The sequence below is a fragment of the Malania oleifera genome, chromosome 4 (genome assembly GCF_029873635.1).
Source record: "Malania oleifera isolate guangnan ecotype guangnan chromosome 4, ASM2987363v1, whole genome shotgun sequence".
Classification (NCBI taxonomy): domain Eukaryota; kingdom Viridiplantae; phylum Streptophyta; class Magnoliopsida; order Santalales; family Ximeniaceae; genus Malania; species Malania oleifera.
Window position 1 is genome coordinate 74,647,636 of NC_080420.1, and position 72,089 is coordinate 74,719,724.

Below are 72,089 nucleotides of genomic sequence, written 5' to 3' on the forward strand. Positions count from 1 at the left end.
ACAATCTGATCACAAAATCCATGGAAATATGCTTCCATTTCCACACCGGAATAGGCAAAGGCTGCAGCAGCCTTGCAGGCCTCTGATGTTTAGCTTTCACCTACTGACACGTCAGACATTGCTCCACGAACTGAGCAATCTGCCTCCTCATACTAGACCACCAGAAGGTCTCACGCAAGTCCCGATACATCTTCGTACTACCAGGATGTACCGTAAACATAGAATGATGCGCCTCCTCTAGAATCATCCTTTTGATCTCATCATCGTTCGAAACACACCATCTGGTCCCAAATCTCAGCACACCTCCCTCAGAGATGTTAAACTCTATAGTCAGTCCCTGTTGTACCTTTTTCCTAATCTCGCCAACTCCAGATCATGCGTAGGGTAATTCTTTTCACACTCTTTCAGTTGCCGAGAAGCAAACGCCACAACCTTACCCTGCTGCATAAGCACACATCCCAAGCCCTTTAGAGACGCATCGCTATAAATCACAAATCCACCATCCCCCGAATAAATGGTCAATACTGGAGCAGTAACCAACCTGTGCTTCAACTCCTGAAAGCACTGCTCGCAATCACTGGTCCACTCAAATTGCTCTCCCTTCCTGGTCAATCGTGTCAGAGGTCTAGACAGTTTAGAGAAACCCTCTACGAATCGACGATAATAACCCGCCAGTCCCAGAAAACTCTAAATTTCCTGCACATTCTTCGGCCTTACCCAGTCGATCACAGCTTCAATCTTTCTAGGATCAAATGATATACCATCCCCAGTAACCACATGGCCTAAGAATGCAATCTGACTCAATCAGAATTCACATTTCTTTAACTTAGCATACAACTTCTTCTCCCGCAGAATCTGTAGCACTAACCTCAAATGTTCTGCGTGCTCTTCCATACTCCTCGGGTATACCAGAATGTCATTAATGAATACCACTACGAATCGATCTAGGTACTCATGGAAAACCCTGTTCATCAGATCCATGAACACCGTCGGAGCATTCGTCAACCCAAAAGGCATGACTAAAAACTCGTAGTGGCCATATCTGGTTCGGAAAGCCGTCTTCGCTACATCCTCCGCTCTAATCCTCACCTGATGATATCCTGACCGCAAATCGATCTTCGAAAAGACCCGTGTCCCCTGCAACTGGTCAAAGAGATCATCTATACAAGGTAAAGGATAACGATTCTTCATAGTTGCCTTATTAATCTCACGGTAATCAATGCACATCTGCATCGACCCGTCCTTCTTCTTCACAAATAGTACTGGAACTCCCCAAGGTGAAACACTAGGTCGAATGAATCCCCTGTCCAGTAATTCCTGCAACTGCTCCTTCAACACTTGAAGTTCTGCTGGAGCCATCCAGTGCGGAGCTTTAGAGATCGGTGCCTTACCAGGCAGCAACTCTATCGCAAACTCCACCTCACGATCTGGAGGTAAACCGGGTAAATCATTTGGAAACACATCCAGGAATTCGCTAACTACCCGAATATCCTCAAGTCTCAACTCATCCCGCGGAGGTTCCTCCACACAAGCTAAGTACCCCTGACATCCATCAAAGAGTAGCCTCCTCGCCTGTAATGCCGACAGAATCTGTGGCGTCGAATGCACACACGATCCTACAAACTCGTACTCCTGCTCCCCAGGAGGTCTAAAAACTATTACCTTCCTACGACAGTCGATCACAGCATAACTAGAGAAGAACCAATCCATCCCCATAATGATATCAAACCCGACATATTGTGTACTACAAGATTCGCCGGTAGCAGCTTTCCCTGAATTTCCACTGGGCAGTCTACCAACATCTTCCTACAAGAAGATACACTCCCAGATGGCGTAGTAACAGATAACACCTCATTCATATCTCGAGTCTCAACCCCACACCGTCCCACAAAATTCACAGATACAAAGGAATGGGTTGCACCCGAATCAAACAAAACAGAAGCTTTATTCAAAAGCAATAATAAGGTACCTGTCACCACGTTACCTGCATGCTCAACGTCCGCTGGAGTAAGAGAGTCTACTCTGGCCAAAGCTGTATTCGTATGAATGGTTCCCCGAGGTATCTGCTTGCTTCCTCGATCCCCACTAACTGTAGGCACGTTTTTCCTTGGTGCTCGATAATCACGAGACCTGTGGTCTGGCTGGCCACAGTTGTAGCAACTACCCCCAAATGGTCAGCACTCACCCTCGTGCCGCCTGTTGCATTTGGTGCAACGACCATCAGTCTGGCTCCCCTGAGAAACCTGGCGCTCGGTATTCTGATAATAACCCGAGCCCTTGCTCTTTTTCTTCCACGATCCCCGACGAGATCCTGTCTGAGAACCAGAAGGTACTGTCCTCTTCCTCGATTCCTGATCCGCCTCATCCTCTCAAATACCAGTCTCGATCACCATGGCCTTATCCACCAATACCCAGAAGGATCTGAAGCATACCCACCAATCTACGTATATCCTTCCTCAAAGCCTTCTCGAACCTCCAAGTCTTCTCATACTCGCTCAAGATCGTACATGGTGCAAAACAGGACAGCTCTATGTATCGAGCCACATACCCCTGCATCGTCAAACTCCCCTGCGTCAGAGTAGAAAATTCATCTGCCTTCGCATCACGTACTGAAGCCGAGAAGTATCTGTCAAAGAACACCTCCTTGAAACAGCTCCATGTCATCTCCTTAGGACCAGCTCTCTACCTCTCCAGCAGACTCACCGCAGTCCACCATCGACTCGCCTCCCTAGACAGCTAGAAAGTAGCATAGAGGACTCGCTACCTATCCGTGCAGTGCAGAACTCCCAGAATCCTCTCAGTCTTCTCCATCCAGTCCTCTACTGTCATCGGGTCAGGTCCACCAGAGAACGTCGGAGGATGCATGCGTGTGAACCTCTCAATGGTGCACCCCGCAGCAGTAAGAGAGCGCTCGCATCTCCTCACACTCCGCCCGATCTCCCGTAGTACCTGCCTCGTCAAACCTTGAGGCATAGAAGGGGACTCATCACTCACAGTCTCCTCGGAGCCACTTCCCAGATTATTATCCTTGGGCTCCATTCTGCAACACAATAGGAATCTATCAGTATCCCTATAACATATACAGTTAACACAATGATCTACACTAATCGTGTTAACTACTTCCTGCCAGGTCCAGGTATGTCCTATCACACCGACACGAAAGTCATCAATGATTTGCCCTACTTTTACTAGAATCATCATCCCAGGAAAAACACGGAATACCGTCGACAATTCCCAATCTAGCAACCGAACAACCCTCAACCAACTCTACCCATATCCACATCCTATACTCTGGTATGTACTCATAACTAAGCCTAACCAAGTCTACAGAATCTAGTAACCTGGTTAGCTCTAATACCAAGCTGTCATGCGCCGAACCCGGAAATGGGACCCAGGGGTGAAAATTGTAACCTAACCTGTCCCTATATCATATAAATCATCACAGATATAGTACACTGGATGAGGGTCCGACCTCGTGTGGTTCCCAAGCACCCTAAACACATCCAATCATAATCATATACGCAGCGAAAAAAGTCATTTTATATCAACATATGCAGTACCATACCAGAGTCTATACAAGAGCAGAACATGACTCTAACAAAACAGACAAACTGGGTACCCAAATACAACTCAAAATGGCAACCCAACAAAACTACAGTCCTAGCACTTACCCAAGTGCTAACGTAGTACACCGGCCACTACGCTCCCTACACCAGGACGCTAGTTCTGGTTACCCGAAGGACCTGTAAAAATGTACGTACAGTAGGGGTGAGACACGTCTCAGTAAGGAAGAACACAAGTTGTATCGGTGTGTGGCATTTGAGTGTTATCATGATACAACATACACGCAGTTAAATGTATTCCAGTACTAATTTACACAGTGCATACACGCACACATACGAAGGCCATTTATACGCAGCCCTGTCACAATACACACACATGATCAGTAACCCGGTGTCACCACACCCATCGACCCGAAGCCGGTCCGGCATTCCGGCGTTGGCTCATAGCCAACCCTCGAAGCGCGGTGCCACCGGCACATGGCTAGTCCTCGACTCCCATGGCATCGTACCGGCGCTAACTGGTGGATCCACACCCTTCGGCCTGATCTGCCGGAATAGGCTCATGCCCTCGGATATAGAGCCAGCCACTCTTGCCAACTTGGCTGGCGATACACACGCCCTCAGATATAGAGCCGACCACTTTCAGTACCTAGAGCAATTTCGGAATCGCGTTCCTACTAGCACTTCAACATATCACACACACATGCATGCTCATATAACCAAACAAATCACACTCATTTGGTAATCTAAATCATGGTATTCCAAACAAATACAGTTTAAACAAAGTCAAGGCACGGTCATCCCAATATCACAGTATAAATCATACATATACTCGGTTTTCAACAAAACCCGGGATTCAGCCCGTCGCCCCCTTTTTCCCAAAACTGTAATAATGAAAAACCCATAGTTTTCCCCGTTAGATCCCCTAAATGAGTAGCCAAAACACACATAGGACCGTGGAACACAGTTCCATCGAGTCCGATTTCAAAAATAACCAATATAAACATAGTTCCCCTTACCTTAACCCCGCAAGCAAATCCTGAACTCCAAGGTCCCTAAATAGCGAACCGAGTTTCAAAACCAACAAATCATAGTACAGAATATACTCACAAGACTGATACCTACAAAACTACTGGATCAGAATTAAAAACTGAGCCTTACCTCGATTTTACGCCGAAACCCGAAATCTTCAAAACGAGATTCCAATCCGTAGAAGTTGTAGAGAATCCTTCTACGATCCTCGTGGTAGCTTCCGTTTTTCGATTCCATCAATGATTGGCGAAGAATTCTAGAGAGAAAGAGAGAGTAGAGAGAGTTAAGAGAGAGAGAGAGAAAGAGAGAGAGAGAGAGAGAGAGAGAGAGAGAGAGAGAGAGAGAGAGAGAGAAATAGGATTGAGTTTACTTAATGAAGAAGTAATAGAAATTTCCTTTTATAGCCCTTGACCCAAAAATTTCCAATTTTGCCCCTCTTAATATTTAAACCCATTTTTTCACATTTTGGGTTTTTACATAGAAGTTGACAAGGCATTAGGAACACCAATGAGGACTTCTACTAGTCTTGATAAAGATGAGCAAGGGAAATCGGTAGATGTCAAATACTACCAAGGTATGGTTAGGAATCAGCTCTACTTAACAACTAGTAGACCAGCTATAATGTTCAACATTTGTATGTGTGCTAGATTTCAAGCATCACCTAAGGAATCACATCAAATAGTTGTCAAATGGATTTTACGGTATTTGATAGGAACTACAGACTTGGGTTATGCTATCCTAAAGACATGTTTTTTGAAATTATCAGCTACTCTGATGTGGATTATGTTGGATGCAAAATTAAATGCAAGAGTACAAGTGGTACATGTTACTTTTTAGGACGTTCTCCAGTATCTTGGTTTTCCAAGAAATAGAATTTCATGGCATTATCTATCATTGAAGTTGAATACGTCACTGCTGGCAGTTGTTGTGCTCAAACGTTGTATATGAAGTAACAACTTAAAGACTATAATTTGGAATATAAGTCTATGCCTATAAAATGTGATAATACTAGTGCCATTAACATATCTAAAAATACAATATCTCATTCAAGAACAAAGCACATTGATTCTTCCTTAAAAAACGTGTGCAAAAGGAGGACATTAGTCTTGAACTTGTGAGCATGGATGAACAATGGGCCGATATATTTACAAAACCCCTTCAAGAATACCATTTTATATCAATCAGATGTGAATTGGGTTTATTGCATGCTAGGGAAGTAGTTTGAGGAAAAGTTGTTCATTAGCTAGTGATCATGGTAAAATTTTAAGGTATTTAAAAATTTCAGGACTTTGTGTAGAGACCCAGAAAATTATAATTATTTAGAAATTAGGAAAAATAATAAATAGAATAGATAAAAAAATAATAAAGGGAAAAGGGAAAATTTTTAAAGAAAGAACCGCAGACCTCGTCGACAAAACTCTTGTCTTCGTCGATGAGTGTTTTTCTAGGGATAGTCAAAAAAGTTCAGTTCCTCGTCGACGAAGAGATCCCGAGTGAGTGAATTTCAGATTTTAAGTTTCGTTGATGAATGTATCCTCTCATCGACGAACTCCCTTATGTGGTTCGTTGATGAATCATTTCTTCTTGTCAATGAATCCACGTAGCAACATCGTGTATAAAAAGATTGGAGGAAGCTTCTTTGAGAAGAAATCATATTTCTCTTCGTTTTTCTCTCTCTAAAATGTTTCCTTTGCCTTCTCTCTAAGATTCTGGATTGGATCAGCCCAAATCAACAAACAGAAGTCGCTACGGTGTTCTAGGGAAGATTCTCTACACATCTAGTAGAGTAGATTTCTAAATTGAGATTTTCAGTAATCGCTCCAAAGATGAGGTAAGGGTTAGCATTCCTAGTTTTGGGGGTTTTAAATGTTTATTCGAGGTTTATAGGTTGAGAAAATGTTGAAATAGTTGTATATTTGGGGTTTATCTGATTAAACTAGGGTTTTTGATTTAGGGTTCGGGTGAGCGCCACAGAAATCATTTTGGGGTTCCTGCTGGCATAATTCAAGAAATCAGGTAAGGGAATATATTAAATCAGGATTTTTGAGGAAATAACTAGTGAAAAATGGAAATATTAAGTATATATGTATATCATTTTCATGTGGGTTCTGAAATGCAAACCGTTTAAATTGTAAATTTCTGAGCCTATGATTGTAGTATTAGATATTATTTGTGAAAATGAAAAGTTAAATGATAGATTTTCTGGTTAATTGTGTAAGAGATTAAATGTATATTTTCAGTATATGAACAATGAATATGGGTTGGCTTATTTTCAGTGAACTTATGAATATATGTTGTTAAATTGTGTGGCATGACTAAATGAAGTTTTTGTGTTAAACTATGATATATATGTATGAGATTTTGGAAATGTATTGAGAATGAAAAGGTGATATAAATTATTTTGCATGTGTTTGGTAATGTTAAGTTACAATGTATGGTTTGAGAACTCTAGTGGACCAAGAAAAGGGCACAGTACTGTTACGGATATGTATGGAGCGCTAGTGCACCCACACGTCTTATATAGAGTGTGGAGATGGGATGATCGATTGTGTTAGGGAAGGGTAGTGTCCCCCCTGGAGTCTAGGAACAACCAATCGTACCTACAGACTGTAGAATGTGGTTGATTTAACTATGAAAGGCTAACCTAGGTTGAGTCCAGTCTTCGGGCTGCACAACCCTTCATAGGGTGAAAGCATGATTAGGATTTATCACCGGCATAAAAGGGTTCTAAACGCATAATTGTAAGTTTAACCATGGATAATATGAGAACAATAGAAATGGAAATGGCAGTTATGGAAGCAATGGATATAAGAACAGCTAACGAAAATGACATGAAAACGAAATATGTGAAAACATACATGAATATAGAAAAAGATGATGAATATGTGACACATGGATATAGAATAAGAAAGTGAATGTAATGAATGGTACAGTGATAATAGCATAAATAGTAATGTAGTAAGGTATTATTAGTATTAAATATAGTAGTATTACTTATATTTAGGACAGGGTATACTCTTCGCCCGAGGGCTTGCTGAGAAAGGTGAGTGCCCTAATAGGTATGAGATGTAGCTGTGGGCTGCATAACGTATTAGGACAGAGGGAAGCTACTTGTATTAGCAGGTAATCGTCCCTATTCTCTGGAACTTCTACCAGTAAACCTTTGCGTGAATGTGTGAATACGAGATAAACTAACCACCTAAGGGCTTACTGAGTAAGGTAAGTGCTCGGATATGCTTCAGTTATAAACGTAGGTTGCTTAGGGTATCAGAGCAGAGAGGTGCTACTTGTGTGGGCGGGTAATCACCCTTATCCTTGGGAACTCTCATTGGTAAAATACCTTGTTTTGTGTATGAGTAGGAATAGAGAACGATTTCTTAACAGTGGTTTTATTTGAAAATAATAAATATACATATATGTTATACTTTAACCTCATGATTGTCACACGTTGATTTATGTATTCCATCCTTACAGAGATGTGTCTCACTCGATAGTTGAATTTCATCTTTTTAGGACCTTCGCGGGATCGAACTTAGAGAACTCAAGACGTTGTAGCATTTTTTAGAGAGAGAGAGGGTATGGACTAATGGATATGTATATTTTCTTTTGGGTATATTTATGCTTTCAGAGATGTTTATGGATGTTTGTTAATACTAGATGTTAGGTTATGTTTTTGAGACGTATATAGATGTAGAAACTCTGGCATATTATGGACGTAATGACCTGCCTATTTTACCATATTTTTTTGCCACATAATAACATTTATAATAATTCTAATAACTTGCTAAATTGCCAAAGTCATAAACAACTTAGACCCATGGGTACCAGGGATATAACTGTCACACAACTCTGATACCTAAGCAGCGGGAAAACATAAAATTACACACATGCCATACGACACTAGAAACCATACTAGAGTTCTACTGAATCTATCATACACATACAATTATCCACAAAAGACCAAAAAGAATCCTAGGATCTTAATCCAAAAACCCGTCTGACCCTAGCTCAACCACTTACCCTACTGAGAGGGCAGCTCGATCCACTTCTACTGCTGCTGGCTTTATCCGCTCTCCTACTAGGATTTCTTGAAATGTTTGTAATGTTGGGATGAGACATCTTTCAGTAAGGGAGATAAACTAATATCAGTGTGTGGCAACATGAGTATTTTTCTTGATATACTTGTAAATAGTACATAATCCATATTTGGAATAACAGTTCTATCATATCTGAATAAAACATGATTTTACATAACATAGTTTAACATACTAAATTTATATACTGAAAAATCATCTTATATAACCATATCATACTGAATTATGACTCAGGATAGATAGCTAGCTATTGTCATGTCTTACCCCCCACATAGCACAGCCCAAAGGTGGGACCTAGCAGTGGCTGGCCGACTATGCTAAGTCAAACATAGGTGTGTAAGTACAATGGGTCTATTCCACCTGTGCTGGATTGCCAAGGAACTACGACACTCCCATAAAGCCACATCGACTACCATCTCCCACACTTTACATAAGATGTGTGGTAGCACTAACATAAATATTAATGTGAACATATAACTATGGTATCGTGCTTCGTGAAACTAAATTAAGCTATCCGGGTTCTGATAACATATAATACATTTCTTGATATTGAACATAACAGTTTCATATTTCAGAGTAAAACATGACACGATAATATTTTCTTGAAACTTGACATAACATGCACAATTACGGCATTTATGTCATGATATCATAAAGTAAAAATCATGACACCAGCGCCGGCATAACATGACGTACTTGTACATGAAATTCTTGCGCTATTTAATATAATATTCTTAAAACCATAGTTCTTGTACTATTTGTATGGTTTTCCTAAAAACTGCTATAACAAGCTTATCTTAGAAAAATCATAATATTTCAATATAATATAATTTTCGAGGAAATGTTATACTCATGCCACACAAATATAAATAGCCTTTTAAACTCATAATTTGTTATGAAATCATATTTCTTTATAAAATGTGTTAAAACCATTTCTCTATTCAACAACAGTATTCCCAAACATAGTTCTTTAACATACATATTTTCTTGAAAATAAATGTTGTATAATAATAAATAATTTTATGAAAAAAGCTGACATAATTTATCCCCTTACATGACTTACTGAGAAGCCTACAAAACTAACCAAACCTACTCCTATGGTGTTCCCAACTAAACACCCTAAAATTACATTTTTCCGAACAAAACTTCAGTAGTATTCTATCTAAAGCATTTTTCTCAATTCAGAAATACCAAATACCTTACAAAACTTAAAATAACCAACTTACCCAGATTTTGGGATGGTGCCCAAGTTGGCCTAACCAACGAACTACTCCAGTAGACTTGAAGAGAATCTTCCCAAGAGTAGCGTGGTGGCTTCCGATCATTGAACCGGTGAAGAATAGAGCCGAAAACCTAAAAAGAAGTCAGAGGGGCGAATTTTTAGAGAGATAAAGTATTTGCATGCAGGTTTTCTCGCTGGAAATGTAATTTTAACCTATTTATAAAGTGTTCTCCACGTGGCCTCACTGACGAGCCACGACGCTTCGTTGATGAGTCCAAGAAGGAGGTTTGTGGACTAATGGAGATGTATATTTTCTTTTGGGTATATTTATGCTTTCAAATATGTTTATGGATGTTTGTGAATACCTGGTGTTAGGTTATGTTTTTGAGATGTATATAGATGTAGAAACTCTAGTATATTATGAAAGAATTGTTATTATTTCCGCTGCGTAATTGATTTAGAGTCAGGTTCAAGTAAATGGAACACGTGGCACCCTGGCCCCACTAGGTGGGTTTAGGGCATCACGAGAAGGTAGCAAAGATATATTTTAAATAACACTCCGAACCCTAATTTAGGGTTCGGGATATTACACTTCGGGCGACCGAAGGGTATGGGTCAGTCATTTGAACCCTCATTAGACTAGTCGTAGAGAGTATATAGAAGTTTAGGCGGCTGAAAGCTTAAAATGTTTCAACCAAAGACTTTGGGCAACTGAACTACCTGTTCGAGTAGTCGAACACTTATTGTGTTAGGAGTTTTTAATATCAAGGTAGTTCGTGCGACCGAACAAGCGATTGAACCTCCCAGATATAAATTCTGAAAGTCGTGAAAAACCCTAACTTTAAAACACTTCAGCCACCCAAAGTCTACTTTTCTCTCAATCGAAATTGCGTCTCACCTTTTTCGAGCCTTCTACACTTCATTTTTGCTTCAAAATCTCAAATCTAAGCCTCGATCTTTCTTATTTACGTCAGATTTCTTAGTTCCTCCTTCAACTTCAAAATCATGCCAAGGTCAAAGAATGTTGTTAAAAAAAAAAATACTTCTTCAGGTCAAGATGATACCAAACACATTCTTTGTTGGGTCTTGACTCCAGGAGCAAAGAAATGAACACCTTTGTTCATTAAAACCCATTCTTGGTGAGATTTTAGACATGCATTTTATGGAAGAAAATTTTCCCAATACTCTTTGGATGTTTGGTACTTTAGGTTGGGATAGATTCACAACTTATCAACCAAAAGGGGTTTTTCCAAACCTAGTACGTTTATTTTATGCAAACTTAGGAAGGGAATGAACTATATATACAACCCAAATCATGAAAAAATATTTTGCACTAACCCCACAAACAATAACTTAGAGATTTCAAATTCAATATGGGGATTTTGAATGTCCAAACTTAGGACAAACTTGGTTAATGGAACAATGGTTTACACCCCAAGCATTTTTAGTCTCTTATTTTATCTAAACCACCAGTTTCTTTTGGTCATCCTCCTTTATATAGGCAATTAACTCTTGAGGCTAAGATCATTCACTTGCTTATACCATATAACATTCTACCTAGGAGTGGGTCAAGAGACCATATTTCCTATTTAGATTGTTTTGTTATGTGGTACATCTATACAGGCAAGCGTCTTGATCTTCCTACCCTTATACTAAAATGGATGATGACAGAAGAAGAAACTAGATGCTTATTATTAGTGGCTGGTATTGCTATTTGTAGTGACTCCTCAACCTTATAACCTCCTTCCTATTCCTTACAATCGCATACACTCATAGCTAGGGTTTCCTTGGAACCCCTAGCAGCCCCTTTATCCATCCTTTTAATTTTTAGCCAAAATCAAGGTCTAGCCACTTGATTATAACAATTGCAAATTGCAACTATTGCTGCCATGCTTATTGCTAGAATTTTTAGCTTGTCCTAAACTCAAAGTCACTACTCCACCTTGTAGCCTCAATAACCCCTCTTTATTTTCTACCCATATTAGCCATGAACACAACCTACGCCGGCTTCAATGAAGCCTATAACAGCTTCACATAAGACCTATAACAGTTATGACTTGCAGCAACGAGAGTAAAGGGAGAGTCATGAACTCCTTGCCTCCACAATTCATTTTTGAGGCCATGTTTTGAGCCATTGAAGGAAGTGAAAAAGTTTATTTGACTCAGTCATATCTGTTATATCAAGCATTAAGGCCTGAAATTTTCATATGTATCCTCTAATCGAGCCAATTTGTTGCAGGTCATACCATTTTCAGCAAGCAATGTACTCTACATTTTCCAAGTAAAACTCTACCTTCAGAGCTTGTTTTAATTCTTCTCAAGTATTAATGTTGCATCAATTGTTTTGGATATCTTCTTATTTTGTCCTCCATCATAACTTTGTATCATTTAAGAGATACGTTGTAGCAATTGCTACTTCGTCCTCTTCCAATCCAATTTAGGAGCCTTTGAAATAATGCTCCAAGTCAAAGATGAAACTACCTAGTTCCTTGACATATTGAGCCTACTATAAGACTTTGGGTTCAATAATTTTACTTGAATCCCTTCAACAACATCTACCACAGGTCTCCTTGACCTTTGTGCCACCCTATTCAATTTAGCACTCAACTCCTGCAATTGATTTTGGAATTGATCCATCGTGTTTTAAAACTTACCAATTTTCTTCAAATCTCCCTCTGGGGCATTAGTGAACTCTTTAACATTATCTGCAATCAAATAAAAATTCTTAGCAAGATCCCGTAGGGAGGCCTTAAGCTCTATTGGTTCTCACCCTTGGGATGTTAATGATGTCAACATGCCTTCAATCCATTTTAGCGAAGGCTTCCAATTGTTCAATATTCTTCTAGAATGCCTCAAGCTCTATTGACCTATTGTTTAGGGATTTTAGATGTAGAATAAAATTCTTCAATTCCACAAACCTTTCCTCGAATTTTGATGCACAAAAAAAGGATCCCACTAGTGTCTTCAAGGGTGGCCTCAAGTTGGGTTAGCACACCCTTCTCTTTTGACAATTTAACAGAAAATTCCTGGAGTTCATAATTTTGTTTCCAATTCTCCCACACTTTCTTCAAGTACTTCAATGTGCTCCGTTTTAGCAGACTTAAAAGTTCTTGGGTTACCACTCATGGTTACACTAATAATGGCTGCATGACACTCTCGAAAGCTCTCCTCCAATTGAGTTAGCCAATGATTATGCATTCAAGTTTGTAGGCATACATGTCACATAAGTCTCTCAACCAAAGTTGTAATGGTGAGAAAAATATTAAAGGCAACCATAGTTTGTATAGGCAAGAATCATAAATAAAAAAGGCATCCATAAACCAACAACACACATCAAAAAGTCAAACATGACAATGCACAACGATGAAATGGTGTACTTATGTTATTTAATCAAGAAGGCAATAGTACAAGAATTAACTTAAAATTTCAATTGTTCAATACAAATCCCTAGAGAGTAACATATAGGGTTATTATCTCCCTTTTTTTCATTTATCCCATTACAATCTCTTCCCATGACACGAAGCTTTACCCTCAGTAGCATCAGATACCCATAGGCTAACCATTGTGAATCCATTGCCAAACTCATATCCATAATCTCCATTGTGAGTTGACCCTATCTTTAACCAATTTGAAGTTCTTATAGGGTTCAAAGGTTCAATCAAATTTGCGGGTCAATATAATAGATGTAGAATTATATTTTCTTTGACAACAATAAGGGGAGAAAATATTGTCATTGGTCATAGGGGTAGATGACGTGATGGAATAATAAAAGATTTGTAATCATTAAATGAATTTGGTTGTAAAGTTTTTGAGGCTTAAAGAAGACAATTATTTTAGAGGGCTCAAATACTATATAATATATGCCACTTTAATCTATTTGTTGGTTATAATATACGCAAACCAACTTTGTTCTTTCCCTACTTCCTTTGACCACATAGTCATGACCTATGATAATTGGAGTATCTCTCACTTGATGCAAGGTCTTTCTTAAATACAATATATACAATATGTTCATGTGAGTCATGCTTATGATTTATGAAAGATTAAAATAATGTTTAGATTAAATAATAAAGTTGTTGCTACTTACAATAAGTTAATTAGTGTGCGTGCAAATCATTGCATGCAATAAGTTAATTGTTTAGGTTATTTTAAGTTTCATTTATATTTTACTTATTAATTTTTGATTATCAACTATCTGAATTTTGTCATGATTAGAATTCAAGAATTTAAAAATAGTTCTTATGCATTTCTTTTATTGGACATTTTATTATGTAAATAATTTTTTGTTAACTTTTAACTCTATAACTACAAAACATTTTAAAATAATTATCTGACTTGAGGATGTTTCTCGATGTATGGATTTATTATTTATATTTCAAAATTTAATTCCATTGATCATTTAAATGACATTTGGCAATTTTACGCTTTTAGAAGGTGCCAAGAAGTATACATTTAATATGTGTTTTTGGATATATCAAGTTCAAGCAAATATTAAATCAAAATTTACCTATGAAAGATTAATTAATTATCTGTACCAAATATTAAGTCATTTTGTAAGTTGAGGTTGTGTAGATGTTATTTTGACTCATCTAAAATAAAAATTTTAAATACACATTTACCTAAAGCTTGATAAAAATTAGGTTTTTTTTTTAAAAATATTTAAAATAGATGAATAATTTTGTTCATAAAATGATTTATACTTTAAAAATATAATATTGATTTATGCGTCGATCGAGTATTTTGTCTGAGAAAATAAAATGGAAAAGAAATTAAGGGAAATTTATTTTTACCATAAATTATTTCTATATAAAAAACTATTAAGAACAAAAGGTTGTTTTAATATGATTAAAAAAAAACAAAGAAAAATTATTATATTTTTATTTTTTGATTTCTTTTATATATTATTTTATTTTCACTTTTCTTGATAACCTAACATAAAAAATAAGGCCCATTTAGCTGTGGATAAGAATTTTTATTTTCTAAAGAATTATATATCTTTAATTTTCTAAGATATATAAAAAAAATAAAAAATAAATATTTCTTTTTAATTGGGATAATTTTTTTTATTCTTTATTTTAGATTTTTAAGTGATTACAAAAGCACACATTGTTATCCAATCATATAAAAAACTATATTTAAAATAAAAAATCTATAAAATAATAAGAAATATTTTCAACTTTCATATATAAATTTGAAAAATTATAAAATAAGGTGATTTTTTTTTGTAATTATTTGAAGAATAAAAAATAAAATTATTTTCCATAAATAAATAGTGCCAATTTTTAAATTTTTTTAAAATTTTTGTATACAATATTAAAAGAAAAATAAATGTTTAGAATTATTTAAAAAAATAAAAGTATTTTCCACAACTAAATTGTTGCTAAATTGTTTCAACCTTTTTTACTTCCCGCTCCCCCATCCCCTCCCACCCCCCCGCCCCCGGCGGATCTAATTCTCTCCAGTACTTCCCGCCAACACGAAAGAAAAAGACGCGTATTTAGCCCAAGACACACGGCGAGCAGAGCGACACAACCAAAACAATGTCGAATTCCGGTGCGGCTCCAACCGGCTGTTACAAGTGCGGCCGCCCAGGCCACTGGTCACGCGACTGCCCTTCTTCTGCACCGTACTCTGCCGGCAGCCCTAATCCTAACTCTAGTTCTGGTCTTTACTCTTCAAAGCCCTCTTCCGTCAACGCCGGCGGGGGTGGTTCAAAGCCGGCCGGCAAGTCCTCCGAGAAGCCCAAAAAGGTCCCCAGGACTAGACCAAAGCTGACGCCTCAGCTTCTTCTCTCTGACGACGGCCTCGGCTACGTTCTTCGTCACTTTCCCCGCGCTTTCAAGTATCGCGGCCTCGGGCACGAGGTAGGGGCATCTTCTCACATTGATCTTTGATATTGGCATATGTACTTCATTGTTAAGGTTTTTGATTTCTGAATCTCGCTAAATCATTGGTTATTTCTTCTCTTTCTGCTGGATGATTTTTATATAAATTGCGCAAGTATATTTGGACAGAAATGTAACCGGACAAACTCATACCGGTTGATTTCCTGGCGGTGACTGGACTTTGAATGTATACTCTTGCATTTTATTATCTTTATTAATCTTAATTTACTATTTCCTTTTCTTGTGTGTGACAAATTTTGAAATTATACATATTGCTTTTCTTGCGAACTGTCTAGAGGATTAAAGTCGAAATAAATAGGTGAAAGAGGACAACATTATTCTTAGTAGTGTAGTGTAGTCCACTCTTAATTATTGTAGCTCATCCACGCAAATATTGCTATGTACCTTCTTTAGAACATGATTAAATTATATTCTTTTGCTTTTGAGTAATAACAATACTTAGACACATGGCTAAGAAATGTCATATTATTTTTTGTTTTCTCGAAGTTAATAAGGTTGAAATGTTATTCCAGTAATATCCTATTGAAAATTATAATACTTGTAAGTTTGTAACATCTCACATTTTGTTGCAAATATCTCATAAACCCACTATTTGAAGGTATTTTTCTATCAAAGTCCCCTGCTTTAGGTATTTTTTTATGATATAGTGGCACTTTAGAAAAAAGCAAGGCTTGGGAAGGCTAATGCAGATATTGAATAACACAGACTGCTGATTTAGTCTATTAAGCTCCGTTAGGCTTTGGAACTCGGTGCATCCACAACCCCAATTTACATGCTTAGTTATCTATTCTTAATCTCTGTTAAAACTTTTGGAAATGCTTCTATCTTTCTTTCTCTTTAAAAGTCTAATGGAGCACTTGTGAGGAGGAGTGAGCTGGTATTTCTAACATGAAAAGGGGTAGGTGTAGGCCTAAAATAATTTGAAATGAGGTAGTGAGGAAGAATTTAATAGCTCTTAATTTAAAAGAGCAAAACACTCTGGATCGGGTGAATTGGCGGGAAAAATTCATGTAGCTGACCGCACCTAGTGGGACTTAAGGCTTGTTGTTTTCTCTTTAAAAGCCCAAGATGAGTTTTGTTGGCTCCACACCAACAAAGAATTGATTCAATTCTAGGATAAGTTGTCTATGGTAGCGCTTTGGGTTGTTCGTTTAGTTTTATAGTTCTATTTTGCCTGTTCACCGTAAAGAAATAGTGGACACTACTTTGTTTCTTTATTCGTTGGGCTTGCTTTTAGGAAGTTTCTGCTTTTAATTCTATAAACAGTCTTTCTCATTCTCTTTCTACACACACATAGCTGAATATGAGGTTAAGTGTGGATCAATGAAATTTTGATTAGTTTTTATTGATTATTTAAGAAATGGTTGCCTCCACGCTCCATTCTAATTTCCTTTATTTTTGCAAACTTAAAGATTACTATTATAGTCTTCGACACATTGGTTGTCATATACCCCAAATTTCTAACAGTTGCTATGTAAATTGTTATCTGGCACTTCACTTTGTTTTTCGCTTGCTTTTTTCTTCTAAATCAATATTGACTTCTTTGTTGAAGGATAAGGAGCATAAAGAAGAATTGTCTCTTGTTTTTATTTATTTATTTATTATTTGCTATTTTTTTTTGTGGGGTGAGAGGAGTCATATATTCTTGCATTTTGTTATGGTTTTTCACTGAAATTCATTGCTATTTGGTATTTCCATTCTCTTAAGGATATTTATTTGTATTCTGTAGGTTGCTGATTTGGGAAACCTAATTAGCTTATATTTTGAATGGCACTCTCATGTGCTTCCTTATTATTCATTTGATCAATTTGTACGCAAGGTGGAACAAGTTGGTACTACAAGACATGTGAAGGTAAAGTATTGTGCCATTTGTAGTCTAAATTTAATTATCAAAATAATAAAAAAAATGCATTTCCGCGTATTCTTTACATGTGCTGCGCATTTCTATGTCTTAGATCTTTCTTTCTTTCTCTCCGCACATCACATGTTGTGAAGGAGATGAGTTAAGTGATTTTATGTAAGCTTACCAAATATAGCAAACATAGATTATGAGTTGTCAATATTTTTGTTCAATCATTTAAAAAAGGATAAAATTATGCTGCATTTCGTTATCACTTAGGAATAGGATTGTATTTTTTTGTTTTTTCTTCCCTCATGCCTCACCTCTTTCTTTGTGTTTTTTATTTTGAACAAATTCATTATCCAACATCATGAAGGGTGTCGATTGCCCATATTGGCCCAAGAGTCTCTTACTTGGTTTAGTGGGCTTAGGAGAGATGTAAGATTTGATTGCAATTCAGGGACCCCTCAAGGGCCTCATGGAGCTCTTTTTGTGTTTTAAGGGTCTTAAAGAACCTCTTAGGTTTTTCGGGGGGCTCCTGGGGTCCCTTGGGATTTTTTAAGGATCTTTGCAGCTTTATTGAGTCTACAGGGCCTCTTTGGGCTTCTTTGGGCCTCTCTAGGCATATTGGAACCTTTAAGGAAGCTCCTTGCAGCCTTAGGGAGCTCAATGAGGCCCCTAAAGGGCCCAAGAGCATGCTTGTTAAGCCCTAGGGGCAAGGTTGACCTTGCCCCCAAGGACACTAATGTCCTTTTCTTATTTTTTTTTAGAAACCCTAGCTCCTCCTTTCTTGCCTATAAATAGGTGCAAGGAGAGAACCTGCGGGGGGTCGCTTGGTGGAGAGAGGAGAGTGAGCTAGGAAAAAATAAAAAGAAAGAGTTTAGAGAGAGAGAGAGAGAGAGAGGGAGAGAGGGAATAAAGAGAGAGAGAGAGAGCTAGAAAAAGGGGAGAGCCTATGGCGAAAAAAGGGCTGAGTGTGAAAAAAAAAAAAGGGAACCAAAAGGGGAAGGAGACTATGTTCAAGAGAAAGAAGAAAGGAGGATGGCCATAAGAGGAGGAGCAAACCCTAAAGGGGAGAGAAGAAGAAGAGGAAGGGAGGGAGACTCATGACCATACCAAAGAGGAGAGCAAGCAAAGAAGAGAAGAAGAGGAGGAAAGGAGAGAGGCTAGTGCACGGCCACCCAAAGGAGGAAAAAAATCAAGGAAAGGGGTTAAGGTATTTGATGTTTTTGTTTTCGGCATGTTTGTTGATTTCTTTCTCATTTTTTAGCATTCATTCTGGATTTTCGTTTGATTCTTTGCTGATCTTGTTGGTGCGCGTGAGTTTAGGGCTCGGTAAAGCTTTAGGGGTGTGATAGTGTGTGTGAGGGTTTGTGGGAAGTTGGCTAGGGGGTTTTTGGTGAGGATAAGGGCTTGTGTTCATATAGGGCAGCAGCTGGAAGAAGAAAAACAGCAGCAGCAGCAGGGAAAAAATAACAGCAAAAAGAGAGAAAAATGAAAGCAGCAGCATAAAAAACAGCTGCAGCTGCTGTGCAAGTGAAGACTAGGGTTAGGGCAGCGGTAGCTTATGTACGAGTGAAGACTAGGGTTAGGATTTTGTCTTTTTTTTTTTCGTCACTGGAGTTAGCCTAGCTGCTGCATAGGGCAATAGTTGATTCAGTAAGGGGAGGATGTGAGGAGCAGCGGCTGTGCTGGCTGCGGTGGCTGCAGGCTGCCATGGCTAGGGTTCAGAAACCCTAGCCTTGTGCTTGAAGAAGAAGACCTGGTTTCCCTACAAAAGCCCTAATCAGATGGAAGCAAGGGTTGGCTCATGTTGAGATTGCTTCAGTGATAGAAAAATTTTGGGTAAATTTTCAAGCGTGCAATGGTTTGCCTATTGATTTGTGACCTTTTGATTAGAAACCATTTTATCTTCATTGTTTTCTCGAATGGTTAGTCTGATTTCATCCAATGAAAGGAGAAGGTAGTTTCTTTTGTGCGACTAATGTTGAATTGCATGATGGTGCTTGAAATTCCATGATATGTGAAGTGTTGAAAATTTTGGCATCGATCTTTTAGCATGCAATTGTTTGCTTATTGATTTGTGGCCTTTTGTGGTTAGTTTGATTTCATCCAATGAAAGGAGAAGTATAGTTTCTTTGGGATGAAAAATACAAATTGCATGAAGGTGTCTAGGATCCCATGCTATATGAAATATTTCTTGTTGAAAATGGTCATCATGATGAATATATATTGTGCTTAGTTTCATGGACTATGTGAAGGTCTTTTTGCAAAAATTGAACTTATGCTTAATGATTGATTTCAGTTACTTATGTTTATGTTAGTGGACTCTAGTACTAGTTAATAATTTTTCACTTGATGATGCATGCTTCTCATTTATGGTCATGTCACATGTGTCCTTTGTTGTGTCTCCATGCTTAGTTCAAGGCCTCTCAACTTGGCTAATGATGGGATGATAGGGAGTATTTACTGTATGGTGTCCTCTTTTTTTCAACCCTAGGTAAGGGACAAGTGCTCTCCATTAAGCTTGTATGGTCGAATGGGAATTGAAGCTTGCACCTTGGGATCGAGAAGCCAAGGGCAAACTTGGAATTCCCTTTTTCAAAACTTTCTTTTTTTCAAAAAAGGCCCATTCAAATTGTTTCTATCTATGGCCAATGATGAGCTTAGTAATTCTTCAAAAATCTTTCTTCTTTGTTAAAGCATCTTGCCTCGAATTGGAAACTCTACTTTTTCAAAAATGTTAAAATATTTTTCATAAATGATGATTGTCTTAGTCAAAGATACTCTATCCAATCAAAGCAATTGAAGATTGATTGACAATCAGGGATTTCCAAGTCTTCAATTAGAGTTGACTTAATTTTGAGCATTAAACTCTAATTGACAACTAGATATTTTTAAAATCCCCAATCATGAGTTGACTTAGTCTAGCATCAAAATCTTGATTGTCAATTAGGGATTTTCTAATCCTCAATCAAGAGTTGACTCTATTCCCTAATAGACTATCAGGGATTAGCCAAATCCTCAATCAAGAGTTGACTGAATCAGAGTTTAAAGCCCTAATTGACAATTAGATATTTTTCAAATCTTCAATTGATGATTGACTCAATCACAACATTAAAACCATGATTGCTAAATAGGGACTTTTTTTCAAATCTTACAAAGTTGACTCAATCAGGGGACTTTCAGACCATTCATTAATGATTGACCTCAATAACTTTCAAATCCCTATTGTCAATTGGAGGACTTTGCAAAATTCATTAATGATTGATTTATTTCAATTCTCCATTAAGACTTGATGTCAATCAAGATATTTTCTACTCTATTAGCATTGAATTTTCTATTCAATCATGGGGTCGGAACCCTAATTCCTATTTATTCAAAATTTGATCAAAAATCCCATCCACCTCATCCGGTCTATGATCAAAATTAGATATTTTGATGTTCAGTTTTCCCAAACCTTGATTTCAAAGGAAAGAGTCATCTTTGAATCTATAGGCAATCAATCAAAACCTTTTCCATCATCTCTTCCAATTTACCTCTTGTTTTCAAAATTTAGGATATTCTAAGGCCAATCCCCCTTTTCAAACAAGACCATTTAGGGTTTTTAACCTTGTTGTTTGGACTCTTGGATAGTGATACTTCATCAAATGACCCAAAAGGGGAACTTTCCTTCTTTCCTTTTATTTTTAATTAGAACACACACATAACAGTAACCGTTATTAGGACGGGTGTTGGTAGGGTGTTGGTTGGCTAATCCCCCTTAGAATAGTTAGTCTACCACCTTCTTTACACACAAATGTACTCTTGGACCCGTTTTCATCATAGACCTTTTTTGGGTTTTTTCCTTTGTTTTTCCTAAACAAATAATAATAATAATAAAGATAGCTACTCTGCATTTTCAATTTTTTGTGTTTTCTTGAGTCGTATCCACCCCTGTTTAACTTTCTTGTTGGGGGATCGCCATGCATAACACCTTTCATCCGTCGATAGGCCCCCGGACCAGAATTTGGTGTCAACAAAGGTAATTATCATTGTGAATGCCACTAAATATTCTAATTTTATTTTTTCTTTGTTAAAAAATTTTTTTTTGGCATATTTGTTGGTCTTCCTCGTTTACCTTTGGTTTTGATTTCTGCTGCTTGTCATTGAATATTCCTGCGCGCGATGATTTTCCATTCTTGTTCAATCAGATGGATGCAATAAGTAGTCCACTTTTTACCTTTTTTTTTTTTTGGGGGGGGGATATCAAAAGGAGAAGTTTTATTAAAGAGAAGATAAAGTACAAAAAGGAGCATAATAAATCCTTGAAGTCAGTATGTGTAAGAACAAAAAATATAAAAAAAATTGCACTGCCCACCAATCATGCTGTAAGTCTGAATAAGACAATCCTCTGAAACAACCAGCTGCAAAAGCCCACAATGAGGCCAAAGACTGAATCCTGATGCAAAGCATAGAAGAATACATCTTTTCTTGAACATATATGTGTTCTGAGCTATCCAACTTTTGAGGATAGACTCTTTCATACTATGGAATATATAATTAACATAAAATTTACAGTATACATATGAAGCAATTCTTCATAAATCATTTCGAAAAAAAATCATAAAGCATTGAAGCTGTTACATCTATCAACTTCTCTTTTCTCTTGTGATTTTTGAATACACTTGTGCTCTAAAATGCATGATCAGCATTGATATTCAGTAAAAGCCTAATCATGGAATTTTAAAAATGCTACACCTAGTGGGTCAGCACACAAGGTTCCCATGCCTTAAATCTTATGTGTTCTGTAGACACTGTTTTGTATCACTGTTCTTTCTTGTTTTCCATTTCCTTTTGTAAATTGTCTTGGATTTGGGCGACACAAACTGTATATTCTTTCTGCTGATACAAAAAAAGTAAGAACATTGCTACAGCTTTGAAAACTGAAAAAGTGAGTTTCAAAGTTGTGACAACTCATTGCCACATGATGCACGACTATTTGTTGCTTGCCTGCCTCTGCATCTTCATCAACGACTGTCGCACCCCTTCCTCTAGCAACCCCTTGTGACAATGTCAAGTGGCAAAAGTTGTGAAAACATCAACCACCACCATATTCCTTTTGTCACCGGACTGGCTTATCCTGTCCTCCTCCACTATCCCTAGCAATCCCTATCTACAGACTAAGATTCAGTTGGTACTGGACACCATACCAACAAAATATTTCGGCAACTTATCTTTGCAATGGATTCTATCCGTACCTCATATCTCTGCAATTCTTTCTGCTTTCAATTAATTCCAGGTTTTAATTAGATTACCAACAGGTTAGATGTAACAAAGATGGGAATATCTATAATGTACTAAAAAATTTGAATATATTTTATCAAATATGCTATTAGTAATATCGCTAATCAAGGATAGATGACAATGAATATAAACATCCAAAAATATTGTTAGCTTCCAGCATCAGTTCTTGTTTTTGGTCTTCTATTCTATTTGCTGGCTGTCTTCAGAATTTTTAACAATGATACTGAGTGACCTCTTAGAATTTGAATTTCTTTGAGTTGCAAATCTATGCCAGGTGATTCATCATGTCATATGGAATGAGAAAAAAGTACGAGCTCACATGAAGAACTAGAGAAAATAAAATGGAGACTTTGATAATTTGCCCAACCTCATGCAAAAAGAATCAACGTTGGACAGATCTTAAATATTTTGAGGAATGTTATCCATAAATTTTATAATTACATGGTGATTACTGTTCACATAACTTTCTGATAAGTATTGATAAGCAGGAACATAATTTATAGTTCAGTGAAAGCTACGATGCTTCCCAGACTTTTTTTTTGCACATAAGATGATCACACTACTTTTTTTTTTTATTATTGTTTTATTAGTTTTTTTTTTGTTGTAATTGTTTTCATATAGTATTATCTCTTTTGCACATTTTTTGAGCAGATGTGTATTAGAGAATTAAGAGAACGAGTTGCAAATGGAGGGGACCCAACAAAATTGCGTGAAACACCAGTTGAACACTATGACCCAAATTCTGAGCAAGGTATGCTGGCTGTCTTGTCAGTTTGCATTGTTAATCCAGTGTTGGAGCCATATTTTTAAGCACTTATGAATGGTTTGATTGCTTCATCTGATCACTGCAATGTTATTTCTATTCGGAATCTTATGATAGTATATATTTAATTCAAAAGTGAACAAGAATAACCTGAGGTGTTTAGTAAAAATTTATGTTTTACTAGGTGATTCAGGGGCTGCATTAAGGCTCTGCAGCCATGTGAGAATTTAAACAACAACTGCTTACAACATGGCTTTCATACACTATTTATAAGAAAGCCTCTTCATGTAAAATTACATATAAATCCCTAAAACTACATTACATTACGAACATACCGTTAGAATACACAAATACTACAAATAAGCCTCCAAATACACATAATACTCCTCTTTAAACTAAACACATTATAAACTACTCACTTAATCCAACAATTCCTTGACCAAACTCATCTTTATTATTCTCCAGCAAGGATCTTACCTAGGTCTTACTTCTTATCTTACATCAACCCTCCCCCAATTAGAAAAAATTTGGCCTCGAAATGCTAGAGGATCAAAAGTAAGAAGCCAACTTGGAGTCTTCGAAAGCCAGCACTTGAGTGATACAAGAAACAATCTTCCATTGGCAAAATCTTAGATTTGAATTGAGAATTAGCACCAGTGAACATATCGGGAATGACGAACTCAACAATTGGTATGTTTGAAAGACTTTGGATGTCTTCAAACACGTTCATTTCCTTCCTAGTAGTGTCTTTAAGTTGAGTAGTTGTCCTCGATTCCTTGTATTGGTTGATTGGTAGAGCAGGCTTCAAAATGATCTTACCATTATAGTGGAAGACTTATGTGTTCTCATATCCTTGACTCACACCCAAATCATCCAACCAAGGAGAATCAAGGAGCGCATGGTCAATCTTCGTAGGTTATCACACCAAACATTATCAAAATAGTCACTCATTTGGATAGGAACAAAACATTTTTCACAAACATATGAGGTAGTGTTATCAATCCAAGATATGTTATAAGGCTTTGGATGGAGTTCCAAATGAAGTTGCATATGAATGACTTCGATTCTAGAAATCACATTCATAGGACATCTTCCATCAAAAATGAATTTGCATACTTCTTTCCCAAACTTAAGGAGGGTGTGGGATGGCTTAATATTATGCTCAGAGTATGACAAAAGCCATTCATTTTGCCAATAAGCTGTCGCCCTATTGCTGGATTTATTCATATATACTGCAACTGTATATCACCAAAAGTTCTTAACACGCATGCCCACATCCTCAATCTAGTCATGCAGAACCAGGAACTTGACTCCGAATTTTCAAGAAATATATTGAACTCACCTTAGATATTGAGTGTCATGCTGAAATGAAAAGAAGTCACCTTAAAAATTCACAAAATGCTGCAATAAACCTGATTATTAGTGCTGGCAGTGACAATTTCTTGTTTTTCGTAGCAAATTATCACATTTACTTGCAAAATATAAAGTCCACAGATAATATCATGCTGCAGATCAAAATATCATAGAAGAAACCCTAAATATCATGGTTTGAGGCAATTTATTGCGAAATTGAAAAATGCAGAAAATTTGGGTTCAGCCAGACTTGTGTCGCCAGCGCATGAGGCATGTGCCACCGGATATGACCTTCCGGTGGTGAGACTTGAGGCTAGTGTAAATCTGAGGGTGATTAATACAATGGTGGTAGTGGTGTGAAGAGAAAAGAACAGGAGGTTAGGGATTTTGAGAAGGAGGGGGGGGGGGGGGGGTTGGCCGGAAATTTTTCAGCCGGTGCATGAGAGTTCTCTAGTGTTGGATGGCAAAGAAATTTTAGATGTTGTGGTTTTGATGGCTTTTGTTTTTATGGTATGGGAGGCGTCACAAAATTATTCCAAGAATGGGTGTTCAAAACCAAGGGACACGATTGGAATTTTCTCAAAGTTTAGAACTTCATAACTACTTTTTGGTTTTTTTTAGACTGAAATTTTAGGACGGAGAAGAATTCAAAGAAACAATGAAGGAAGAGAAACTAAGAGAGAAGAAGACAAGAAGGAAAAAGAAGAAGCAGTAGAGAGGGAAGGAAGTTACAGAATTGTGGGGAGGAGGAAGAGAAGAATAAGGGGAGGAAAAAGAATGAAAGGGAAAGATGGGGTAATTGAAATGGAAGAATGAGATTGTGGTTGGGCTTTGATACCAAATGATGCACGGGTAGCGTCAATGTTCTGTAGCCATGGGAGAATTTAGAAGAAACGGAAGAGAGGAAAGGGGGGAGGAAGGAGAGAGGAGGTACAAGGGCGGGGGGGAACTCACGTTCAATTCAATTCAAATTCAACAAGTGCTTACAACATGACTTTCACACACTAGAGGCACGTATCGTTCTAATATTAAGGATCATCCCACAATTTCATAGCGGAATCAATCATCACCTCCAAAAACTGATCATTTGGAAATCCCAGATAATCTCTCTACTACACTTCCAGTTGATCAATCTACTTACCTTGATGTACCTATAGGCTATAGCCATTAGGAAAGGAGTTAGAACCTGTACCAACACACCCCATTGCCAAACATTTATTATACCATAGACTCTCTCATAATCATAAGGCCTTTACATCCAATATTTCTCACCTATTTGTTCCAAGGACCATTCAGGAAGCTATGGATCATCCGGATTGGGAGTTAGCAGTTCTTGAAGAGATGAACACACTATGGAACAACAATACTTGGGAAATTATTGAGTTACCATAGGAAAAGAAAACTGTAGGTTGCAAGTGGGGCTGATGGCAATATAGAGAGATATAAAGTGAGACTCGTTGCAAAAGGGTTGACACAAACATATGGAATTGACTATCAAGAAAATTTTGCTCCAGTGACCAAGATAAACTCAATTCGAGTGTTACTCTCCTTAGCTGTACATTCTAACTGGCCCTTACGCCAGTTGAATGTAAAGAATGCCTTTTAAATGGAGATCTAGAGGATGAAGTGTTTATGGAATTACCACCAGGTTTTGAAGGTAATATTGGCAGAGATACGGTATGTAAATTGAAAAAAATCATTGAATGGGCTCAAGCAATCTCTGAGGGCTTGGTTTGAACGCTTTGGGAAGGCTATAAAGGGTCATGGTTACAGCCAAGGTCAAGCTGATCACACCATGTTCTATAAACACTCAAGTGAAGGGAAGGTTGCTATTCTAATTGTCTATGTTGACGATATTATTTTGACAGGTAATGATAGCAAGGAACTTGAGAAATTAAAACATATGCTTGCTAATGAATTTGAGATTAAAGACTTTGGTGACTTGAAGTATTTTCTCGGTATGGAATTTGCAAGGTCAAGAAAAGGTATTTTTGTTTCACAAAGAAAATATGAGCTTGACTTGCTTGGAGAAGCAAGTTTACTAGGGTGTAAAGCAGTTGAGACACCTATAGAGCCTAATCTTAAACTACAACTTGCCAAGCCTGAAGAAGTAACCAATAGAGACCAGTACCAAAGATTGGTTGGAAATCTACTTTATCTATCACATACACGTCTTGACATAGCCTTTGCTGTTAGTATGGTAAGCCAATTCCTGCACTCACCAGGGCTTGACCACTTTGATGCAGTTTATAGAATCTTGAGATATTTAAAGGGAACTCCAGGAAAAGGTCTATTGTTTGAAGATCATAGACATCTACAAGTTGAGGTATACATTGATGCAGATTGGGCTGGGAGTATAACCAATAGAAGATCAACTTCTGGTTATTGTGCCTTTGTTGGTGGAAATTTGGTTACATAGCAAAGCAGAAAACAAAATGTGGTAGCTAGGAGTAGTGCAAAGGCAGAATTTAGAGCAGTTGCTCATGGAATTTGTGAAGTGTTGTGGATTAAAAAATTATTGGAAGAATTGATAGAATAGCTATTGATAGATTGTATTGCGATAACAAATCTACCACAGTTATTGCTCACAATCTAGTGCTTCATGATAGAACAAAACATGTTGAGGTCGACAAGCATTTTATAAAAGAGAAGCTGGACAGTGGACTGATTTGTTTATCCTATATCTCTACTATTGAACAAGTAGCTATTGAACAAGTCGTAGATATACTTACAAAGGGACTACCAAAGAAGCAATTTGAAAATTTGATCGGCAAGCTAGCTATGGAAGGACATCTTCAAACCATCTTGAGGGGGAGTGTTGGAAAGTTTCCAAATTGATCCAGTCAACTCTCCTTGATTATAGGAGAAATTTCTGTAATTATGTAAATATTCTTAGGAGATATTCTAGGATATATTCTTAGGAGATATTCTAGGAGTTTTGTTAGTAATTGTCATTCTTTTTTTTTTTTTATTCTTTCCTTTATTATTCTTTCCTTTTAAATTATCCTTGTAGTCTATAAGACATTCAGATTGTACCTTGTTTTAATATAATAAGAAATAATATTTCAATACTTCTCCACTTCTAGAATTATATATATCCATAGTATTAGTTTTAATAAGGTGGATTTAATCATGTAGTGTATTGACCAATATGTATCTTGTATCCATAGCTCTATACACCTCATAGTAGGGGTGTATTCAAGTTGAGCTGATTCGACATGACATTTTTGAAGTTGACTCAACTCGAAAATGTTGATCTCAAAGCTTGACATGTACTTGGTCAATCACAAAATTGTTGAACTCGAGCTTGACCTTGCTGCAAGTTCTTAAAAATTGAACTTAACTTGGTTAAGCTCATTGTGATTATAAATTCATATAAAAATTATATAATATATGTAATATTAAACATGTGTAAAATATATATTGCTTGACTTATATAATATAAACATAATAAAATTGCAAAGCTCAATTTGGCTCAATTAAGCTTGTGAGTAGTTTTTCAAAATTTATACTCAACTCGTTAAGCTATTCAAGTAGCTCGAGCTCCACTCAAACTTGAGTAGAATCAAGTCAAGTCGAGTTACACAGGGAGTTGAGGCTAACTAGCTCGTGAGTAGGTTTGACTCACTTATACCGCTACCTAATAATCTCAAGCATTTTTTTATATTATTCGAATTTGCAAAGGTTTCAATAGCTATAGATATTGTTTCACAGTGATTAATTTGATTTGCCAGATGCCCCTCGTTAATTAGTCTGTCATACAGATAGTGATAACATACTATACTGTTGATTAATATTGCTTGAAACTCTACGATAATTATTAATTAATTATTTGAATATTAAGACAAATTCTATTTCATGCTTTGTAATCATGTCATCTTCTTGTTTGTTCTTCCCAATACTTGCTCTCAAAATCTCAGAATTTCCAATATTTGCAAAAATCTAATCACTTGATGTTTGTTAATTTCTAAGATAATTCAAATGTATTCTTTTCTTTCTATATACCTTGTGTTCAAATTGGCTTAAAAATTATTGTTCTGATTATCATTTCTTTATGGTATGTGACATTTTTTGGGAGATTATTCTTGTCTTAAGGTAAACCCCTAGCAAAAATGGAAAGTGATGGAGTCACCATCAACTTTTGGGAAGAGGATATAAAACATTGATGAATTAGTTCCCAAAAAGAAAAAAGAAAATTGAAAATTACTTAAATAAGAAAAGGAGCATAATTTTACGAACTATAGATGGCTTTAAGATAGTCTTTTGCCATGGAAAATGTTTGACACTCTTTAGTGGCAGAACCAAGAGTTTGAATTTTCTTAATTTTAGTATAATTGTCTTGAAAATTTGCCAAAAAGAGAATAAATGGATTTTCTATTGAGTGCTGATAATTTGTTTGTTCATATTTTTTGTGTCATTGTGTAAAAACAATCCATCCCCATAAATTTTTGGTGCAAACAATGTGAAATACTAGAGGAAACACTACCTGACCCAATTGAAATATGTAGTTTGGTTATTATGGTTATGGACATAAATGGCAAAAAAATGATGTTTGTTGATAGATCATAGAGGAAACACTACCTGACCCAATTGAAAATGATAAACTACTAAAGTAATAGGAGGTTTATGATGGTGAGTTTAATAGAGGTTTGAGACGGAAGTGTCACCTAGGGAGGTGGTTTTTACAACAAGGTTATTTATTTTGAAGTGTATTAAAGAACGACGTTGGTGTGACTTGTGCAATCCACTGAAGGTAACTTGAGCTCAAGCTTTTGGCCAACATTGTTTGGGCCAAAATGTAGGCCAGTAATCTATTTAAGAATTTCAAATGGCATCACAACAGTCCATTGGTAATGTCGTTGTCATATTGTGCTTACAATTATCCACAAGAGTGAAAATGTAGAACAAATGCATGTTTTCATGGGGAGTTGAATGGTAGTAAAGCAGACTTGTGTCCCAGATATCTATTACATTGATAATGGGGCCCAAACTGTCACATTGCGACGATGATGTCATGTACTTGAGTTGGTGAGAATGGGGATGTGGGGTGGTGGGAAAGAAGAAGAGAAGAGGGAGGAAGAAGAAGAGAAATCTAAGAAGAAAGGAGGAGGAAGAAGAAAGAAGAGGAAGAAGGAAGAAGGACAAAGGAGAAAGAATAGGAAGAGAGCCAAAAGGGTGACATTTCTTGATTGAATTCAAACTGCAAACTTGTCAACACCCGAATTCTACCTTGGGGGTGTGCCGACGAATGGTAGTGTTGCATGGCGATCCTCTGAACAAGAAAGTCAAACAAGAGTGGATAAGACTCTTAGAAAATACAAAAGGTTGAAAAAATGGAGTTGCCACCTGTGTTATTTTTCTTTAAGGGAAAATAAAGTAAAAAAAAAAAACCTAAGAGGACTACGAAAAAAAGAACAAGGATTCAGGAGTACACTTGTGCGTAGGGAAGTTGGTGGACCAACCATTCTAAGGGAGACTAGTCAACCAGCACCCCTATCAACACTCGTTCTAAGAACGGTTACCAATTTGTGTGTGTGCATGTTAACTAGAGAAAAAGAAAAAAAAGAAAAAAAAGAAAGAAGATTCCCATTTTTGGTCTTTCGTTGGAACATCACTGTCCAAGAACCCAAACAATAGAATTGAAAACCTTGACACGCTCTTGTTTGAAAAAGGGGCTGGCCTCAGGTAAACCTAAATTTTTGAAAACTTAAGAATAAAATGAGGAAATGATGGAAAAGAAGTTTTGATTGATTGTCATGAATATATTCAAAGATGACCCTTTCCTTTGGAAGTTAGGATTAGGGGAAAGTCAACATTAAAATCTCTCATTCTATAAGAGACTGGATGATATGCATGAGATCATTAATTGAGTTTTAAATTAATAGAGGCTGTGGTCCCAGCCCCATGATTGAAATTTGAGAGTTTAATGTTGATGGAGTTAAAAATCTCTTGATTGAAATCCGGGTTTATTGGAGATGAGGATTGTATCCTTGAATGAAATCAAGCATTGAGTAGGGAAGAGATTGGAAACTTCCTAATTGACAATCAGGGTTTAATGAGGTCAAAGTCAATCATTTAATGGTAATAGATTTGAAAACTCACCTGACTGAGAAGACAGGGTTTAATGTTGATTGAAGTCAGCTAATTAATGAGGAGGTAGTTGAAAAATCCCCTGATTGCCAATCAAGATTTATTGTTGATTGAAGTCAATCAGTTATTGATAGACTTAAAAAAGTCTCTTGATTGGTCATCAGGGTTTAATGGGATCTTGAAGTCAACCCTTAAATGGGTGATTTGAGAAATCTTCCTGATTGTCAATCAGGGTTTTAATGATCGAAGTCATTACTTAATGAGAGAGATTTAAAAATCTCATGATTGTCAATTAGGATTTTAATGTTTGAAGTCCACCCTTAATGAGAAATTTGAAAATCTCCTGATTGTCAATTAGGATTTGAAGGATTGAAGTCAACCCTTAATTTAAAAATCTCCTAATTGCCAATCAGGGTTTTGAATTATTGAAGTCAACCCTTAATAAGAGATTCGAAAGTCTCCTAATTGCAATTGGGGTTTCAATGATTGAAGTCAACCCTTAATTTGAAAATTTCTTGATTGCCAATCAAGGTTTTGAATAATTGAAGTCAACCATTAAGTGAGAGATTTGAAAATCTCTTGACTGTCCATTAGGATTTGAATGATTGAAGTCAAACCTTAATTTGAAAATCGCCTAATTGCTAATCAAGGTTTTGAATGATTGAAGTTAACCCTTTTGCCAATTAGGGTTCTAATGATTGAAGTCAACCCTTAATTGAAAATCTCCTGATTGCCAATCAAGATTTTGAATGATTGAAGTCAACCATTAATGAAGAGATTTGAAAATCTCTCGATTGCCAATCAGGGTTTTAATGATTGAAGAGATTTGAAAAATCTCTCGATTGTCATTTAGGATTTAAATGATTGAAGTCAACCCTTAATTTGAAAATCTCCTGATTGCCAATCAAAGTTATAATTATTGAAGTCAACCTGCAATTTGAAAATCTCCCAATTGCCAATCAAGGTTTTTGATTGAAGTCAACCATTGAGGAGAGAGATTTGAAAATCTCGTGATTGTTAATTAGGTTTTGGAAATGAGGATTACATCTCCTTGATTGGCAATTAGTCATTATGAAAGAGATGTTTGACTTTCTAAAGATAGAAGTTTCTTTTTGAAGATGGTTACATGATAAAAGTTGGGAGATTTTTTAAAATGTTACTAAATTCATCATCGGCCAAAGAGAGAAACAATTGAAGGATCTTATGAAAAGGAGAGTATTTTGGTAGGGTGAGAATTCCACATTTGCCCTTAATGCTTCAATCCCGTGGTGCTTGTGCCTACTCCCATTCACCCATATAGGTTTATGGGAAAGTACTTGCCTCTGCTTAGGGATGAGAAGGAAAAAAACACCATACAGTAGAATTCCCACTTTCATCCCATCATAAGTCGAGTTGAGAATACAAAGCGGACAAAAACTTAAGAATACTCCTAAAATATACTCGCAGTTCATCAAGCAAGGATAATAAAATGCTAAGCATGCAAGAGTAGATAAGTTACTAAACAAGATTTCCAACATACACTGCAATTATCAAATACACAAAAACCGAACACATGCTTACTTTCTCTTTCTAGAATTCAATTATTAAGCAAAATAGGTATTAAGCACAAGAGCATCCATCTTTAGAACCTTCAAACAAGAACCGAGAATTCATTCCACACGTGTTGGCGATTCATGTACTCAAAGCTAACAACACGATTCATGTTAGGGCTCCCATAAACCAGCCTTGCTCTTAGAGCTGCTCTCTCAATAAGATTCCTTTGTATTCCCGTGTGAAGAGATATCACCCAATTGGCAAGTAAAGCAGCTTTATGCAATCCTTTTAGACATTGTATCAAGATCCACGCTCAGCGCACCAATGAGCTGTGTGCTGAATCATCCCATCTATGAAAATTAGAGAAAGACTGCAAACGAGCCCAGATATATAGCCCACCAACAGTGCCAAAACAATAGTAAGTCCGGGTCCTTCCAAACCTGTCCTGACTTTTCCTCTAGTTTCTATAGCTCACTCATACCTATAACGTAGATTCATAAGGGACTCGAGGAAAGCATCAAGTTCAGGTTCGTATAACAATCCTGGCTTTATCAAAGAGAAAACCTTAACCAACTGTTTTTTTTCAATATTGTAGACATTTTGATGTCCAATCTTGCTGCATCAAACTGATTAACTCTAGAAATTGAGATTGGAATTATTGCACGGTGGGAAGAGATAGAGGGTAGCCACTGGGGAAGCAAATTTTGGTAAGTATTAACCCAAGCATCTTCGGGAAGAGGTGGTGGATTGGCAGTGCTCCTCGAAGGAGAAAGGGAAGTGATGGGGTTTAGGGTCCCTCTTTCCGAGTCTTTTTTTTTTGCGGTGCTCTGTGCTATTCAAATGCAGTGGCAGATTCATAACACACGAGAGGCACCGTGAACAGTAGAATTGAAGGACACCCTAGTAAAGAGAACGCAGGGGAGAAAAGGACAGCACAATTTTTGGGGCTTGGTGTTGGTGTTCTTCTTGCGCTTCTTGGCACTGCCACGGAGACGGAGGGCAAGGTGGAGGGTGGACCCCTTCTGAATGTTGTAGTCAGCGAGAGTCCGACCGTCCTCGATCTGCTTGCTGGCAAAGATGAGGTGCTGTTGGTCAGGCGGGATGCCTTCCTTGTCCTGAATCTTAGCCTTTACATTGTCGATTGTGTCGGAGAACTTGAACTCTAGGGTAATGGTTAGGGTTTTCTGCATCTTCGCGATGATGAAGGTGAAGAAAGGGAAATTGAGGTTTGGATTTAAGCAGAGGCAAAGTCAGTCTGACTGTTGAGGGTTGTTCCTACGGCCCTCTCCCAGATCTCGTCCATCAAATAAAAAGTCTAAAATCTCAAGCACAGCATCTTCAATCCTAAATTCAAAGATTGTCAATTTTGCGCTGCACTGAATCCCTATTTTGCTTAGAGACCTAAAACCTCCAGTTTTTGGCTTACGACTCCTCTTCTAAGACTTCCAACTATTGGAGATCTCCCGAAAAAAAAAAAAAAAAAACCTAATTCCTCTCTCTCTCTCTCGTTTGGTACTATCCTTTTTCTTGTGTCCATATCCCCCTTCTCTTCTCTTGTGTCTTTTCTCTCCCTTCTTTCTCCTGTATCTTTCTCCTAGCTCCCTACTATTTATAGGAAAGAGGAATCTTGGGCTCCTCTTAAAATCAAAGATCCCCAGAGTGTTTCTAGTGGCAAAGAAAATTACTTCTTTGCCCCTCAAGAGTACTTGAGAGCACTCCAAGGGCCATGCAAGCCCAAAATGGATCCACTTAACCTGAATGAAGGCCCACCTTACCCCAATTGAGGCCCTAAAGGGCCCTGAAACACAGTTAAAGCCTCCCCCAAGAGGGGGTTAAACCTCTTTTAAGCCTGCTAATTATTGCAAAAAACCCACTAGGTCAAAAATGGTCATCAACAAATCAGTTACCCACTAGGTCAAACTGTGATCTGAATGTCAATTTCTCAATTACCCAATGGACACTCTAGGGTTAATTAAAACACGTAATCGCATGTTGCATCTTAAAAAACAAATCAGAGTTATTGAAGTTAACACATGAATCCTAGTTTTCTATGCTTATGCCTGAACTAAGTGTGCTGACTAAGTGTCTTAAGTGGCTACGGCAGACTGGCTGTCAAATAACCTTATGTGTTTGATCTTGAGATGCCATGACTAATATCTTGAACTTAGGCTTTTGCGTCAGGTGGTTTCACCCTCCCCAACGAAGAAAAATAGAACCATGATCCAGATTGCACAACCCCATTCTGCGCATGTTTGCAATTTTGTTCAAAAGTATAGAAAAGGAGTTCAACCAATCAAGAAATAAACTCTGTAATGCTCATCAGACTTGCACAAGGCCAATATGTGTACACATGCAATATTTATGGAAGCTTTGTAGTGATCTTAAATATAACATCAGTGATGCGCTTTCGTGATCTAGCAAACTAGGCAAACCATCTTCATAGAGTTTACCTGTATTTGAGTGGTGCACTTGAAAGCAGATCACTCCAGTTACCCCCTGTCCTCTGCAAGAGCTTTGGAATTTACAGAACTTAAGGGCTGCTTGGTTAAGGTTTTGGATAAAATTTTCTTTATCCGGGAATGTGGGATACAAAGAATGCACAAAATTTCCATTTGGTTAAGCAAACCACCTTAATAGAGTTTTCTTGTGTTTGAACCGTGCACTTGAAAGCAGATCACTCCAGCTAACCCCCTCTCCTGTGTGAGAGCTTTGGAATTTACAGAACTCAAGGGCTGCTTGGTTAAGGTTTTGGATACAATTTTCTTCATCCGGGAATGTAGGATACAAAGAATGCACAAAATTCGCATTTGGTTAAGTGTTTCCAAAAAACTGTTTTTGGAAACACATCCAAAAAAAACCACCCCCCCCCCCCCCCCAAACAAAAATCCAGTTTTCAGGAAATAATTTTAATGTACTTCCCCTGTTTTCAGATTCAGTTTTCTGGATAAAATGAAACTACGGCGTATGTGTATAACCCACTTTTTAAGAATAATAATAATAATATTAGCACTAATTATTATTTTATTGACAAATTGCCACTTGAATCAATCTTAACCAAATGCAGTTCCATTATTTTCAATTCTGGGAACAATACCAGAAAGAGCTAACCAAACACATTTTTGAGTGTAAAAAAAAATACATGGTACAACCGCTTATGTTGTTTTAAAGAACAAGAATACGGAAACATATTCTTGAATCCTTAAACCAAACCGACCCTAATACTACACAATTTTACTAGATACCTGATCATGCTTATCATTATTTTAGAGGTTTGCTTGTATTAAATTCAATTTGTGGGGAGATAAGTCTTTCTCTTCTCTTTTTTCCACTTTGTCTGAGTTATTGAGCTTTTCATGCTATGTGAAAAGACCCTTTTGATGTGGCTACTTAATTAAATACCTTCTTTGCTGAAGTTTATATATGGCTTATTAGCAAAGCTATTCATGATTCTCACCCCTTCATTCAGAGTAATTTGTAAACTTTCTGATTTAGGTCTCTCAGCTCCGGCAGAAGCCATGAACTCTGAGGAGCCAAGTTGTGTTCTGGGAGATCTATCTTCGAAGGATCATGATGCTGTTGATTTAGAAGACTATATGCTTCAGGAGATTTATAAGAAGGATACTGAAGTAAGTATGGTTTCTTGGAATTTCTTGATTGTTATCATGCTTTGTGTCTTAGGCTTCAACATTTCTCATTTGCCAATAACTATGGACTTGTTCTGTTGATTTTTTTTTCAACATTCTCATGAGCTTGTTCACCCCCACTCTCATCAAATTAAAGAAAATAAAGAAGAGAGAATGAGAAAAAAAGTGAAAGGAAGGTGAACAATTACTATTATTATTATTATTGAGCAAAGCATGAATGAATTCTCCAATCATAAATTATGTTATTGATTACTTGTATATGATGAAAATATGACTAATTGATTTGTTTGAGGCCTGTACTTAAGCATTTAATGCATTTTAGAATCAAGACTCTTTCAACTTTTAAAAGGAATTTAATATGTATCTGCTATTTGTCATGGAGTCCAAACTCAGGCATTCATATGAATTGGACCTATGAAGTACCAATAAAACTATTTCATTGTCAGATATATGGAAGAATACTCCCTTGGCCATATGTATAATGCAATTATTTGAATTGAACAATGTTCTATAGTTTCACCTATATTTATGGAATTTTTATGCATAATCATTTTATTTTAGTTTTGTATCAAACGTTTTTCTTGTCTGACCATGTACTACAGTAGTTGCATTAAAAATAGTTTGCAGAAGTCTGTCTGTAGTATGTAAAGCTTAGGATGATTACTAAATTCAAATTTTAACTGTTAAATAAAATGAATTATTCAAATAATATTGTGACTATAAGAAGGCATACGACATGAATTTTGTGGGTTTGAGCTAAGGCAACTCAATGCATGTGGTGGAAATATTTTCTTTTGTTGCTCATCCCATGAGCAAAAAATTAATTTAAAACATTTAGAGATTTTGACTTCCCAATTTTATTTTTTTTTGCCTTGATACAATAATGAGCTTCATACAATGCAGATTTATGAACTTTTTTTTTGTTCCATTCCATTTCCTTCTTGAAGTTAAAGGAGGCATACAAATCATACTTTTAATATATAAAGAACCTACGAATGCTTAGCATTTTTGAGAATTTTTCAGCAATTTATTGATGATGTGATGTGATGAAGTATTATGTTTTGAAACTGTATCTAAAGAGTAATGCCCAGGGTCAAGAATAAAAGCAAGTGGCTATTTGAATATTAATTTCTCGTTGAAACAAGCATTACTTGCTGTTTGTGTAGCTTATTGGAAATAAATATTTTCTGTAGATATTTCTCTTTTGTTTCCCTTCCCAATTTATTTTCTTGTTGAGTGTATTGTTGCATCACCAATGTATGGATATGGTGCTCTGTTCAGGAAAAAAAGTACTTCAAGCTGTTTGATTGAGAAACGGCAGTTCCAACCTGAACATGCCCAACCAAGCATTGTAGAATTTGAGCATTGGTATGCAGGAATTGGTTGTTCTAGACTTTAGGGGCTAGTTAGAGCATAGTTAAATCCAATTTAGTGTTGAAAATGGAGTTTCTGTCAATTCACATGGTGATTCTGATTGCTGGTATATATCATGTTTTGAATGATTGTGAAATGCATGGGTTTAAATGACATATTCAATGTGTTCTGGCCCCACAGAGGATGACTGACGTGGATGTTATCTTTTGAGAAGTAGGTCTTTCCATTAATTCTTCATGTGACATGATTTATATTATACTTTTCTAGTTCTGCATGGAAGATGTTTGTATTAATTTGTTCAATTTGATAACATTTCAATGTCTGCACCGCGTGGGTTTCACTTTGGCTTAGTAATTTTTTTTTGAATGCAGGTTCCACTTTGATAGTGGTTGCTTTGTGTAATATTGAATGATTGATGGTTGTGAATGAAGCATTTTGCCTCTTGAAATATTATATCCATTATCTACATATACAGGATCTGGTTGACTATCATTCTCCTTGTATTAATGTTGCATTTAGTATGCTAAGTGGAATTGAGCAGGAATGGAATATAAAAATGTAGAGCTATTTTGGGGCAAATGGCCACGATAGAAGTTAGTCATTTCAACCAATATAGAATAGGTCAGAAATAGATACTATAGGTATTGTTTGGTAGACTAATAAAATGGAAAGCAATGAGATTGATCTTTGCAATTTCACAAATTTGCCATACATTTTTTTCATTCCAATCCACTCAATCCATTCCATTCTTGTGTTCCAAACATGGGTTTAAAAGATGCATCACTATAGTCTAAGGAAGGAATTTTTATTTAATTATTTATTTATTTTTAGTTGATTTTATTTTACTTTTTTTGTGGGAGGGGAGGAGGAGCTATGGGAACATCTTTGTTCAGAGTATCAAATAGGATATGAATTGAATAGTTTTTGCATAGATATATGAGGGCTTACAAAAGAGGCATCACTAGGCTAAGGCAAATAACCACACAAAAGTTGGTGTTATTCTAACCAACATGGAATATACAAGGAATAACGATTCTCAAATCTCACTTAACGCTTATGTGCTTGGTAAATTGAATAATTGATTGATCTTTAAGCAAGACCCTACAAGATATAGAATCTTGGGAAAAGGTTTTAAATCTTAAGCTACATCCTTAGCTGTTTACATGCAATGTTCACTTCACTATTGTTTTGCACAAATATTTGTGATCCTCAAATTTATCTTTCAAGTTTTGTAAAATGTCTGCTTCAAGTGCAGCGAATGGAGGTGAAATTTTAGAGGTTGTTGAACCAGCCATAAGGTTCAACAAAGGTTTGATTCAGTGAAAACCCTTTTATGAGTTTCTGCATATGAAGGGTAATAGTGATATCATGAATATTGTGAAAAAATAAAAAATAAAAAAGATTCGTAACTAGTTAGCAATATCTTTCCAAAAGTAAATTTGTGTGTTTTTTTTTGGTTAGCTCTCTTATTCCCCAATGTTCAATGAATGGGAATGGATCTAAGCAAAGGCCCCTATCATTTATTATGTCTTTTGGAGGGACTAAAATGTTATGTAGCATTATGGAGTTTAGAAGAAGCCAGAAGGATATATCTGAAGATTGTTTGTGTGAGAAACATTACAAATTTTCCTTTCAAAAGTCAACTTTTGAAAGAGAATACTTATAAATAATTGATATGCAGAATGAGTTATGTACATAATGAAACATTGTAACTTATCTTTTGACCATTTTCTGCAGGAAACATCTCAGGCCCCGAAAAATAGCACGGTTGTTGCTAGTATAGTTTATGAGGGCAACTCAGGGAAAGGGTTGCCAAAAAGTGGAGGAAGCCCCTCTATTTTGATTCAGGCCACAGATGAACAAAAAGCTCGTATGGAAGCTAATAAACTAAAAGCACTAGAGAGAGCTAAAGCTCGGGGTCACTCATTGCAAGCAGCTTGAGCTACACCTTTTGTTTTTTGGTAGCCCTGTAGTTGTGTCTTGAAAGCTATCTTCTGGACAAAGCTTTTGTTGTTTATCATTTTGTGTAATGAGCCTTGTTAGGACTCAACTTGGCTTGAAATTACTACCCAAAATAATTTGGGGAATAATTTGAAGAAATACTGGTTAGATTGAATTATGGTTCGTGTCTTAAAGAGTTTTAAACGTTGAGTGAAATATAGTTAAAAAATAATATAATATTTAAAGTTGTCAATCTATTCTATGTTGGTGGTTCCTTATTTGGAAACAAAAAACCATAATACATATATGAGTGCCTACCTAGTACAAAGGTATGTGACTTGGTTATCAATCATCATTGGAGCACACTTCGTTTTGTTTCCATGCCTTAGAGCTTTGTAGCTTTTTAAGACTTGTTGACTAACAACTCTTTTAAGTTATTCGTGTAGTTGGAATAGTTATGACAACAATAGGATTGTTTGAGGAAATGTTGAACAAAAACGAAGGGCCTTTTTTTATGCGTAGTTCTTTCATTTAGAACTTCCTTACCATCCAAAAGGAATCTTTATTTTGAAGATATACTAAAGATTAGGTGCCCAATTGGTTTTAACTTGTAAGGTCTCAAGTTAGAACAAGTTTTGTTCGTACTAGTAAAACTACAAGCTTGGACAAACTTCCTCACAAAAGACATTTGAGCCAGGCATGCATGAAACATCCAACACAACATGATTCATCTTGATTGGACTAGCCAAACCTTGCATTGTGAGTGGTATAGCCATTTATGTTGGAATGAGATAGAAAATAATGATTTCTAGATCATGGATGTAACGCCTTGAACCTGAAACTAGGGTTTGGAGTGTTATACGAAATATGTATCTCTGATATATCTCACCTGTGTTTGATATCATAATGTCTGTCTCTATATCAATTATGCAGCGGAAATAACAACATATTCTCAATAAAATATACCAGAATTTCTACATCTATATACATCTCAAAACATAACCCAACATCTAGTACTCACAAACATCCATATACATCTCTGGAAACATAAATATATTACAACCCAAAAACATAATCAAAGTTTATACTCTCTCTCTCTACAAAAATGCTACAATAGCCTCGAGCTCTCTAAGCTCAATCCTGTGGAGGTCCTAAAAAGATGAAATTCAACTATCGGGTGAGACACATCTTAGTAAGGATGGAATACATTAAAACAGTGTGTGGCTAACATGAGATTTGTGAACAATATACGTTTATATTCTTTATTTCCAAATGAAACCATAATTATAAAATCATTCTCTACTCCTAATCATACACAAGTAAAATATTTTACCAACAAGAGTTCCCAAGGATTGGGATGATTACCTGGTCATACACGTAGCACCCATTTGCTTTGATATTTAATGCAACCTACTGTCACATCTGAAGCATACCAAGGCACTTACCTTACTCAGTAAGCCCTCAGGTGATTAGTTTATCTCATACTCACACATTCATACAAAAGTTTACCGGCAGAAGTTCTCGAGAATAGAGAAGATTACCCGCCCATACAAGTAGCTTGCCTCTACCCTAATACGTTATGCAGTCCACAGCTACATCTAATACCTATCAGGGCACTCATCTTTCTCAGCAAGCCCTTGAATGAAGAGTATACCTCGCCCCAAATACATGTAATAATACTATATATGATACATTTCTTTCTTTACTTGATATCTGTTATTTTCGTATCATTCATTACATTCATATTCATATTCCATATTTCTTATAATCTGTTTTCATATCATTCTTGTCCATATCATTGCTATTTTCCAGTTTCTATATTCGTTGTTCTCATATCTGCCATTTTCCATATTAACCATGGTTAAAATAACAATTATGCGTTTAGAACTCTCTATACCGATCGAAGATCGTAGTCATGCTTCCACCCCATGATGGGTTGTGCGGCCCGAAGGTTGGACTTAACTTTGGTTGACCTATTAGAGCTAAATCAACCACATTTTACTGTCTGTAGGTTCGATTGGCTGCTCCCACACTGGTCTAGACTCCAAGGGGACACTACCCTTCCCAGTACAATCGACCGTCCCATCTCCACTCTATCTTAGACGTGTGGGTGCACTAGCTCCGCCAAATATATCCACAACAGTACTGTGCCCATTTTCCAGTTTACCAGTTTCTAGTTTACCAGAGTTCTCAAACCATACATTGCCATTTAACAATCCCAAGCACATGCATCATAAACCATATCCTATTTTGATTATCAATACATTCCAGTATTTCCTGCATCTTATACATATATCATAGTTCAGTCCAAAAATTTCCTTTTACTCATGCCACACAATTTAACAACATATAATCATATGTTTACTGAAAATAAGCCAACCATAATTATCGTTAATACACTAAAAATATACATTTAGTTTCTTACACAATTATCCATAAAATCTGCCATTTTATCTTTCCTTTTCCGCAAATATAACTAGTAACATAACCCTAGGCTCAGAAATTTACCATTTAAACGGTTTCTTTTTCAGAACTCACATAAAAATCATATACATATATACATATTATTTCCATTTTTACCAGTTAATTTCACAAAAATTCTTGATTTAATATATTCCCCTTACTTGCTTTCTTGAACTTCGCCAACAGGAATCCCAAAATGATGCATGTAGCACTCACCCGAACCCTGGATCAAAAACCCTAATTTAATAAGATAAACCCAAAATAACCTACTATTTCAGCATTTTGTCAACCTATAAACCTCAAATAAACATTTAAAAACGCAAAAGCTAGAAATCCTAACCTTACCTAAATTTTGGAGCGTTTCTTGAAAAGTCTAGTTTAGAAATTTGCTCCTTTAGGTGTAGAGAATCTCCCCTAGAACATCGTAGCGGTTTCCATTTGTTGATTCGGGTTGAATCCGGGCCAAATTTGAAAGAGAAGGCGAGGAGCGCCATTTTTAGAGAGAGAAAACGAAGAATTGAGGTTGCTTAATGAATAAGAAATGACCCTACTACCAGCTCATAAATCCTTCGTCTCAAGCTTTTTTCAAACTTTCTAGCCTTCCTCGCCTCGTTCAGAATCAAAAATGGAGCAAAACACGACAATTCAACAAATTTAGCTGCATATTCCCCCACAGTCATATTCCCCTATGTCAGATTAGTGAACTCCTCAATCTTTTCCTCTCTGGTGGACAAGGGGAAATATCTGTCAAAGAATAGCTCCTTGAATTGATCCCATGTCAGAGCTATCTTCACTAACCTTTGTTCCTCTAATAGTTTCATAGAAAGCCACCACCAGCGTTTTGCATCGCCTAACATCTTAAATGTAGCATAACAAACCTTTTACTCGTATGTGCAGCCAAATACTTCTAGTATCTCCTTTATCTACTGAACCCAGTTTTCTGCTGTCACTGGATCAGGTCCTCCCTCAAAAGTAGGAGGGTTCAATCTCATGAATTCCTTGATGCTACAACCCTAATCAGCAAGTGGACAGTTCTACCCTCTAGTGTCCTTCCTCATTTTTGCCCTGACCTCTCAGGCTATACCCCTTAACATCGTAGAGGTATCAATGTCCTTTTCAGACTTGGAATCGTCCCTTCCTTCAGCTCCTACATCCTCATCCCTAAGATCCATCCTGAAAATAAAACAGAAAAGAGATAAGAATTCCATTATCATAACCTTGTCAGCACAATCATTAATTTAAATTCCAATATACACCCAACTTTTCAATTTAGGACCAGTCTCACAACTCAAAATCGAAATCATCTAAGGTTTACCGTGGCTTTTTTGAGGCTGTCGATTGCCTCAAAAAAATCACAGGAAATTAGCGACGTATTTGCGCCTCCAGGCTACAAGAAAAAATCCTACCCTCCTAATACCTAGCCTACCCATTTCCTATCCTCATTATCACCTATTCCTATACTCTGGTATTAATCATCCTTAAGCCTGCAGAATCCCAAAACCTAATTCTCCAATACCAAAATGTAACGCCCCGAACCCGAAACTAGGGTCCGGAGTGTTATACGAAATATATATCTCCTATATATCTCACCTGTATCTGATATCATAATACCTAGCTCTATATCAATTACGCAGCGGAAATAACAACATATCCTTAATAAAATATACCAAAGTTTCTACACTAATATACATGTCAAAACATAACCCAACATCCAGTATTCACAAATATCCATATACATCTTTGAAAACATAAATATATTACAACCCAAAAACATAATCAAAGTTTATACCCTCTCTCTCTAAAAAAATGCTACAACAGCCCCGAGCTTCCTAAGCTTGATCCCATGGAGGTCCTGAAAAGATGAAATTCAACTATTAGGTGAAACACATCTCAGTAAGGATGGAATATTGTGAACAACATACGTTTATATTCTTTATTTCCAAATGAAACCATAATTATAAAATCATTCTCTGCTCCTAATCATATACAAGCAAAATATTTTACCAACGAGAGTTCCCAAGGATTGGGGTGATTACCCGCCCATACAAGTACCACCCCTCTGCTATGATACTTAATGCAACTTATAGTCACATCTGAAGCATACCAAGGCACTTACCTTACTCAGTAAGCCCTCAGGTGATTAGTTTATCTCGTACTCACACATTCATACAGAAGTTTACCGGCAGAAGTTCCCGAGAATAGAGAAGATTACCCACCCATACAAGTAGCTTCCCTTTACCTTAATACATTATGCAGCCCATAGCTACATTTGATACATATCAGAGCACTCACCTTTCTCAACAAGCCCTTAGGTGAAGAGTATACCCCACCTCAAATACATGTAATAATACCATATATAATACATTTCTTTTTTTACTCTATATCTGTTATTTCCGTATCATTCATTACATTCATATTCATATTCCATATTTCTTATAATCTGTGTCCATATCATTCTTGTCCATATAATTTCCATTTGCCAGTTTCCATATCTGTTGTTCTCATATTTGTCGTTTTCCATATTAACCATGGTTAAAATAACAATTATGCGTTTAGAACTCTCTATACCGGTCGAAGATCGTAGTCATGCTTGCACCTCATGACGGGTTGTGCGGTCCGAAGGCTGGACTTAACTCTGGTTGGCTTATCAGAGCTAAATCAACCACATTCTACTGTCTGTAGGTCCGATTGACTGCTCCCACACTGGTCTAGACTCCAAGGGGACACTACCCTTCCCAGCACAATCGACCATCCCATCTTCACACTCTATCTAAGACGTGTGTGGTGCAGTAGCTCCGCCAAATCTATCCGCAACAGTACTGTGCCCATTTTCCAGTTTACGAGTTTTTAGTTTACCAGAGTTCTCAAACCATACATTGCCATTTAACAATCCCAAGCACATGCATCATAAACCATATCCTATTTTGATTATCAATACATTTCCAGTATTTTCTGCATCTTATACATATATCATACTTCAGTCCAAAAATTTCCTTTTACTCATGCTACACAATTTAACAACATATAATCATACGTTTACTGAAAATAAGCCAACCATAATCATCGTTAATACACTAAAAATATACATTTAGTTTCTTACATAATTATCCAGAAAATCTGCCATTTTATCTTTCCTTTTTCACAAATATAACTAGTAACACAGCCCTAGGCTTACAAATTTACCATTTAAATGCTTGGTGTTTTAGAACTCATATAAAACTCATATACATATATACATATTATTTCCATTTTTACTAGTTAATTTCACAAAAATTCTTGATTTAATATATTTCCCTTACACCAATAGGAACCCCAAAATGATGCCTGGGGTGCTCACCCCAACCCTGGATCAAAAACCCTAGTTTAATTAAATAAACCCTAAATAACCTACTATTTCAACATTTTGTCAACTTATAAACCTCAAATAAACATTTAAAAACCCAAAATCTAGAAATCCTAACCCTTACCTCAACTTTGGAGTGTTTCCTTGAAAAGTTTAGTTTAGAAATCTGCGCCGCTAGATGTATAGAGAATCTCCCCTAGAACATCGTAACAGTTTCCGTTTGTTGATTCGGATTGAATCCGGGCCAAATTTGAAGAGAGAAGGCAAGGAGCGCCATTTTTAGAGAGAGAAAACGAAGAATTGAGGTTGCTTAATGAATAAGAAACGAAAAATTCAATTTATACTCAGCCACCTTTGTCGACGAGATGACGTCTTCGTCGACAAGTTATTGAAGAACATTCGTCGGCGAAAGAAGAACTTCGTCGACGAATCCAAATTCTGAAATTTCTTTCGTTTGGGATCTCTTCGTTGACGATGCTTGAACTTTGTTGATGAACCACTAAAGGACCTTCGTCGACGAAAACAGGGGATTCGTCGACAAAGCCTATGGTTACCCTTTTTAATATTTCTCCTTTTCTTATTTTCTATATCATTTTCCATAAACTAATTTCCCGCATGTCTACATTATCTTATTGTAGCTAAACTCCTTTGGGTGATAGACAAAGTGGCTATGACAATAATCAATGATGATTGATTTCATTGAGGTTTAGATGTTGATCCCATCATTCTAAAATTTAATCAAATGCTCATCATATCCAAAAGTGATTATAGAAGAAGTTGTAAGTTGTACAAAGTCATATAAGATGAGGGCAGAATTAAATTTTGGGGAAAAAAAGCTTAAGAGGAGAATAAGACAAGTAATGGGAAATTTATTTAGGTATGTAATATTGATTGCCAATGACAATTGTTCCCCGTCACTTAAAAATCTCAGATGAGTTGATTCTGAAGAATTTCAAGCAATCATAGATGGTGAGTTATAATGACATTAAGATCCAATGGATCACAAACAAAATTCCAGAATAATCTTGATGCTTAAAAGCATCTCAAATAATGTCATGAGTTGAGCTTTCACTATGACTCTTCTGTAGCTTGGACAAGTTTTGCTAGTTATTTGAAGCCTACTTTGTGAGTAGTAGGATACATTAGAAGGTGCCACTTTATTTGACGATTAAACACAAAGAAACGCGAGTCTCTTTATATGAAGTGTTTATTTCCAACTTTAGTGATTATTTTTTGAAGATGTTGAAAAAGGAGTTTTTCGACTTGCAGGCTCAACTTGACAGGCATATTGAAGCTAATGAAAACTAAATCTCACAAGGAGTCCAATTAGAAGATCAAGCTTTAACCCTAAAGCTGAATTGGTTTTTGGAGATCAAGAAGGATGATCAGAAGCCTTATTTCAAGGATTATACACCTTAACAAACCAAGGAGTAATCTTTCTTCTTCTCACATTTAGATTTAAAAGATTATCTTTTTGTTTCACATGTATTGGTGATCACTATGGTGATTTTTTGGATGCCAAGGGGGGAACTATCTGAGCAAAAAAAGAAAAAAAAGAAAAAAAGAAAGCATATTTGGAAGAGCTATCTTCAATATAGTTGTATCTAAGGAGAATAGGCTAGATAGTTTAAGTAAATTCTTATTATGAGAACCCTTGAATATAAAGTTTATATATATTTTTTATGACCAATTATACTATTTTAACTTTGTTAGCCTCCTATATATAAGGGATGTTAGACCAAAGGTTTTATTAACTTGGTTTTGATGATAACTAATTATTGTGTACTAACAACTTTGTGCTTAAAGTTATTTTCAACAGGATTAAGTCATTGAAGTTAAAGAATTGAAAGAAGATTTGAAGAGTCAAAATCCTATTTCTTTGGTACTTTTACTCTCTCAATTGTTATGTGTTTTATCTTGTACAACTTGAAGAATATTAAAGACATGCCGAATATTAAAGACATGCCACTGATGAGTTAAGACTATGAAAATGGCAAACAAAGGAAGACCGAACCAGACTTTGCAGCTAGGATCGGTCGACTAACTCATAGGGGGAACTGGTCTAGACAAAAGCTAGAGGCAATCAACTAGCTCCTAAAGGCAGTCGACTAGTCTACCCAGTTTTTCTATCAATGGTATAATTTTTTTTCTAATGACTAGTAAATATCAATTAGTCTTAGAAAGCAATCAACCAACTAGACCAGAAAAACCTGCTTAACTACCATAAAATGGCTAGTTTTTTTTTTTTGTCTTGGTATATATATATATGCTCCATTAAGGAAAATACTCAGTAACAAGACATATCTCTCTCATATTTTGAAAGGCGAAAGTGCTATTCTCTCTGAAAAACTCTTTTTTTCTTTAAGATACTCTCTTGTGTCATAGTTCTCTCATCTTCTTGAGAGTAATTCTTGTATGCTCACACTTGTGAATCCTTCCTTTTGAGGAATTCTACTTACACGTATTCAGTCTTATTGTATTGGAGTCCTTGTCTCTGGAGAAAGCAAGGGATTGTAAAGCTTTTGTATCTAGTGGAACCTCAAGGCGAGTTGGACCTTGAGAGAGTGGATGTAGGCTTAAGGAATCTGAAAAACTATAAAAGAGTTTGCCATTTCTTCTCCCTATCTCTTTAATTTTTGTGTATTTTAATTGATTGTTTGTGTGTATTAATCTTGTGCAATTAAAATTAAATTTTTAAGTAATCTAATTCACCCCCTCTTGGTTGCCTTTGGGCCATCAATTGGTATTAGAGCAAGGGATCTTCTTTTAAATTTTTATTTAACTGTCTTAAAGTGATTGGTGACAACCGTCAATGTTAGCATTGGGGGATTTTCCACCATTTGACCTCTATTATTTAATGGAGAAGATTTTGTTTATTGAAAAAAATATGATGACCATTTTTATAAACTCCATTAACTTTGAAATTTGTGATGTTATCCAAGGTGGATACACTCTCCTAACAATTCTGGAGAATGGTGAGACCAAACCAAAACTTAGAAATTTGTCTAATAATAACAAAAAAAGAATGCTTTAAATAAATTCTAAAGCTATGAACATCTTTCATTGTGAACTAGATTGTGGAGAATTTAATCGCATCATTGGATGTACCTTTACTAATCAATTTGGTACACACTTCATGTGATCCATGAAGGAACCTTTAAGGCAAAACTATCTTGGATAAATATGCTTGTCTCAAAATATGAAATGTTTGAAATGCATCAAAATGATAAAATTAATTATATATTTACAAGATTTACTAATGTCATTAATGCCTTGAAATCTCCCAGCAAGAATTATACTAATTTTGAACTTGTGCAAAGGATACTTAGGTGCTTGCCAAAAAAGTGAGAGGCTAAGAAGACCATGGTTGTGGAGTTAAAGGACCTACAAAAACTTCCACTTGAGGAGTTGCTTGGGTCCCTTTCTTGTGTATGAAATGGAAAAGAAGAGGACAAGTTCATGTACAAGAAGAGGATGATGGACAAAAGAGACAAGAATAAAATATGAACACTCACCTTAACAAAAGAAAAGGAGGAACATGAAGATAGTGATGAAGAAATTCTACTCATAGCCAAAAGAATTCAAAATATTCCTCAAAATGAAGAAAGATGAAAAGAATGAAGAAACAAGAAAATAAAAGAAAGTTACTTATTATGAGTGTGGCGGGATAGCTTCAACTTAAATGCCTATATCTCAAGAAGGAAAACGGAGGTTTAAGAAAAAGTCTTTCAATATCATTTGGGAGGATAGCGGTTGCAATTCATACTTCAAAAAAGAGATGAAAAATCTTTTCTATTAGGATAGATAAAGTAAGCTCCTTCTCGTTGAATGAAAATTTTCAAAATGATTTGCTTAACACCTTAAAATTTGCAATTTAGTTGAATATGGTTTTCTTTGAAGAATGATACCATTTGGGCTTTTAAAATTGTTGCATTTTGAAACTCTTTATTTTTTTGGCTCAAGGCTTCATCTTAAATAAGGGATTGAAATTGTTTTTAAACTTGCGCGTTCTTTTAATTATTTGATATATTTTTTTATACAATATTCTTGAAATATGATAAAAAAAAATTGTGAATTTTAATTTTTTGTGATGTTTTGATGGTAAATGAAAATTTTGTTGAATGATGAGCATGATGATAAAATTTTGAAATTCTCTTATACTAAAATTCTCTTTGTGAAATTCATGCTTAAATCTTGAGTATTTATGCATTGTTTTAGGAGGAACATGCTTAATTGAATATTGTGCTGTGAATATTGTGCTCACAATGAATATCTTGTCATGATTAAAAATATTGAATATTTTGTTGGCGATATTAAAAATATTTGAATGATGATCATTTTGGAATATGTATACCTTATTTATGCTTAAATGAATATCATATTTTAATTGAGCATATTGGATATATATAATGATGAATTAAACATATTGAATGTTTTATTGTGTATATTGAGCTTATTGGAAATTGAGCATCATATTGTTGAAATTAAGTCGGATTACATTCGTTTATAAAAACTAATCATATTGAATATCTTGATGTGCCTTGAAGAAATTGAAAATTTATTTGGGTGGATTTCATTTGTGTGACCTTCTTCCTCCCAAGATTCCTTTTGATATTTATGAAGGCAAAGCACTCTAAATGGATATCATGACGTTGTTGAATATTGAATATTTTGATGTTGTGAATATTGATCATAATGGTTGAATGTCTTGAGAATGTTGGTTGAGTTATTCATATTGAACCTTGAATAATTTTGAAAGATTGTGACCATTATGAAAATTGAACATTTTTTAAAATCATTATCCTCATGGAGTATTGAAAAATACTAATTGATTTATGAACATTGAACACTTTGACATTGATTCTACATTGGATTTTAAACATGAAATTTATGTTTGATTGAATTTTAAAATTAAGAATTTTATTTTGCAAAATTCATAGCCCCATTTTCTTTTTGATATTGGCAAAGGGGAAGAAATTTTCAAGCATGAAGATTTTTTTTAAGTTAATTGGTGCCAATTTTCTTTTAATTAACTTATGATCAGCAACAATTGGCATTAATTTTTTTTATATGACCATGCATTACTTTGGTATCATCAATTGTTATAATTTTGATCATGCTAAAATTTTTATGTGGAGCGTATTGGTGTTTTTTTTTTTTAAATTTTATGATAGACATGTTGTAAAATTGAAACTTTGTGCTTAATTGTATAAAATCTTTAGTCTCGCCCTTTATGTTTTGGTGAGGGAAAATAGAAATTTGTGTATAATTTAAATGATTTATATTTGTTCCTATTGTGAATAGCTTGTCATCACCAAAAAGGGAAAATTGTTAGTCCCAATGTTTCATTAACCTGCTTTTGATGGTAACAAACTATTGTGTACAAATGACTTTTTGCTTAAGTTGTTTTCAATATAATTAAGCCATTGAAGTTGATGAATTGATAGAAGATTTGAAGAGTTCAAATCCTATTTATTTGTACTTTTATTTTATCAATCGTAATGTGTTTTATCTTGTAAAACTCTAAAAATGTTAAAGACATGACACTAATGAGGTAAGTTATAAAAATGGCAACAAATGAAAATCAAACTAGGCTTTGCAACCTAGGGCGGTCGACTGGTCTAGGCAGAAGCTAGAGACGGTTGATTGGCCCTTGAAGGTAGTCGATCAATTTGCTTAGTTTTGTTTTCAATGACATGTCTCTCTACCAGCTAGTAAGCGGTCAACCGATCTCAATAAGTTGTCAACTAGCCTGACTAGAAAATTTGTATAACGACAGAAAACAACTAGTTTTTCTCTAAACTCTTTCTAGATGCCCTCGAAAGCCTAAGGAATGTTATTGAAGATATTCATACTAAATTTCCAAGTGCCTAAAATCCTTACTGTCTCTTAATCTCTCTTGTGCTTTAAATTGCTTATTTTGGAGAGAAACATCAAAACTCTGGTCCTATCTTTTGAATATTTTTTAAGAAATAGTTTTGAGCTTTAATTTGTAAATCATTTCTTATAAGGAAATTTGTTTTCTAATTTTTCTTGTATTCGGTTTCCTTGCCTCAATTAATGCAAAGGGTGAAATTGGTTGCCCTATTTTCGTAGAAAACAAGGGATTGTAATTGATTTCCTTGATCTCCAAAAAAATAGGGAAATAGTGGAACCTCAAGGTGGTTTGCCTTGAGAGAGTGGACAATGTCAAACCACTTTAAAAAGAGTTTTCATTTCTCTATTCCAACTCTCCCTTACTTTAATTGCTTCAATATTTGTGTATTTACTTGTTTGGTTTAATTTGCTTTGAATTTTATATCAAACACTTTAATTTTTATCAAATTCAATTCACCCTCCTAAGTGCTGCACTATATATTATTGTGTATGCTGAGTGCCTGCAAAATTCAAAGAAGACTTTTGATTATAGAAAATATGTTTCAATTAACCATTTGCGGAAACCCACAAGGGAGTACGTTAGTTAATTTACGGAAATCTTAATCAAGAGAAATGCAATAAAATTCTATCCAAAGCAAGGTTTGCAAATAAATACAGGGCTGCTACCAAAAAGCATAAAATTCTTGAATGATTGATTGATTTTCATTTTTTGGTTGATTGGAATGTGTTTTTAAATTTTCAGTACTTTGTGATGTGATTTTGTTGTGATCATAAGTTGATTGATTTACTTACATTCTCCTTGTTGCGTTAAAACAAGTAATAAGTTGAAAAAGAAATTAAAATTTTTTAATTAATCCAATTCACCCCCCCTCTTGGGAACATTTTTTGGTTGATTGGAATGTGTTTTTAAATTTTCAATACTTTGTGATGTGATTTTGTTGTGATCATAAGTTGATTGATTTACTTACATTCTTCTTGTTGCATTAAAACAAGTAAGAAGTTGAAAAAGAAATTAAATTTTTTTAATTAATCCAATTCACCCCCCCTTCTTGGGAACATTATTCTAATTTCAATTGGTATCAGAGCCTAATTATAGTAAATCTTAACAAGAATCTATAAAAAATCGAATGACACACATAGGAGTAGCTCCATTCGGAGAGAGCCAATCCTCAACCCAACCACCAATCTTTTGTGGACATAACTATACTTTTTGGAAAAAACGAATGCAAATCTATCTTCAACATATGGATAGGAAAACTTGGGAAGTTGTCATGGATGGAGATCTAATTCCTACCAAAATAGTGGATGGAAAACAAATTCCTAAAGAGAAAAAGGATATGACCGATATAAACTACAAAATGCTTCAAATAAATTCAAGTGTCATAAATACCTTGTATTGTGCTCTAGATGCTAATGAATTCAATAGAGTCATGGTCTGCAAAATAGCTAAAGAAATTTGGGACAAGTTAGAAGTAACGTATAAAGGAACGGTAGATGTTAGAGACAATAGGATTGACATGCTAATCAGTAAGTATGAAGCTTTCAAAATGAATTCAAATGAAACAATCACTAGTATGTATACTAGATTTACTGACATAATAAATTCTCTAAGTGCCTTAGGAAAGGCCTACACCACCTATGAAATGATTCGGAAAATACTAAGAGGCCTTCCCTCCATATGGGAACCAAAGATCACTGTAATAATAGAAGGTATGAACCTTAAGACCACCTCACTAGATGAACTTATAGGTTCACTACTCACTTATGAAATGGCATTAAAATAAAGAAACCTTGAACCTAAGCATAAAAAATCCATTGCCTTAAAAGCAACTAGTAAAAGCTCAAGTGAAGATGAAAGTGAATCAAGTGACCTAGACCAAGATGAATTAGCATTCATCACTAAAAGACTTGGGAAGTTCTATAGGAGAAATAAAAGGTTCCCTAGAAAGTTTAGTAAAAAGAAATCTGAAAAAGGGGAAACAAGTAGGAAAGAAAACAAAAGTAAAAATGACCCTCCTACATGTTATCATTGCAAGAAACCAGGACACATCAAGTCGGACTGCCCTTTACTCAAGAAGGATAAAAAGAAGAAGAAGGAAGCGATGAAAGCTACATGGGATGATTCAAACTCAATCGAAACGGAGAGTGAGTCAAGCGGACAAGAGATAGCGAATATGTGCTTCATGAAAAATGGTGAAGAGGTAAATTCTTACTACTTATCATCAACGGAATCTAGTAACGAATCTTGTGATGAATCTTGCGATAGCATGCCCTCCTATAAAAAACTACAAGCTGAATTATTTGCCTTACATAGAAGGTTTATCAAAGTCTCCAAAAGAAACATAACCTTGAAAGAACAAAATGAAAAACTAATGAAACAACTTGAATTTTCTCAATCCATTGAAAAGGAGAAAGAATCTCATATTGAAAAGTTAGAAGAGAAAATAAAAGATATGATTCAAGAAATAGTCAAAATACAAGTAGATGATCAAAATAAGAAGGATTTAGAAATAATTGACCTTAGGAATACACTTGAGTACAAAGAGAAGATTATCTACGACTTCACAAAAGGAAAAGAAAACTTTGAGAAAATTATTGGACAACAAAGAATGCATGGAAATAGAGAAGGAATCAGATATAATGGAAAAACAAATAAAAGAAGTAAGAAGTTATTCATGGGATATTTTGTTAAAGAAGCAAAGTACTATGCTAGCACTTCCTCAACCAATATACATGAACATACTACTTGCTACATGTGCAAGAATAAAGGACATGTGATGTTTAACTGCCCACTCAAAAGTAAATATGTTAAAGTTCAAGGTGAATGGAAAGTAAACAATGGAACTAGAAATAATTCAAGGAAAGTTAAGAAAATTTGGGTTCCAAAAACTAACACCATGAATCCTTCATTGTAGGTGTGCTTTAGGACAACGCCATCAAGGGAAAAGTGGTACTTGGACAGCGGGTGTTCAAGACACATGACCAAAGATAGGACACAGTTCACCACACTAGAACAAAAAGATGGGGGATACGTGACCTTTGGTGACAATGCCAAAGGTAAAATTGTTGGCATTGGTAAAATAGGTAAAGAACCCTCTCTTACAATTGATGATGTGTTGTTGGTAGATGGTTTAAAATATAATCTTTTAAGTATTAGTCAATTAAGTGACAAAGGTTTTGAAATAATTTTTAAGATAGAAAAATGCATTATTCAAAATCCTAAGAACGATGAAACCTAATTCATAGCTCATAGGGTAAATAACATATATTGTATAAATATTGATAACCTAGTTAATCAAAATGTGACATGTTTGGCTGCCATGAATGAAACTAGGTGGCTTTGGCATAGGAAACTAGGACATGAAAGCATGGACTTATTATCTAAAATATCCAAGAAAAATTTAGTAAAAGGATTACCAAATACAAAATTTATAAAAGATAAGATTTGTGATACATGCCAAAAAGAAAAACAAGTCAAGACAAGTTTCAAAAAGAAGAAGTACATATTAACTAGTAGTGTAATGACCTGCTATTTAAATGAATTTTTTTTTATACTATAACATTTAACATACTCTGATACCATACTGGATTAAACCCAATCATCAACCTAAGCAACGAGAAGCGAAAATCAAATATACATAACCACATATAATTATATATAATATCAGAGTGCTAAAATGTTCCCAAAATATACATGTACGACTGTTCCCCAAAATACCCACAACTGAGTTAGGGCTATACAAAAATACTCCAAAACATACACACTATCTACTGACAGGTTGTCACTGGAACCCCTCTACCTGCGAGCCTGATCTACTCGTCTACCTGGATCACCTGAAAAATATAAATTAAGTGGGATGAGCTAACGCTCAGTAAGACGAAATATGCTATTACTAGTGTGTGGCAGATGAGTTACTATATTATGAAAATATGTTTTTATAAAATCATGTGTAACTGGATCTGTGAATACAGTACAAGTAATAGAAACCACCACCATTTCCATGTTACTTAACATATTAGTATTTTAGGTTACTATTTAAAATACTTCTAATGTACATAAGTATATTCTTTGTCTCTGTAAGTCTGTATATGCATAAGAATAACTGAAATCTTCCCTGTGGATAACTGTGTGTCATGATTTAACCCCTCATGACAGGGTTGTACGGCCCGTAGGCGGGATCTACTCTGGCTGGCCGACCAGGGTAAACCACTATACTCCCTCGATCTGATCTGCCCTCCTCAACCCATATTTGATGGGGAGCCTGTCCACGTCTAGGGCACTATACGATCGACCTACTACCATGTATTATCTAAATAGGTGGTTGCACTCTGTAAACTGTATGTAGCTACGGTATAGTGCTTTGTAATTGTATGGTCCAACAGGGTCTGATACTATATAATACATCTCTATATACAACTATCTGTTTTATCATGATTCTGTAATAACTGTATAAACCATGACGTTGTGGAAAATAGTATCTATATCAACTGTGTTTCTATAATTAACTATAATCTATATGTTACGATACTGTAAAACTATATAATCATGGTATTTCTATAACTGCTGTAAAATACATTCTCTGTATATTCTGTAAAAAACATCTCTGAAAAATACTGTAAAACATGTTTCTATACTATGTCTATATTCTTAAGCCACATAGTAATTTTAAAACATATTAATCATATTTGATAAATTGTATAAATTCCTGCTGTAAACAATACTCTGGTGGAACATTTATAATTTTATACTGAAAACATTCTCAAATAACCTAGCATAGCATATTTCCCTTACCTGTTTCCTGCTAAAAACTCTCTACTATAATGGGTCAACCACCCGCAGGGTTCTCCACTCAACACCCTGAAAATCATATATCTCAGAACAAAACATCATTATTTCTACGTCTATAGCATTTCTCACAACTGCTAGAAATCCAAATTCTAAATAAAAGACCTTACCCTGGATTTGGGGTGAATCCCAACTTCATTCCACCGATGATCCACTTCGGTAGACTTGGAGAGAACTCTGCCAAGAGCGTCATGGTGGCCTCAGATTGTCAATCCAGCGATTGATGGGGTCGAAATTGAAGAGAGAAGGGGGAAGGGCCGTAGGAGAGAGAGAGGACAGGGTTTGCGACCAAATTTCTGTGATTAAAATCAGTTTAGGGCTATTTATACTGCGGGATTCGTCGATGAGCCATGCCATCTTGTCAACGAGTCCTTAAGTAATTTTGTCGACGAACCTTACCTTCGTCGACGAAATTCAGAGTAGCCCAAATTCTTCACTCGGTATTTTCTCGTTGACGAGACGGGACCTCGTTGACAAGGTCCTGAAGAACCTTCGTCGATGAACCCTTGTATTCGTCGACGAAGCCTGGAAATTCTTTGAAATTATATTCTCCAAAATGCAATGTCATCGACAAAGTCAACTGCCTCCTTCTGTTACTGATTCCATTTCACTTTCTCTTTATTATTTAAATACCATTATTTTTGGGTCGTTACAAGTAGACCCCTAGAACTCTTGCACCTAGACTTATTTGGTCCTTCTAGAACCCAAAGCTTAGGAGGCAAACAATATGCCTTTGTGATTGTAGATGATTATTCAAGATATACTTGGGTATTGTTCTTAGCAGATAAAGATGAAACTTGTAATATGTTAATAACTCTATGCAAGAAAATACAAAATGAAAAAGGTTATAACGTAACTAACTTTAGGAGCGATCAAAAACAAAGATGTTGATAAATTTTTTGATGATTATGGTATAAACCATAACTTCTCAGCACTTAGGACTCCACAACAAAATGGAGTTGTTAAGAGAAAAAATAGAATCCTTCAAGAAATGGCAAGAACCATGTTAAATGAAAATAATTTACCTAAGTACTTTTGGGCTGAAGCCGTAAATACAACTTTTTATGTTATAAATAGGGTATCTATTAGATCAAGTCTAGATAAAACACCTTATGAACTATGGAAAGGTAGAAGACCCAACATAGCTTACTTCCATGTATTTGGATGTAAATGCTTTGTTCCCAATAATAAAGATGATTTAGGTAAATTTGATGCAAAATCATATGAAGGATTTTTCTTAGGATATTCTACAAATAGTAAAGCCTATAGGGTTTATAATAAAAGAATACTTACTATCATTGAATCCATGCATATAACTTTTGATGAATCAAATCACTCTACAAAAGAAATTAAGAATGATGAAAAAGAAGATATCTCACAAAAAGAAGAAAATCTTGAAATGAAAGAGGAAAACAATGATGAAACTTCGAATAAAAACTCCACGAAAAACAAAGAACTACCAAAAGAGTGGAAATATGTTAAAAGTCATCCAAAAGATCAAATTCTTGGAGAACCATCAAAAGGAGTAACCACTAGAGCATCATTGAAAAATATATACAACCATTATGCATTTTTATCTCAAGATGAACCCAAGAACATTGAAGAAGCCTTAAATGACGATTCTTGGATTATGGCTATGCATGAAGAACTAAATCAGTTTGAAAGAAGTCAAGTATGACAACTAGTACCTAAACCCAAAGAACATTCAATCATAGGAACTAAATGGGTCCTTAGAAATACGAAGGATGAAAATGGGGTAGTTGTTAGAAACAAGGCTACGTTAGTAGCTCAAGGATACAATCAAGAAGAAGACATTGACTACGATGAAACCTTTGCCCCCGTAGCAAGAATTGAAGCAATCAGAATGCTCCTAGCCTATGCAGCCCATAAGGATTCAAGCTATATCAAATGGATGTAAAAAGTGTGCTCTTAAATGGGTATATAAATGAAGAGGTTTATGTCAAATAACCACTAGGTTTTGAAGATCTAAAACATCCCGATCACGTATTTAGATTAACTAAAGCCTTATATGGATTAAAACAAGCTCCTAGAGCTTGGTATAAGAGACTAAGTAAATTCTTACTCAAAAATGACTTTTCAAGAGGAATGGTCGACTGCTCTCTATTCATTAAAACTAAAAACAAAGAAATGCTAATAGTTCAAATATATGTGGATGATATCATATTCGGTGCTACAAATGAAGAACTATGTAAAGATTTTGCCACATGTATGCAAAAAGAGTTTGAAATGAGTATGATGGTGGAGTTAAACTATTTCTTAGGGTTACAAATCAAACAAGCCAAAAATGGAACATTCATAAATCAAACTAAATATATTAAAGATATGCTTAAAAATTTTGATATGGAACAAAGTAAACCCATAGGAACCCCTATGAGTACCTTAACAAGCCTTGATAGAGATGAAAAGGGAAAACCAGTAAACACAAAACATTATCGAGGAATGATAGGTAGTTTACTATATTTAACTACTAGTAGACCCGATATCATGTTTAGTGTATGCATGTGCACTAGATTTCAATCAGTACATAAGGAATCTCATCAAGTTGTAGTCAAAAGAATTCTAAGATACTTGATAGGAATCCTTGATCTAGGCTTGTGGTATCCAAAAGACACTGATTTTGAAATGATAAGCTATTTAGATGCAGATCATGCAGGATGTAAAATTGATAGAAAGAGTACAAGTGGAACATGTCACTTCTTAGGATGATCCTTAGTATCTTGGTTCTCAAAGAAACAAAACTCTGTGGCCTTATCAACCGCCGAGGCTGAATATGTAGCGGCCGGGAGTTGTTGTGCACAATACTATACATGAAACAACAATTAAAAGACTTCAACCTAGATTATCAAACAATACCAATTAAGTGTGACAACACAAGTGCGATAAACATATCTAAAAATCCCATTTCACACTCAAGAACCAAGCATATTGACATAAGACATCATTTTCTAAGAGATCATGTTAAAAACGAAGACATAAGTCTCGAATTTATTAATACAAATGATCAATGGGCCAACATCTTCACTAAACCTCTCTCAGAAGATAGATTTATAAACATTAAAAGAGAGCTTGACCTATTACACAACATAGAAATTGAGTAAAAAGTCAAAATTTAAGAAAGATTGAACAATCAGCCGACTGAGTTGCAGGTCCAGTTGACTGACTGAACAGGCGAATAAGAAGAAGGATTGCAGTCAACTGCCTGACTCAAGACCCAGTCGACTGATTGAGCTGTTGTTTCTTAAACAGAGAGCAGTTAGCCAACCGACCTTGCAGTTAGCCGACTGACTGAGGGAAAAACCCTAGCTTCGTTTATAAAAATACAAGTCATTTGAGTTATCAGCCAACTAACCTAGGGTTTCTACTCTCCCTTGCTCTTTTCCTCTTCCTTTCCTCATCTCCTTCTCCTCCAAAAATCACCAAACCCTATCTAGCTCCACAATGCCGAGGATCAAATCTGTTGGAAGTAAGAAACCTTCCACCTCTTCTCAACCCACTAAAGATTCGTCTATTGGGCAATGGTTTGTAGCCCTACATGCCAAAATTTTTTATCGTAATCATCTAAGTATGATGGAACCAATCCTAGGTAAAGTCCCTAATGCTTCCTTTTTCACATCTAATTTCCAACAAGTTATTTCTTTATTCGAAGCCCTAGGATGTCAAAATTTTGTTCTCTATCAAGCAAAGGGACACTTCCCGAACCTTGTCAAAATTTTCTACACAAATCTTGTTAAAGAAGAACATGGGCTTTCAACCAAAATGACAGGAAAATCTATCTCTCTCACTCCCGAATCCTTTGCTAAAATTTTTAAAATCACCAATGGAGATTTCTTCCTTTGATATTAGTCCACGAGCCCATTTCTTTTGATAATCCTCCACTATATAACATTTGAATCTTCAAGCTCAAATTTTGCAAAAAATTATTACATATAATATACTCCCTTAAGCTGGATCCCATGCATATATATTTTATGCCTATTGCTTTGTCCTCTGGTGCTTGCTCAAGGGCAAGAAACTAGACTTACCAAGCCTTATGCTTAAATGGATGCTATCATGTGTAGAGGCACGATGAGTTACACTTCCTTATGGAGGCATCCTAAATATGCTTTTTGAAAAACTTCAAATATTCTCCTCTTCCGATCTCTTTGTAAAACATACCCATTATGATATTTTAAATTCTACAACTTTTAAATTAATGGGGTATGAAAAGTATAATGATGGATGGGTTCTTAAGGGAAGCGGATGTCAAGTACGTCAACCTCCTGTTACCGGTCCTCCTGCATGGTTTAATCCATTTTACCAGCAATTCACCAACTTCAGCCAAAACATGCAAACATGGCTCCAATCCCTTCAAATTAACTTCTCATCTCTTCAAGCTAATTATTCCTCCCTTGATGACCGTTTGAGCCGCATCGATAAACACTTAGCCAGTTCCTCTCGTCCTACTGATCCTATGGATATTAGTTCCACTCCTGCTAGTGATAATGGAAGTGATGATGAAGACTCCAAAAATGGTGATGATGATGATAAGGAAGACACAGAAGAAGAGCATGGTTCTAAAGAAGGCGGAGATGATGACTTAGGAGAAGAAGGGAATGCAGCTGAAGAAGAACATAATTCTAATAATGAAAACTGATGTGTTTCTTAAAAATTTGCAATTTGTAACCTTTTGATTGTATTTTGGCACGTCGTATGATAAAACACTTAGCTTGGTAGCTTCGTTTGTTTCTTTCCCCTTGTTTTTGATTGATGTCCGAAGGGGTAAAGGTTGAAAAGCAAAGATGGAAGTGTTATACTATGTGTATGGAATATGGAATATTTACGATGATGTGTGTATGGAACATGGAATATTTGTGATGTTGTGTGTATGCAACATGGAATATTTATGACTTTGAGCATATTGTTATCTTTGACTTTGAGCATATTGAAATATTGATATCTTTGAATTTGAGCATATTGAACATTTCCACATGCTATACATATTTGATGTCACATGTTAAAGAATGCTTATAGTAAGGGAGAGTTTGTTTAATCCTCATCTTTGCTCCTCATTTGTCATCATCAAAAAGGGGGAGATTGTTGGTCTAAAAAGGCTTTTCAATCTTGTTTTGATGATAACAAATGGAGATGTTTTAACATGTGTTGTTGAGTGACTTTATTTCTGGATCACATAACTCTACACTCATGTTTGTCATGGAAGCAAGCTAGAAATCAAAGCCAAATGAAGTGAAAGCTTCACCTAGTATTTAAGCATTAAAAGACAAATGAAAGACCTAGAGGGACTCGAAGTCAACATGAACACCAAGAGACTTGAAGATTTAGTACTTAAAGGTCATATTCAGTAAAATTGTTTGTAAGTACTCCAAATTAATTATAATTTAGAAATATGAAGCTCTTTAGGGGAAATACATGGACTTAGAGACCTATTTTAAAATCCTGGAAAATCTTTTATGAAAGATCAAAGCAAGAGAGCAAAACTAAATTTGAAAACCAAAAATGAAAAACCAGAAAGAGGACTGGTTAGCCGATTGACCAGAAATACCCTAGGTTTACTCAGCCGACTGACAAAAAACCAATTGCTAAGTTAACTGCCTAGCCAACTGACACAATGAACTGAAATCACTTAGCCAACTAACAGTGCCCAGCCAATTGACCCATTTTGAACTGTGTCGAGCTAGCCAACTAACAATTATTCAGGTTAATTTCTAGTAGACAGAAGGGTGTCAGTCGCCTATCCAGCCGACTGACCCTATGGAAATATACTACCCAGCCGCTTGTCCAGCCGATTGACTCCACGAGATTTCAATTTTTTGAACTTAACGGGAAATTTCTAAAAATTATTTTTTGAAATATGAACATTATAAAAACTTGGAGGATACTCCAAGTCACTTGGGGAACAAGGAAACTAATCCTAAAAATGCTTATAAATACTTCTTTAATCTCAAGAATTTAATTATCAAGTAATCACACAACACTCTTGCATTCAAGCTTACAATCTCTCTCAAAGTTCTCTATTGCTCACACTCCATCTGGGAGATAACTTCTGAAATTGCCGTTGAATCATCAAACTACGGTTCTTACACTGAGTTTTCTCAATCACTTAACAAACCTTTTGGTGATCTCTATATTTGAGCTTCACACTTTCTTTATTATTATTTGATTGAAGTATATTATGTGCTCTAACTTGTACAACTCTACTTTGTTTTAAGAGTTTCATTGTACTCAAATTCTAATAGCCTTCTCGTTGTATTATTGACGGTTCAAAGCTGATTTGGATCGTTGTACCAAGTGGGGGTTGATCACTTGGAGAGGTTTCTCTTCTTGAAAAAGAGCGAATATTGTAAAAGGCTTGCTTCGCCTGGAAAGGAGCATACTTAGTGGAATCAGGCAAGTACGTAGGCCGGGGATAAGCCGAACCTCGTAAATCTCGGTGTTCTTCTCATCCCTACTTTTTTATTTTTGCACTATATATTATTGTGTATGTTAAATGCATGTTGTAGGGCTTAAAATCAAAATTCAAAGAAGACACTTGATTATAGAAAGTACGTTTCAACTAACCATTTGAGGAAACCCACAAGGGAGTATGTTGGTTAATTTGCGAAAATCTTAATCAAGAGAAATGAAATAAAATTCCTTCCAAAGCAGGGTTTGCAAATAAACACAGGGCTGCTACCAAAAAGCATAAAACTACGGTTCTTACACTGAGTTTTCTCAATCACTTAACAAACCTTTTGGTGATCTCTATATTTGAGCTTCACACTTTCTTTATTATTATTTGATTGAAGTATATTATGTGCTCTAACTTGTACAACTCTACTCTATTTTAAGAGTTTCATTGTACTCAAATTCTAATAGCCTTCTCGTTGTATCATTGATGGTTCAAAGCTGATTTGGATCGTTGTACCAAGTGGGGGTTGATCACTTGGAGAGGTTTCTCTTCTTGAAAAAGAGCGAATATTGTAAAAGGCTTGCTTCGCCCGGAAAGGAGCATACTTAGTGGAATCAGGCAAGTACGTAGGCCGGGGATAAGCCGAACCTCGTAAATCTCGGTGTTCTTCTCATCCCTACTCTTTTTATTTTTGCACTATATATTATTGTGTATGTTGAATGCAGGTTGTAGGGCTTAAAATCAAAATTCAAAGAAGACACTTGATTATAGAAAGTACGTTTCAACTAACCATTTGAGGAAACCCACAAAGGAGTATGTTGGTTAATTTGCGGAAATCTTAATCAAGAGAAATGAAATAAAATTCCATCCAAAGTAGGGTTTGCAAATAAATACAGGGCTGCTACCAAAAAGCATAAAATTCTTAAATGATTGATTGATTTTCATTTTTATGTTGATTGGAATGTTTTGTAAAATTTTCAATACTTTGTGGTGTGATTTGGTTGTGATCATAAGTTGATTGATTTACTTACATTCTTGTTGTTGCATTAAAACAAGTAATAAGTTGAGAAAGAAATTAAATTTTTTTAATTAATCCAATTCACCCCCCTCTTGGGAACGCTATTCTAATTTCAAGACCTTGTTAGCATTGGTTGTCATGCATGTTTAGATCTGGAACATATGGATGTAAAGATAGCTTTCCTTCATGGTGAGTTCGAGGAAGATATCTTTATGGAGCAATCGAAGGGGCTTGTGGAACAAGGTAAAGAGCACCTGGTATGTAAGTTGAATAGGTCTCTTTATGGTTTAAAGCAATCCCCTAGGCAATGGTATAAGAGGTTTAATTCTTATATGTTGAGGATTGAGTATGTTAGAAGCAATTATGACAGTTGTATTTACTTTAGGTTGCTTAACAGTGGTGTATATGTGATCCTTATGGTATACGTGGAAGACATGTTGATTGCCTCTAACAGTACTGATGGGTTAAATGTGTAGAAAGCCAGGCTACAGGATGAGTTTGAGATGAAGGATCTTGGTGTAGCTAAAAAGATCCTTGACATGGAAATTAGGAGGGAAGAGCTGTGGTTGTCACAGGGTAAGTATATTGAGAAGGTGTTGGAAAGGTTTATCATGGATAAGGGTAAACCAATAAGTACACCTCTAGCTGCTCATTTTCAGTTGTCTGCTAAACTGTATCCTTCTACTGATGAGGATAAGTTGGATATGGCTAGTGTGCCTTATGCTAGTGCAGTAGGGAGTCTAATGTATGCTATGGTATGTAGTAGACCAGACTTGTCATATGCAGTTAGTTTGATGAGCAAATATATGGCTAATCCAGGTAGAATGCATTGGAATGCGGTAAAATGGTTTTTCAGATATTTGTGTGGCACTTCTGAATATGGTGTCCTGTTTGAAAGTACTGATGATTGTAATGTTCAGGGGTATGTGGACTCTAATTATGCTGGTGATTTAGATAAGAGGAGGTCTACTTCTGGCTTCATTTTTACCATGGCTAGTGGTTCCATTAGTTGGAAGCCTATGTTGCAACCTACTACAACTTTGTCTACTACAGAAGTTGAATACATAGTTTTGGCAAAGGTAAGTAAGGAGGCTTTGTGGTTAATTGGAATGATTCAGGAACTTGGTGTTTTTCAAGATAGGTTACACGTATTCTATGATAGTTAGAGTGCGATCCACTTGGCAAGGAATTAGGTCTACCATTCTCGCACAAAGCATATTGACGTGCAGTACCATGCAATTAGAAGTTGGGTTGAAAGTGGTAAGTTCCGGTTATTGAAGATCCACATAGATGGAAATGCTGCAGATATGCTTATGAAGCCTATTACATTAGCTAAGTTCAAGCGTTGTCTGGATTTAGTTTATTTAGTCTTTTGTTGATTGTTGACAGAGCATCCCAGAGCGTGGGGATGGAATGTTGTGCTTGGCTATGATTAAAAGCCAAGGTGGAGATTGTTAAAAAATATGTTTATTTTTATTTATTTATTGTGGCTTTTATCACAGCCGTTGGATCGTCACTAAATCCAATGGTTGTGTGGTGTCATATATATGTTTGTAAGTTGTTGATTTTATGAGTCCAATCTGGTTTTGATAATGACAAATCACTTGGTATTGGATCTGTGCATTGAGATTGTGAACATGAACAATATTTAGCATGCACGGGAAGATAACAAGTCATGGAAGCCATGAAGATTAAAGCATACACAACTTGGCACAATCCATGGAACTAAAAGAGTTAAAGAATGAAGATGCAAGCGACAAATTCAAGATCGTCATAGGAATGGGTATTTAGAACTGAATGTATTTACATCTTTCATATGATTTAATTTGAGGCTCAAAATATACACTAAACTGACATTAGGACTCATACATCTCATGAACATCATTAGGGGATATTTATGGACTTAGGGATATTTTTAAAACCTCGAAAAATATTTTACAAAAGAGTAAAGAAAGAGTGCAAAAGAAAATTTTTCAAATTAAAAGGGAAAATTCAGAAATTGGTCAGTTCAGAAGACCGAACTCAACGTTCAGTCGTCAAAGGATGTAACTTCAGAAGACCGAAGTTAAGCTCAGTCATCTGAAAAATTTCTTCAGAAGACCGAAGATTAAGTTCAGTCGCCTGAAGAATTTATGGTGAAACACAGAACTTGGTAGAAACACATTAGAAGATTGAAGTCAAACATCAGTCGTCTGAACCCGACACTTCAGAAGACTGAATCCCAACTTCAGTAGTCTAACCCTGTGTCCATGTTAATTTTTTGAAGCTCTAAGGAACTTTAGTTGTTTGAGCCTTAACCCTCAGTCGTATGAACCAGCAGGAAAGATTAAAATTTTAATTTTTTATGAGAGAACACGCGAGTTAATTTTTGATCCAACGGTTAAGATTCATTCTAAGGGCAAGGTACCTATATAATGAACATCTAAACCCTAGTGCACTATGAGAAGAGAAGAGAACAAACCTTTGGCATACGATTGAAGAGAATGCACATTTAGCAGAACTCTGAACACACTGCTGAAACTTTTGCCTGGGATGTCAAAGTTTATACGTCGAATCTGAGCTAAGGCTATCTCGATTTTCAAAAGACAATCTAGCAATCATTATGGAATCATTTTGGTATTGAGGTTTGGTAAATCGATTTGCACATTAATATTTATTCTCATAGAGTTCTTCATATAAACTGATTTACTTGTTGATATTTAGTTTTCCAAGAACTTTTCATCTCAAAATCTATTATTGAATATAAGTTGAGTGATTGATCTTGAGTGTACTTACTTATAGATTATTTTGATAAGATCAATACTTGAGAAAAGTTTTTGCCATTGGTTAAACGATTTTGATTCAAGTGTGTATTTAGTTAAAGACTCTATATTTTAGATATCTTAAAACCTCTTGATTAAATATCCTTAGTGTTCATAACTATATATTTTATTGAGGCATATTTTATAGAAAACATTATATTCAGTTTTTGATATTTGGAAATCATATAATATATATATATATATATATATAAATATATATATTTGCATATTACAAAGATCGTATTGTGGTTGAATATTTGATAGAAATTTTTTTTTTTGATTTTGATCGATATAATATTCAAGACAGAGCTTTTGATAAGTTCACATTTGATATTCGTGCATTTTCGAAAAATGAACTAGAACCCTAATTTTCTCCAAAACTTTTACTTATATCATTACTTGGGAGATTTGATAAATGGGAAATTGGTTGAAGCACTTCATTCATATAATAATTGTATCGTTTCATACATACTGAACTTCAAGTTTCATCATATGTATATGTGATAGGTTTTAATTGTACTCACTAGTTTTGTTAGAAGCGAATCTTGAGTTGTTTTGCAGAATTGATATTATATTGTAATCACGGTTCGGGTTGTGAACCAGATGAGGAGGAAGCTGTGCCTCTTGTAATCAGCGGATGTAAGGGAAGCTCCGTCCCGATTAAAGGAGTAGGGAATTAGTGGAATCCTTGAGTGGGTTGCTTAAGGCGAGGATGTAGGCCAAGTTGGCTGAACCTCGTAAAATCGTGTTTACCTTCTCTCTTCCCTTATCTTTTTATTTTCCCCACTGCATTTCATTACTCGTATTTCATGTGTGTAGGTTTGAATAACTCCACATGCACTTGATTGGGTAAAAATAATTCATTGATAAAATAAATTTAAATTTGCCTCAAACTCTTGCATTTAATTTGTTAAACATAGAAATCGGGATTAAGTGGTAAATAATCTGAGAAATTTTAAAAATGCCCAATTCACCCCCCCTTGTTGGGATTACACCTAAATTAACATAAGTGATGGGAAAATATAGGGTTTGCTTGTCATTTTGTGCAAGGAGAGCAAAAGAGGGGTTCTCTCTAGGAAGAACTTTTCTTCAACGGGGTGAGTGGTGAACGGGTGTACAGGGGATCTGGGATCGGGGAGATGTTGACTCTACGAGTCCAATCCTATTTTGATAATGACAAATCACTTGATATTTGATCTGTGCATTGAGTTTGTGAACAGGACTTACACTGAGCATGCACGAAAAGATAACGAGTTATGGACGCCATAAGGTAAAGCCTATACATTTTAGAAAGCCCCATGGAACTCAAAGAGTATGAGAATCAAGATGCAAGCGGCAAAGTTCAAGAATATTTTGGGAATGGGTATTTAGATCTCATGTACTTACATTTTCGTATGATTTAATTTAAGGCTCATAACTTAGAATGATTGTTAGGATTCATGCATTTCATCTACATCATTAGGAAATCTTCATGGACCTAGAAATGTTTGGAAAATCATGAAATATATGTTTTATAAAAGGCCCAAGAAAAAGAGCAAAGCATTTTTTTTAATTAGAAAAAAAAAAGGGGACTTCGGTAGCCGGAAGTTAACCTCAGGCGCCTGAAGAATCTCTTCGGTAGCCTGAAGATTAAGTTTAGTAACCTGAAGAATTAAATGGGAAAGACAGAACCTTGCAGAGGTACCTCAGTCGCCTGACCCTGGAACCTCAGGCGCTTGAAGTTGCCACTTCAGGAGCCCGAAGTTGAGTTCGATTGCCTGAACTCACGGGAAAGCCTAAAATCAGTTTTTTATTAAAAAGACTCGCGAGCTATTTTATTGATCCAACGGATGATATCAATCCTAAAGGTAATATACTATATATTATGAATATCTAAACCCTAGAACACAAGTTAGACACACAAGAAAGAGAAGAACACACCTTGTTGCAAGGTCATTGAAAAGTGTTATACGATTGCCTATACATCAATCTAAAATCTTCAAGCTTGGGCAAATCAAATCAGATTTTCAAAGGGAACTTGTTTACTCTACTGGACTTCAATCTAGTATTGAGGTTTGATCTTTCAAGTTATTAGTGTTGTGACTTTTCATCTCATCTCATTGCTTGTTCTTGACTAAGTATTGAAAAGTTTTGATCTTGAGTGTGCCTATTCATATAAAATATATTTTTGAGAAGATCATTACTTGAGAAAACTTATTTAACTTGCTTGATTGATTTTTTGATTCAAGTGTGTATTTTCTAAAGGACATATATTTTAGTTATATTACTACTTGATTAAACATACTTGGTACTTACAACTATACATTTCATTGAGGGATATTTTCTGAAAATTAATATTCTCAGTTTGTGATTGAATACATGAAATAAAGCTTTGTGATTTTGATTGAGTTTGTATTCACGACAAAGATTTTGTTAACGAGTTCACTTCAAACATACTTTTGCATCTTTACAAAGTGAACCAAGAACCCTAGTTAACTCCAAGGCATTTCAAATATATTTTTACTTGGGAGTTTTGATTAAATACGAATTTGTGTGTTGACATATATTATACATCAAACGATTGTATCGTTTTTCATACATTCATGAGCTTCAAGTTATATCATATGTTAATGTGCTAGGAATTTGAATTATACTCACAAGCTTTTGTTAGAAGCATTGTTTTGAGTGTATTTTCCAGATTTTATTATATACACGGTTTGGGGTGTGAACCGGTGTGTGAGGAGAGAGTTGTATCTCTTGTAAGCAGCGGAGTAGGAGGAAGCTGTGCCTTTTGTAAGCAACAGAGTGTACGGGAAGCTCCGTCCCACTTTAAGGAGCAGGGTTTTAGTGAATCGTTGAGTGGTTGCTCAAGGCGAGGACGTAGACCAAGTTGGCTGAACCTCGTAAAACTGTGTTTGTCTTCTCTTTTCCCTTCACTCTTTATTTTCAGCATTCCATTTAATTTGTGTATATTGCATGAATAGATAGGATAGTCTTGCACTTAAGTAATTGAGTAACAAGAATTTATTGGTTAATTTATAAGAAGGGTGTAAGAGGTAACTAAGTGCCTTAGAATTTTTTAAATACCCAATTCACCCCCCCTCTTGGGATTACACCTTAATCAACATTTGGTATCAGAGCGGGTTTACTTAGACTTGATAGTTAATTTGTAAAACGATCACATGGCACACATTGGTGTAACTCCATTTGGTGAGGGTCACTCATCCACTAGACCACCCATTTTCTGTGGTGTAAATTACACCTATTGAAAACGTAGGATGAGCATATATCTGCTGAACGTAGATTGGAAGGTTTGGAAAATTGTGACTAAGGGAAATCACATTCCCATGAAAGTAATTGATAAGATTAATGTACCTAAAACTGAAGATGAATATACTGAAGAGGATTGGAAGTCAGTTCAAAGTAATGCCACTGCCACGAATATACTTTTCTGTGCACTAGATGTCAATAAATTTAATAGGGTAATGGCATGTAACTCAGCTAATGAAATTTGGGAAAAATTAGAAGTTACATATGAAGGCACTAAGGAAGTAAAGGATAGTAGGATAGACATCCTCACTAGTGAATATGAAGCATTTAAAATGATGGTTGATGAATCCATACAATCCATGTACACTAGATTCACACACATCATTAACTCTTTAAATGCTCTTGGAAAAACTTACCCTTCTCATGAGTTGATCAGGAAAATACTCAGGAGATTACCTCCAGTGTGGGAAGCTAAAGCTACTGCAATAGCAGAAGGGAGAAATTTCAAGGAGATGTCGGTGGACGAACTCATTGGATCACTCATCACCTATGAGCTGCGATAAACGAAAGGAAAAATGAGCAACGCAAAGCTAAGAAGGTCACTGCACTTAAGGCATCATAAAGCTATTCAAGTGAAGGAAGTGATTCCGAAACGAATGATGACATTACCTTACTCACAAAGAAGTTCGGGAAGTTCTTGAAGAAGAACAAAAAGTTCAATAGAAAATTCTAGAACTCTAAATCAGAAAGAGGAGAGCAAAGCATGAAGAAAAAAAGGAGGATCCACCAACATGCTACAATTGCCGAGAGGTTGGACACATCAAGCCTGAGTGCCCCGAACTCATAAAAGCTTCAAAGAAAATGAAGAAGGCGCTGAAAGTCAGCTAGGATACACACAGCACTAGTAGTTTAGAATATGAATCCAGCAACGACAAGGTTGCCAATCTCAGTCTAATGGCACATGATGACATTGAGGTACAATCATCTCTTTCATCATCATCATACTATTCTAGTGAATCTAAAAATGAAAATGATATGATGTCATATGATGAACTAAAACGAGAATACCTATACACTATTAAAATGCTTGAGAAGAAAACAAAGAAAGTTTTTGAGTTAAGAGGCAAAGTCAAAGAACTTTCAATTCTTGTTGAACACCAAAATGAATCCCATGCATCTTTCATAAAGGATAAAGATTTGAAAATTGAGAAGTTAGAAAAGGACTTGAAAGACAAATTTGAAATTATCTGTAAATTTACTGAAAGACAAAACAATTTTGAAAAGCTTTTAGGATCTCAAAGAAATTCTCTAGAAAAAGAAGGGTTCGGTTTTAATGGTAAAGAAAATATAAAGAAAAGACATTTTTACATGGGGTATTTTACAAAAGAATCAAAGTCATTTGTTCCAACTAAAAATCATTATAGATATACTACATGCCTTAAATGTAGAAGGTTGGGTCACATAAAATTCGACTGTCCTTTCAAAAATAGAGCTGTAAAAATAAAGAAAGTGTGGAAGGTCAAAGGTCAATCTAGCACTAACCCCTTGGACCCAAAACAATCTTGGTACCAAAGCTAGTTGTTTAATTGTGTCTTGCAGATCTGCTTAAGATCCACATCCTCAAAAGATAGATGGTATATGGATAGCGGATGCTCACACCACATGATCGGAGATAAATCAAAATTCACATCCTTCATACTCAAGGATGAAGGGTTTGCTACTTTTGGTGATAATGCTAAGGGAAGGATCACAGGTTTCGGTAAAGTCGATAATGATTCCTCACTCATTATTGATGATGTGTTATTAGTTGAAGGTTTAAAGCACAATTTATTGAGCATAAGCCAACTATGTGATAAAGGTTACAAAGTATCATTTGAACATGACAAGTGCATAGTTGAACACAAAACTGATAATAAGATACTCTTCATTGCTATGCGTCATGAAAACGTATATACCACAAGCTTTGATAACTTAACTACACAGAGTGTGACATGCCTATCTGCCATGAATGAATTAAGTTGGATTTGGCATAGGAGACTAGGACACGCAAACATGGATTTAATCTCAAAACTCGTTAAGAAAGAATTAGTTAAGGGACTTCCTAAGACTAAATTTGGGAAAGATAAAATTTGTGATGCATGCCAACTAGGAAAACAAGCAAGAACAAGCTTTAAGAAGAAGAAAGAGACCTCCACTACTAGGCCACTACAAATGCTATACTTAGACTTATTTGGACCAAACCAAATTCAGAGTTTAGGAGGAAAATCACGCATTTGTCATAGTTGATGATTTTTCACGATACACATGGATACTATTCTTAGGTCATAAAGATGAAGCATGTGAAAAGTTTATAAATCTATGCAAAAAAAGTACAAAATGAAAAGGGATACACAATTACTAAAATTCGAAATGATAGGGGTAGAGAATTTAAAAATCAAGGCATGG

General features: G+C 35.7%; 1 protein-coding gene and 1 pseudogene across 2 annotated transcripts; one reads left to right on the top strand and one right to left on the bottom strand.

Annotated features, from left to right (window-relative positions):
- The first annotated feature begins 15,291 nt into the window (after positions 1-15,291).
- Positions 15,292-47,056, top strand: LOC131154454 (uncharacterized). 2 transcript variants are annotated; one of them, XM_058107243.1, is made up of 5 exons: positions 15,292-15,775; positions 17,547-17,669; positions 23,595-23,694; positions 36,175-36,308; positions 39,438-39,896. In XM_058107243.1, exons 1-5 carry the CDS (start codon positions 15,452-15,454, stop codon positions 39,639-39,641), a joined length of 885 nt encoding a protein of 294 aa, XP_057963226.1. In that variant the 5' UTR covers positions 15,292-15,451; the 3' UTR covers positions 39,642-39,896. The 2 variants fall into 2 exon arrangements, with proteins under 2 accessions (XP_057963226.1, XP_057963228.1); XM_058107245.1 differs by lacking the exon at positions 39,438-39,896 and adding an exon at positions 46,717-47,056 and having other exon boundaries at positions 15,349-15,775.
- Positions 32,780-33,872, bottom strand: LOC131152884 (peroxisome biogenesis protein 2-like; annotated as a pseudogene).
- Positions 47,057-72,089: the final 25,033 nt, after the last annotated feature.

Coding starts and splice junctions, on each gene's coding strand:
- LOC131154454 (XM_058107243.1), top strand. CDS start 15,452: ATGTCGAATTCCGGTGCGGCTCCAACCGGCTGTTACAAGTGCGGCCGC. Junction 23,695..36,174: donor TGACCCAAATTCTGAGCAAG/GTATGCTGGCTG, acceptor TTTCTGATTTAG/GTCTCTCAGCTCCGGCAGAA. Junction 36,309..39,437: donor TTTATAAGAAGGATACTGAA/GTAAGTATGGTT, acceptor CATTTTCTGCAG/GAAACATCTCAGGCCCCGAA.